The following is a 63,753-nucleotide window of genomic DNA, read 5'->3' as shown; positions in this document are numbered from 1 at the left end:
TTGCAGCGTATAGGTTCCATTGCCTTGTCGTACTTTTTTTATAACTTCTTCCATTATTATATTGAATTACTTCTGGCTTGGACTTGGTTATGGGAATAGATTTTCTCGATGGTCTGAACTGTATTTATTGGGATGTCTCTATTATATAGCAGTTGTATAACATTTTCAAGTTGAATGCGGTTAAACGCTTTCTGAATGTCTATGAAATACAGATTTGCTGGTATGTTATATATAACCAGAGTAGATCTGCTGAATGTATAAAGCCAAGTTAGAACAATCTACTAACAGGAGCTCTATCGAGGCACTATTGCCTCAACAAACACCTGAAAACAAAGACCTAACATAAAATGCGGCGTGCAGGTTTTGTTGTACAGAGGACGAAACCTCTATCCACATTCTCTCAAAGTGTGAGACACTACGGAACTCCAAATCACTACACCTGAGAGCGTATGAAATAGAAGCCGAAGATCTATGGAAATTAAAGCCATCCCATATTTTAGACTTTTTAAAAGGTGTGGGATTAATGGATTAGCTGTAAACATAGGGTTCTCCAGTAACGCAGCAAGAAAGGGAGACACAATATATCCTTTGAGATGCAGTGTATACGAAGCTCCAAATCCACACATACATACATTTATACATAAGAATGGCGATTACTATTCAAAATTAACAGAAGATCGGTGTATCCAAAACCCTTAATTTAATGGTGGACCTTACGTCTCATCTGACTGACTTAATTTTTTCGATGTTAGATGAAGTAATAACATTCGGAAACGAATTACCCAGTTTTGCTCAGGATTTTGAAAGGAATACAATGTTTTACTTTCCAAGCCTGTTATATATAATAATTCCTCTATTAAAACACACCACCATTTTAAAACAATGGTTTCAAATATGAGGATAATATTTATGAACAGGTTTCAGGAATTTAAAAACAGCAAAGCTTCTTTAGCATTTGTCCAAAATCATCTCAATGCTATATGATATGAGTTGAAATTTTCTCCTTCAATTGAAATTAACATTGGTACCTTTGAAATACAATTGTTGAATTTAAAAACTTCTGGCACTCTCAATACTAACGTCTTTGTGTTGAATTGGAAATATTGGAGAAGAAAAAATGTAATCTTAGCTTACAACACAAGTGGTCTGCTTTGAACGACCTGGAGAAGAACGACATGATCATTTTTAACGCTTAAAATAGTATTCCTGATTCTTAAGATCAGCTCACGTTTGCTGATCTTTTCCTTTTTGGTTTTACATATATTGGTTTTTTCTTTTCTAGAAGGGTTCGGGTCCCATGAAGAGCTTGTCTCCACTCGCTTTAGAGAGCTTATCAGCTATTTCATTTCCCTTCGCTCCGGTGTGTCCCGGAATCCATCTGCTTGAGAAATGCTTGGTTAGACTTTCAGAGTGTTTGGTTCTGGATCCATGCGTAACCATTTAACGGCATTTCTGTTTATTTCTTGTATGGTGTTTTGATCCCACTTGCTTTTACAGTTTATGATTGAGGTGAAGTTTTTCTCTAAGCTAAACTTTTTCGATGTCACGTCCTGAGCTATCGACCTTCTTAAGGAGAAATACTTTAATTTTCGGAAAAAGGGATGGTAAACGTTCCCTCTAGATATCCAACGTACTTTCAATGAAGCAGAAGATCTCATACTTATTCCCTATTTCAAATAAAAAGTCTTTGAACTGTAGAGCGGCGGTAAAAGAAGGAAAGTATGTAGAATATATTTAAATCACGTGGGGTAAAGTAACTAGAATTGCAATATGATGAAAATGTACTTCATTGTCATTAATAAACCACTTACACTTCAAACTGTTATACGACTTTCAAATCATACACTAAAATACTTATGCATATACTTATGCATGAAGGTAGAAGAATGAAACTCATGTATGTAATGTTGCCATAGTCATCAAATAAAATTAGGAACAAAGAACATACTTGAGTCTATTCTTATTTCTACAGAATGAGGAAAATACGCACATAGTGTCCAATATATTCGAATCCAAAAATACGGAATCCTTTGTTAGGTGAAACTGGTTTCTTGTCTATAAAAAATATACACTGAGTTATGTGAAGAAAAATCCAGAACATAAATAAATGTTTTAGGCACCTTCACCGTAAACCCCTCCACCCAGATTGTAAAAAAAAGCAGTTTAGATAATTAAATTTCACCTGTACAAAATCCAAATTCTTCAACAGGTTTTTGAGGATTTCGACAGAAAGACTGAATTGTGTTAAACATATACAAGGAATATACATTATCCAAAGAAAGTGCTTTAGTTGTATTCTAGGGAAAAGTATTTCTTCGACCTTCAATGAGGAAATGAATAGTGACCTTAAATTTTATTGAAGAAATAATAGACCCTTTATACCAATTAATTTAGTAATTTAAATCGATGCGTCTAGTGAAAGGTTTTGCAACAACTTATTGACTTCTAACAAAATGGAGCTCTACTACATTATTCTCTTCCCGTTAAACAGCTAAATGATAAATTTTCTAGGATATGAATTGATCACCTGATTCAGCGCCTCTATATTCTTCTTCCTATGGGGTTAAAATTGATTGTTTGAAAAACAATGCCTTGAAACTAGAAACAATAACAGCTGCTTGTAGAGAGCTTCAGGCAAAAGGACAATATATGTATAACAACGAATACAGAATGAGAGACCACTTTTGTGGCTCCTGTCTAATATTCCATATATTGTTTTACTCAATGAATCCCTATATATAATTACCGCGTCTATAGGATTAACAGAACATTGGATAGTACGCAGTTAAATGACATATTTTTTAAGCAATACACATATTATACAACAGCAAGGTAGTCAACTAATTTTGAAATTAAAATAAATGGGTTACACCAATTAGAAGACCTTTTGTATGTTTGAGGTGTGGAACAAAGTAGTAATAGACATGGGTATAAAAGTAAACAAGAACAAGACAAAAGTAATGGTGAAATCGATAGAGAAACACTGGAACAAGTTAAACACAACCAATACCTAGCAACAATTATAGACGAAAACGGAACACAAGATGCAGATAAAATAACAGAATTGCAAAACCAATAAATTATACGCCATGAACACATAATTCATAAATACGTGAGAAATATCCATAGGCACCAAACTAAGGATATTCAAAATATTATTTATAGAACAATTTTAACAATTGGATGTAAAACTTGGGTATTGTTAGAACGACAAAAAAGGTCAAATGCAAGTGGCAGAAATGAAATATCTAAGAAGAGTAAAAGGAGTGACAAAAAAAGATGAAATAAAAAACAGCCACAACGCGTTCTATGCGCCTTGCGTTTGCCAGAATGCGTTTTGGCTGTTCTGATATAGCGAGAACCCGAATGAAATTATTTTAGATTTAGAAGACGTCAGCTCACGTTAATATAATTCCGCTTATTAATAATCATTTTGTAACTAAATACCACAACACTCAATGTTTAATATCCATACAGTCAATAGTTAATATAAATTATTAACCTGACATCTGCGCCAGGCCCACAGAACGCGCTGTGGCTCTTTTAAACGACCACTGGCCGTTTTCAATATTTGATACAACGGATGAATGAAGAACAGCCTATTAAAAGAATATGGAAAGCAAAAATTGGAAAAAACAAAAAAAAAGGTAGACTAAGAAAATGGGATAAGATTATAACAGGAATATTGAATGAACGAGGAATGGAGAAAGGGGCCTCTAGTAGCCTAATAGGAATGGATGGATAAAATTTACGCAACATAAATATTAGCACCCTACACCACTAAGTGGTAGAAGGACTTACAGATGATATATATTGTATATTTGTACATGTTTGTATACGGTTACCAAAAATTATTTAAATTGCACATATTTTCTAGCCGTGCTTGAGAAACTATCTTGTATATTTGATAAATTGAGAGCATTATTGTCAAGTGGGAAATAAGCAATCGAGTTAAGTTACGTAGCCACGCGTCTTGAACTAAACGGATATTTTCCTTAATATATCTTTTGCACATCAAAATTATTCTTATTGTCACTAGGATAAGTGATCTTTAACCATAATCATAAGTTTTCCGTTACAATTTCAGGCAGTGTTTATACAAACTTACGTTGAATTCGTAAATGATATAATATTCGTATAATTGTATATCTGAATCACATTCGCAATAAATCTCCTCAAATTTTCGAATATCGAATAATGTATGATTTATTAAACATATTGTTATTTCTCCTACACCAAAAAAATTATTAATGAGAGTATTTTATTGGTTGATTTGAAGTTCGAGAACAGTCTCGTCAGAAAATCAGGATCAGAAAATTTTTTAGAGACAGGAAAAAGCTGCCTGAATAATGCTATTACTGATTGTCTTTTGCTTTGTTTCAAAGATCGTACGGTTTTGTTCAAATTTAGAGTTTTAGTGAAATCCATACAATTTATTCCATTTCCATATAACGCGACATTCTAAAATCGTTAATTTACCGGATCATCATTTGCTTCTTTATCAACTCCTCTAAAATTTCGAATTAAAATGTCCATATCCTTTATTCGTAAACTTTTGTTACGATATATCATTCTGTTATCTCCATAGGCAGTCCTGTTAATATAATTCGAAAAATTTTGCCACACCAGCCATTTACACATAGTAGAAAACTAATTTTTGAGGTTTAAACATGTTGGACTCGGTCATACATAGATCAAAATATGCCTATATAACTTACGTTTTATTGGAGTAGATTTAGTTGGATGTGATACATACTATGGCTAGCTATCCATTATTTATCATGGATTGAATAAAAATTTTCAACAAATACTGCTAAAGTTGTCATATTATAATATTCATGTGTCACTATTTTTCTATTTGTTTTATATATATATATATATATATATATATATATATATATATATATATATATATATATATATATATAATGTATGCTGTTTATTGAGTTTTCCGATTAAATACTTTTTCTCGTTCTCCATACACTGGTATAATCTCTTCTTGATGCTCTTCGAAATCTATTTGTTATATTATATTATTGTACAGTTTAAATAGTTCTTTGCTATATTTCTTTCTGATCTTTTTCTGGATCAATTTTCACATCATTTCCACTTATTTATTCTATTTTAGTATTAAAAAAAACAAAGTCAACAGCTCGTTATCATAAATATATTAGATAACGTTGATGTTTTGATGGAATTTCATTACAATACCAGTTTCATTGACAGCAGCACTGATTTCCAAGTATAAATTTACATTAACTCCTCTGCTGCTAGGAGTATAGTCTCCAAATCATCGAATTTTCTCGATTTTTTTTTGTCAAGAACGCAAAAAACTTCGAAATGACTTGCAATTGAAATGACTGTCAAAGGTACACTAAATATCAAAAATAATTTTGTATTCCAAAAAATTCAACAATATGATATTATATATTTTTATGAAAATATACCAGGTAATAATCTTAATTTCCTTATAAAAAAGGATATATTACGGAAATTTCTCAAAATAATAAATATAATTATTCACGCAATCGTCCTTTTGGAAACAACAAATTAAAAACTTTCAGTACAAACGTAGAAGTTAAAAAGTTGAATCAATACAATGTTATAAAAGATAATTTTCAATTTAATGGAATCAAATTCTGTCTGCAATTTTCATGTACCTACCTCATAAAATAAATAATAATTAGAAAATTTGGAATTAGTTATTATGAATTTTCCTATTCCTTGTAAATTATTCATGTTAAGCTCATTAAATTTTTCTTATTAAAATATCACTGGTATCCATAACTTTTATAGTGTCGACAATACAATTTCCTGGATTCCCAGTCGACATATCATACGTAGAAAGGTGTGTTCAATTAAGAAGTAACAAATAAGAACGGTACGAGTGGGAAATGAAGATGGGAAGTGAGTGTTCGCAGATCATCATCATCAGTATAAGGGTAAGTGAAGTTGAAAGTTCATTAATTGCTCATCTCCCCTTTATTCGGATCGACACCTTTGGCATTCATAAGCAATCTGGGGACGACGCGTTGTCAGTCCAAACAGGGATTATCTATCTGTACGCCTTGCACTCTTTCTTCCTTATTTTTGGGAACCAGTGGCAGTTCATATGAAACTAGATTGAAAGATTCCATAATAGATAAAATTTTGTAAATGTAGAGATTATTTCAATTTTTCATTCATAGATATGTAAAATAATTTTCATTAATTTAAACATGATAGATCCCACATCTCAAATATACCGACAGAAATCAGTAGCATTCTCAAACGGGGAGGATTTGCTTTTATTATTTGAATTCATCGATTATTTCTATTTAATTTGATCTGTGAAGTGATGTCTAAAGTTCCATGGATAATCAAGCCATCACAGAATAATAAATTTTTCGTAAAAATCAATTATATTAAACAAAATTTTTTTTATATCTACGTCAAAAACCAGGGTTTCCGAATTTTTCCACAAACAAGTGAAAAATTGGGTTGTTTTTTGTGACTCGAGGTCTTCGATGCAATAATGCAAATTAGTAGTTATATGGTTCTTTAAGAGGAAGATTTTTGGATGGGGGAAGTTGAGAAAATATTCATGCTTTTTTTAACAATCTCATTTTTTCGTAAATAGTTTCAAATCATTAATTTATTGTTTTTGTCTTGAGCAACAAGTTTTTACGAGCAAGTTTGTTGAAAATACGTTTAAGATTGAATTGTATTCTTTACCATCAATAAACACTATGATTTAGTCGCTTTTTTGTATGGTGCATGAGTCGTTTCAGGTCACTTTATATACAATTTCAGGAAAATATAAGTCTAGACAAGAAGATAGGTACTCAACAATTTCAATTTCAGTTACTTAGATATTAAAAAATAAAACCTAGCCTACCTATACATTTATTCTGAGACGTGTAGTAGTATATTTATGAAGTTTTGGATACGAAACTTCTTAGGACTTGGAGCACCAGAGTGTCGCCATTCCATCGATTGTTGCTTTGTTTCTGGATCGTGGAAATGTACCTCATCCATATTAACAATTCGGTTTAAGAAATCTACATCGTTTTCAAATCGAGCACAGATAGACTCTTGCACGCTTTTGGTCAACTTTCAAACATTTGGGGATCCATTTTGCAACAATTCTAAATCGACGTGAACTATATGATGAACGCGTTTCATAAAATCATGTCATGAGCTGCATCGGGGACTGACACAGAAACTGGCCTTCCCGATCGGTCATCATCTTCAATGGAAAATTTACTTCTTTTGAAGCTTGCAGTCAAATTTTTCAAGGTCGCATACGAAGGACATTGATCACCAAGGGTATTAAGCATATTTTGGTAAATCTGCTTACCTCTTAACCCTTTTAAATTCAGGTACTTGATGATGGCTCGAAACTCCAATTTTTCGATTTTTACAATTTCGGTGGATATCTTTTTTCTTTTAATTTATTGCGTAACTCTAGTTTACTTTTTTGACGTAAAACTTTACACTGACACTTCTAATAAGTTATTGTTCGTTGCTATGGTAACGAAATATTTTGTTTATGCATGGAACTGGTCTAGGCTAACTAGATATCAATACATCCTCGTATTTCTCCTTTAAGAGTTTGTTAATTGCCCTAATAGGAAAAGTGAAATTACCAATACTCAAAATATGCAGCTTTGAAACCTGTTTTATGCAAAAAGGAGAAATTCAAAAATTTAGTAAGTACGAACTACCGTAAAATAAAATTTCTCGTTATAGATACACTTTGAATTTGCCAGTTTTTAGTGATGGATTTCAAAATAGTAGTCAAGGTTTAGATCCCAAGTAGGCTACAATTTTTTGAGAAAAAATAATAGCTGTAAACCATCTGAATATGGGTGATCTGTGGTAACAATAAATTCAAAGTCGTATATGCTTCGATGAACAAATGTTTTGGTTAAATTTTACTTGTTTTGTCCCAAATGTAAAAATTCAAGTTGAGTTCGGAATTTGTATTAAGAATATTCGCCGCCACTGGTCGTTATAAAGTTGTACAATCAGCTTAGCTATCACCCTGACATGGGTTATCAACGTCCAGGCTATTATATTCTTTAAGGGTTATTCGGTTTCTACCGACCTTATCATGTTAATCGCCAAAATGCTTTTCAAGCTTAAACGGGAATTTATACTGAACACGTTTTCATCACAATTCGCATCTAATCGATCTTATTAATAATAGATCAATTTACGTTTTAAAATTTCTGCTTTAGACTTCACTTCAACAAGGAAATTGGTACTGAAAGTATAAGGGATTACGTCTTGCGAATAATTTAATATCTTTTTAAAAAAATGTTGATTATTATCGAGGGCTTTTGAGAGGTACATAATAGAACTCTATGAGGATCAAACAATAATGAAAAAAATTATCAATTCACCGATATATGTAAAACGAAAAATATATATTAACGTTAAGATGTTGATTTAATTGCTAAAAAATAGAAAGCTTCAAACATCTGAATTTATGTTTTCAAAATATACGAGAGCTGATCCCTTTGCTCCACCCCATCAATTTCTTAATCAAAAAAATTATCTATCATCACGTTACATTGTTGATTATTACGTACAAATTCACGCCAGAAACTTACAAATTTGAATCTCTTGAAGATTGCCTACAGGAGAAAACAGAATTCTGGCCTGAGCCAGTCTTGGGAAGCCTAGCTTCGGCGTATCTGTATTGCCCCATGCGTGGGCCAGACTACTTAACTCAGCTTTGGCCATAACAATGATTACCCAAGCTCGGACCAAGGCTGGGATACCCACCCCGTCGGCAGCCATACTTTTTTTATTATGGGTCCGATCTCTAGTTTATTCAGTGTGTATGTTTCTTATCACATTTTTTATTAGTTATTACTACTAGAAGTAACCATGTCAAATGCGTATCTTCAAGTTCAGAGATGGCATGCATTGATAAAGAAAAAAAAACTAACTCAATTGTGAACGGGCAAAGCTTAAATAATTTAAGTGTAAACATCAGCTCTGTGATTGAGGTTAACGATAGTGGTACAGACTTGTGCAATCTACAAGCGTTTAATAATCATAATTTGGATAATGATGATAAGAATAATGATGATTCTATAAATTCTAGTGATAGCGAATTTTGACAGCAGCAGTAATAAATAAATAATAAATAAATAAATAAAATAATTTAGAAAGTAATAGCAGTAAATATAAAGAAGAGAAAGTTATGAAATGGATAAGTCTTGGTATTTAACCTTGGCCCGGTCCTGGCAGTTAAGGTTGACCCAGCCCTGGCATTTAAGCTTGGCTCATTCTTGGCGACCAAGCTTGGCCCATCGTTATCACTCCAGAGTTTTAGACTGGGGCAAGCCTGGCTTACAAGCTTGGCCCAGAGTTCTACATAGTTGGGCTAAGCCTGGACTAAGCTTGGGCCCTTGGAACTTTCCTCTATGGTTACTGCTACTTACTACCGTAATGGGTGTGAAAAGATTGTCTGCTCAATAGGTATCACGAATGTTAATAAATTGCGCATAAACAAACTCGAAAAGACATTTACAATCTTTTTTTTATCGAAGTATAGGAAAATTTTATTGCAAGATTAATGAGAATGAATGAGCCATGGAACTACAATGATGTAGGAATCAAAATGCAGAGATATGAGTGGACACGAAAACGTTCCCTACCGGCGAAAATATTCAAAATGTAATCTTCAGCAGAGATGGTCATGCTACCATTTTCTTTGGATAATGTTATATGTGAATTAGTAGTTTGCATAGGTTGAACAATTTTTCTTTTAAGGCCCATTAAAAACGCTGGAACATTGATGAGACTATATTGTAGAATAAAATGCGAATTGTCAGTCTTTCATTTTAAGTAGGTCAGGGATGGAGCAAAGCCCTCGTATTTTCAAAATCAAACAACAATGGTTTTCTAGTGTATTAAAACTTTAATAATAATTCCAATGTATGAAATATGGACGATCTATCATGACCTGTTTTTTAACTTTGGCTCTATCATTATTTAAGAAAGAACTGTTTTGTATTAAAGTGAAAGAAAATTTTATCATGAACACAAATTGTACTACAAGAATGTCTTATCGGTCCCAATAAAACGTGGGCATAATTTTAGACATTGTAGTTTCAAATTTGCATTTTGGTGGTCGATTCGGGGAGTTTGATGTCACTCACTACACGTTTATCATATCATTGCCGGTATCAAAGTGATTCTATAACTCGCCACAATTCTTGTGGTATTACTCCGAAAAGGACAAATATTATGCTTATTGTTTTGTTTTGATCTCAACGCCCATCACGCATACATTTATTTGTAGTGAAATTTATCGGTAATTTATCTTGAAACTTGTGAAAATTTGATAGAACTCGTCAATAGTGAAGAGCTTGGCTCGGTTAATTTTCATTCATGTCTTGATTCATGACACTAGACCGTCCAGTTCGTCTTCTGTCATGGATATAAGCATTTGTCCATTCTTCATTGAAAAGCCCATATTATTACGCACATTTCCATAATTTAATTTATTCATCATTATTTACAACGGAGATATTTAACCATATAACAAAACCGATAGAGACGTGAAATGTAATAGTGACGTAATGGCAAACTTTGAAGTAATGACACTTGACAGGATACGTGGACATGTAGCGTAAAATTTTAGAAATGACCCTCGAACGTAATGTTAAAAACCTATCTACGAAAAATAACTACTATCTACAGTTTAAACAGACACAACCAATTGTTTTGTTTTCATTTAACAACCTTGTATATTCTTTTTTGGGTTATAATACAAAAGGGTATTTTTGTTATTTCTCCTATTATATTTTTTTGTTATAACCTACTTGAACTACCAATTAATACAAACTACTCCTTGTATCCATAGCAGTTTTGTGTTCTTGTAGTACTAATCTCGATCCCCAGTGACTTTTACCAATTAAAAATAAAGAGAAACCGATGCGGGAGTCGGCTTAGTAACAATATTTTCTATTGTAAGATATCTTCAATTACCTTGTTTAATATTTACTCAAGCAAAAATACCGCAGCCTTGAGTGATCTCAACCGCCTTCTATTCGACCAATGCGATAGCCAGATACTTTTCGGTTTTCGGTTCGACTCAAAGTAAATATTTGCATGAATGGATCAAAGAATTATAGTAGCTACTGATCTGTATACTAATAATAGTGATATACTGACCACATGTTCATTCATATATTTTGTAATAGTTGCGGTAGGGTTCTTGTAATTATTGTTACATGAATAATAGGATCGGAGGTTTCCTTTATATTATGTTGAGAATTACCACTTAGTTATATGTTGAAGGTGTGAATCGAATAGAATTGAGAGAACAGGTTGAGAACGAATACTCAAAATACTTTAGATGTATGTATTAAACGTAGTTAAGATAGGATTACCAGTAATATCCTATTGCCTACAGCCATGTTAAAGAAAGCGGTATATGCAATGTATAAACTGTATAAAGGCTTCGCACATTTTTATATAGTCGCTTCATAAGTAATTGTATACACAAAATAACAATAATGTACTGAGATGTACCTAATAACCTAAATAAATAAATAAATACTTTCTCATGATGGCCCACTATGATTAAAGTTGGTTTTAGGTATAGATACTATTGCTTCAAATTAAACACTAGATGACTCAGAAAGGTCGTTGCACGGCTATCCCCTTAGAAACGCGGAGCACGACCTTCACCTACCTACTCCACGTTCAGAATTAGTTAAGTGCTCAATATTTAACAATGCAAAAAAATGCACAATCACTTGCCAATTGAAATCAAATCGATATCATCTTTTCACGCATTCCGCAATAATTTGAAGGCATATTTACTGGAAAATGTTTTGTAAACGACTTCTATTTTAATAATAATATTTAATTCCGAGTGTGCCGCATACTGGTCTAATTTTGCTATGGACTTATATACTCATTATTACCTATTACTATACCATAATTTTGTTACTCATTGTGGTTTTCTCCTGTATATTGAAATTTTATTTTATTTATTTAATCTTTATTTAGTTATTTTTATATTTGTTTTTTAGTTTTTACCAGCTTTTGTCTACAAATTGTAACAATTTTTTGACAATAAAACATTTCTCTCTCTCTCTCTCTCTCTCTCTCTCTTAAAGAAGTTTTGGGATATAAAGAGACAGTGGCGGATTTACAGATGTAGGCTATTCATTTTTAGCCGGCTCTACTGACTTCTGAAATTATATACCTCAGTTGACAATTGTTTTAATTACATTTTCAACTTTATAATTCTAAAACTAAGGTAAGTAAACCTCTCTCGTCTCGATAATTTTTTGTTGCTGTACACAGATCAATACGTGTGCTATATCAAATCCACCACTAGATAGAGAATCAACAAGATCTAATTCATTAATTTGTAACTCATAAATGCCATCCCACAACTCAGTATTAGAATTTCATAAAAATTTACTTGAAAAAAGAAGGAGTTTGTTCATTATCCTACACTTATCGTTGATTTTTAATGAACCTGGCTTCGTAAATGTTATTTTCTCCTCGAGCTAATAAACAATTTTCATAATACTTTGTCGTCTTCTGGTAATTGGTGTAAACATTTGAAATTATCTAATATTAGAAAAAAAAATGACTCTCCGGACTAAATCTATACCCACGGTTTTATAGTATTAGTTTTGTTCGTGGTAGATAATTTGGACACATTCCGAATGTATTCTATCTTCTGGACGTGTCAAATCATATCTGGACATAAATCATAAATACTTCTATATCTATATGGACAGTTTCTATAAGTGGAAGCTGTTCCGACTAAGGAAGACAGAATAGCAATGATTTTTCTATACTCCAAGGTTCCAACTCGGTTCCGCGCATTCTCAAGCATGCGCAGTATAGATAAAGTGTCTTGAACGAGAGAAAAAATGAATATTTTCGGCACCGTAACGTAGGGACGTTTTTTCCCATACCAACTGTCCATATAGAAGTATTACATATAAGTGTCTAATGCACATGCTTTGTTCAGAATATGTTCTGAAGATACATTACTCCACGAACGATTAATGACTATCTAAAATTATATTTTTATTTAAAACTAGCTAGGGAAATAATGTGTATAATTAACTGGTCGAAGGTTTATTCTTGATATTTTAAGTATAAAGTCAACTACCACAGAACTACCAAAAATCCTTACCAAGTCCGAGGATACATTTGACGTATCAGAGCATGTTCGGAATTAGAAATTTGTTCTACGCGAACACAGAATTTTAAATTCTGAACATGTTTTATTAGCTACGCTAACGCACAATTTCAAACTGCGCATGAATCTGGCGATAGAACATATTCAGGATATCTATTGCGAACAAAGCTATTGCCATGCATGAAAAAACACGGTTTTCACATTTAAAAATAAAAAAAAACTTTATTCGCCATTTAACCATAGAATTCTAGACAAAAATTTATAGATATAAAAAGGTAAATGGAGTTTTATTAAAATAAATAGGTACTTTGATTCAAGTGAAATAACTTGTTTTTTATAATATTTACAGACCTCTGCAGTGAAATAAGAATCATTAAATGTATCAGTTTCATTGAATATTTTCTCCACTTTGTTAACCATACCACAATTATTATTACGATGATAATATACACAGCTTACTGACACTTCCATTACATGAATTAACAATATCACTAAAATTTTTTTGGGACTATATTTTATTATAATAGAGCCATTTGGTAGTTTTACGTGAAAAGTTTTCCGAGAGTTTTGAAAATTGCTTATTTCATATATTTTGATGTGCTCTTTCTAAATTCCAACTTTGCCACCTCGTATTTTTGTCGCTCGAGCTGCCATATTGGAAATACGATGCCTAACAGCAGTTTTTTGACAATATCTTCTTTTAAACTCATTTTACGTTAAAAATAGTTATACACAAAATAAAACTAAATTTTGTCCAAAACCGCAACCGAAAAATATACGAGGTGGCAAAGGAGAAATTCCTAACGAGCGCATTAAAATCTATAAAATAACCAAAACTTCCGGAAAACTTTTCAGGTAATACTATTATAATAATGTAATAATGTAATAACCATTATCTCAGGAAGTTAAGGAAATTTCAATTGTCATAACTTTGTTGCTATTTGGAAGCATTCCGAGTCCAGTGGCGTAGATAATTTTTCATTAAAAAATCTCTAAAAACAATTTTTTATTTTCGACTACGAAAAATTATCATATAAACAATTCAAATTTTATCCCGAAGTAAATTTAGTTATGGAAGTTATTCTTCTCTGTTTTCTTTTCTATAGCTAGGAACATCGGAGATTTTTTGGCCCTAATTATTGCCAAAACTAAGAACGTAATGATTCAATACATAAAGTTTAAGCTACTGTTAATAAATTATATGTAGTATTCAAAATTGAGGGGGTGTAGGGTGCGATATCTTTTATAAATGATACGATGCGAATACATCGATGCTAGAATATCCTTACGCATCTGCTGAACTGTGAAAATATTGTTAAGGGGTGTCGGAGTGGAAACTGTGAACTTCAATGCTGTTGTCATGATATTAAGTCGTAATCCTCAGTATCGTACATCCACTTGCTCCTACTTTCGGAGAAAATATGCAGGTGTTGAGGATTTTGTCTCTTTTTCCGTTTTACCTTTTATCTTTTGCGCTTATCGAATTGTACTAGCACTATCATTCATCTAGTGATACAAATTTTTAATATCACACTGCGAATAAATTCATCAATGTAGATTCTATAGAAAAATATTAACTCGAAGGAATTGAATAACAAATAAATATATTTACCTAAAGAAAGAAATATTTCTATTAGTTATTGGATTCAATTTTCGAATGGTTAGATTGATGTTGCAGTTCTTATTTCGGGCTTTCTATGTGTAGCGTGAGCTTTTCTATATCCGTAGGACGCTTGAAACTTTTAATTAATCGAAATACAATAAATTCGAATACAATGTTCAATTCTTCAAATATGATGCCTTGAATAATTGCTTCATGTTAATGTGGGATTAAATAAAAGCCATTTTTTTAAGTAATTTGTAAATACGTTTTATACCGCCACATAGTGGAAGATTTTTGAATATTATTAAACACACATTGTTCTTGAACAATCAGGAAATCGTCATTAGCTAATTCTACGGGACTTGATGCAAAAGATTCGGGAGTGAGTAGAAAAATTTAGTTGGTTAGCTTACAACAAAAAACTATAATAAATGTTCGAACTTGGAAAAGCATTCCAAGATTCTGCCTTATAGCGTTACAATGGAAGTTTATCCTATTAATCATTTTGTTCCTTGTGTTTACCGGTATTGCATTTACCAAGCATTAAAGATATCCCTAAAAAATGAATCAATTGCATTTAATTGAGGGGAAATTCAGGGAATTCGGGGGTGGCCATGCAAATGGACCTCCGCGACCAATCCACCTATTAGGAGAAATGTTATTAAGATGATTATTTACATCATTCAGGATGCGGCGAGTGCATGAACCACATATCTATGCGAATGTTTAGAGGAATATCACAGTTTCCAGTTATAGAAGAATATGAATTGTGATAGTTTGTCTTTCACCCAACAACTGCACACTCTGGTATAATAGAAACGCTGTTGATACATCACAAATTCAATTTTTTTGGAATAATGTATTTATATGACTTCACTAAATTAATTGATATTTACGATGAAGTCAAATACACATACAGCTGAAAAATACTTCGAAGAAAGAGAAAGATAACACATATGTCTGTAGAATTTGGGTATAATTCATGATTTGACATTGTTTTTACAAAGAACTGCATTGAGAATGAAATTTCGTAGAGTAGGTTCAAAAAATTTGTCCCATACTGACCAGTCATTCATATCTGTTGGGAACATCGCTAAAATGGTGAATAAGTGCGATACTAAATGTTTGTTTCGTACTACGATAAAAAACATCTTATTCACCTATATTATTCGTACATTTACATAATGGAATTTAAATCATTGTATTTCACATATAAATAGTTTGATTTTAAAATATCAATTGCTTCAAATAACATTTTATATTCTTTTTTCATTTCCATTGACAGTCATTTTTGTATCACACCAGGTAAGGCGGTTTATTCGAAAAGGCCACATGTGTCCACGATCGTGAATATTTCCCTAAAAGTAAAAACCAAAAACTATTCCATGTGTAAAGCAACACAACACAAAACACAGCATTTGTGTCAGTGAGATTAGATATTTTATTCCTCTCGAATGGTCACTCACAACAGCAACCTCTGTTAATATCCTTAAGCAGATTACATCCCTGATTGAGAGTTGCGTATCGTCCAGATCCGAATTCCTTATACTCATGCTCCTTTTTACCAACGGGATGCCGCTCAACTGTCACAGTCTACCGCTCAATCTTATAGTACCGTCAATATTATTAATATATTAAGAGCTATTAAGTAAATGGGGAAACTATAAATATTTTGCATTCGATTATGCAATTAACAATGGATTTTTGTGTGCTTTTGCTTTGCGTTGCATAATAGAGCATATTATCAATGAAAATAAAAGTGAATATGACGAAAAAGCAGAAAATTTAACGTAGTTCTCGCCTCTATGAGAAGTTATTCTCTTTCCTCACAGCCTCACCACAATGCCAAGACAAATAAGATGTTCATCTAATTTGGAACTCAAAACCTTTTGTTGTCCTGTAAACATTTATCAATAATTCGTTAGGTAAATTTGACGTAACAATTTTACCATGCAAAAAGTGTCAATATTATCACCTTTTAATAAAAGAAGTTTGCTAAAAAGTTTATACTGAGTCTCATAGAAAATATACCAAACGTACTAGAAAGGATAATAATATGTGAAACGTGGTTTTTCACGAGTTTCTAAACGCCAAGCTATTGGAACATTACTCACTTCACTTGCTGATCGACAAAGAATAAGGAAAAAGAGAGTCCTATGCTCTTTATCAAAACCGTGCCGAGAGGTATCTGGACATGTTCAGCATGCGTCATACGATTTCTATCTGTTTCTCAAGGTGATACCTACAATGAAAGAAACAATATTTGAAGCTTATTCAATAATAATATATAATTTGTGGGTATATGAAATTACTAATAATTCTTTAGAAAATATTTCCTGTACTAATAAACTGTTCAGCTCACACACGGCACTTACCTATTCCTACGTAGCCTTTTACAGTGATTATCTGTTGGGTATTGTGCGATCGCTTTAAGTGGCTTAACCGCCCAGTTTTTTCTATAACTAGTTGCACAAGTGAAACATCCAAGTAAGATGTTAAAATTACTTTTGACAGATGTGGGAAATCGCAGAATTTACGTCCAATGCTATACACATTTGTTATGGGACATTTAAAAGAAGAATTGGGAAGTTTTTTGTTCATTTTGTGCTTTATTTGATAAATAGTCGGAAATTTTTGCTACTGGCTATAATGATTCAAAGGTTTCTGTAATATTTACAAAAAATATCACCAACAAAATAATTCAAGGATAAAGAAACTTGACAGATTTTAACACTAAACGACCAATCTTTAGAAATGTTGCTAATGATATCAGCGTATTGGTTGGACTCATACCATGAAATTTTTTCGAACGTCTAGGAAATTTTTTTAGGAAATTTTAGCTATAAGAAGAAATTATTTAGGAATAAGAGGTAGTCGGCTTCAGAGTATTAATTTTTATTTTCCTTTCAACGTTTTTCTATTTCTATTTTATTATCTTTTCTATAATAGCTACTTTGTATTTAAAGATATCAGTTTTATTACCTTGCCGCTCTGTTTTAAGTACCAGAGTACAATGGAGTAAAAGGAAACTGATAAACTACCAGACGTTTAAACAATCTATTGGAGACCTGAATCTTTACGTGAAATCAGTCAGTACGGGTACAATATTAGAAGAGATTGATCAAAATGAAAAGATTTTACTACTGGGACATCACAGAAACAAGGGAAAACACTAATGGTTAACTACGGCTATAGAAAATTGGAACAATACATTATACAGAGGTATAAGAACTTCAATAGAGGTTTTAACAAAACCTAACCGTCTGAATGAATAACTAATTCAAATTGGTGGACAAGCGATTCAGATCCGGCGGATTAGGAGACGAAATAATTTATATTTGCTAAATACAAGAAACTAAAGATTCTTGGGACTCGACTAATAGGAGAATATCAGATAAAACAGGTTGTTATTCTTCAATCAGGAATAAAAAACTGCGAACTTCAAAGACAATCCTCTGAGTGGAGAATGGGATACAATAAATCTTTCAGATCTCAGCTCATTAATACGTATTCAATCCTACATAAATAGGATCAACCGAGTGTGGTCCATTTTATTTGCGAAAAAAGTCAAAAGTCTATTTTTTCAATTTAGGACAACCATATTATCTACTATTGGCATAATATAAAATATTACCTAATCAAAATGTACAACAATACATTACATAGTATAGTTAATTAAACATTATAGAACTCAAATTTTGGTATTTCGGAACGGCCGAACAATAAATTTTGATTTCTTATTATATCTTGGTTTCTACTGCAAATGCATCAAAAATGATTAAAGGTGGTTGTATAGAAAATTCTAGTCACTACATATTTTGTTTCGTCCTTTCTCTCATATCCTTACACGTTTTTGGGATACATAGTTTTTGATTATTTTCTACTCCCGAAATGAAAATCTTTCTACTCCTCATTACATTGAACTAAAACCGAGATATTCTCAAAGTTCACAATTGAACAAAAAAAGAAAAATCATTTTACGGAGAAATTTTATCTCTCATCAAAGATTTGCCAGACTTTTCATTCAAGCAAATTTTTATTTGTTTACTTTCGAACTATTGATATACATAGTAAATTGTATCCACGTATAAAGAGGGTTTTTAGATTGACAGGATTCGGAGAAATGTATGAACAAATAATTATTTATTAATAATGTATCTTAGAAAATATGACTACTACGTCCCTGTCAAAGCTCCGACCTTTCCATTACAAAGTTACCCGTAAATGAAATCCTATTGTATGGTCAAACCAAAATTTATTTGGTTGAGCAAGCAAACATCCGCCTTCTGATATTTACTACTGTTGGTACAGCCCCTTGCCATTCATTCTTCAAGTATCTTACGCAGGATTAAATGATCGATACTACAAACTATTAAATATTACAAATTGGAGATTATCTACCTCCAGGCCGTACTGCATTATATTGTTAGAGAAGAAGGATATGTATGTATTTATTATGTTTATACAACAGGTAAAAATTTGCTTGTTTAGATAAGTGTTTTACTTTTAAAATTGAATTGTGGAGTGGTGTAGTTTTTGATCTACAGGAAGTTCAAAATTATCGGTACTGAATATTTCCCATTTAGTAAATGATTCGAAATCATAGACAAGACTGTACTTTTTACTTTAACCTCTACTCCTAACTTCTTTTCGATTCAGTGGCATACAAATATTATACTAGCAATGTTTTCGTGAATGATGATTCGAGTAATTGGCAGATTTACCAGATCAAGCAAACGGAATGAGTTCTAGTTTCAACTTTTCAAGATAAATGTATGAATATACCTATTAGTACTGGAAGAAGAAGAAGAACGCATTCATTGTCTCGAAAAGCAACGATTTTCTTAAATGGTGTTGGAAGACCATAATATCAGCCACATAACGGTGGTTGTCAGATTCTTCGTTGTTTTGATACTATAATGAAAAATCATCTTTATTTTTGTCATCACTTTTTGTTTTTTATTTTACATAATTGGTCTTATTTTTGATCGTGTCAACCTCAGCAAAAAAGCAAGACTCCGGCGGCAAGATCGGTATCGCTTATTGAACTAAACAGCCCATTGTTAATATTTTAAACATTTTCTATTTCTTCTATTTACCAAATTATTTTTAACAAACCAGGGAATATTTCAAACATCTCTTGTAGAGCAATATTACTTTTATCAATGTTTCGAAACAATATGAGCTAAAAGGGGCTGCATACCGAATATTAAAATAACCATTCAGTTGAATAATTTGTTATCTGGTTGGTATATGATGTTTCCAATCAGGATATTAAATTATCTGAAGTGGGCTTTTACAGCGTTCTTCGGCCCCTCGCTTGATACAAATTTACAATTTAGGGTTGGATTTGTTATTAGAGTTAATATTATCTTTTTTAAACGGATATTCTCTAATCAACTTTTGATTGAGGTTATATTCGAATTAATTTACTGTTTGCGTATACAAGAAACCGGTGTACTGAGATTGGTATTTAAAATACTCTAAATATCTACTTATAAGAGTTGAAAATTCGCGTTTCTTTAAATTATTTTAAAGCTTTAATGAGATTGTGTGTCTATATATATTAAATGAAGGAGTTTGGAATGTTTTGCTCCAAGTTGGCTAGAAGTGCTAAAGCAAATGGAAATGTGTAAAAAGTGGATGAACAGGCAACTGAGAGTTTAGTAAAGAGACGCACAAAAAAGAGACCAAGGCTTACTTATCTTCATACTGCCCTTTACCATAAATCGTTTTTTTGATTTGCAACATTTTGATAGCTAGAAGTTGTACCGTTTGTGCCTTACCAGAAGGTAAGAATCCTGGAAGGAACATTGACCATTGACACCTGAGCATAGGCAACAAATACTAGCTTCAGCATTGGTAAACTAACACTGACGAAATTAAAGAAAAAAGCTATCTTCCCAGCCAAAAAATTCACCCCTCTCGAGGAGTTACAAATTATGATCTAGGCAAGAATTTATTTTAATGGCCGTACTCAGTTGATTGTATTGAATGAGAGTTCAGGTATATAAAGATCAATAGTGGCCAACATACTGCCACAGTTACATCTTCTGTAGACCCTCCGTTCATTTTTATAGACGGTAATTGGAGGTGACATCGAGCTAAGGTAGTTTTAGAATAAATCATAAATCAAGGATTTTTTACATCTAATGCTTCTATTCGCGTCGCCTGGTCTCAAATATTTAGAATCAGGAATATGAAAATCTTTTTCTACAGCTTTCGGCAGAAATCCCACCAAGTTATTGAACAACTTGGTTGAAAGCATACCCGGAAGATGTGATGCTGTGCAAATGAGGTCACACAGAATATTAGCTGTTTCTTAAACATTATTTTTTATTGAATTTCCTGGTAAATTCGCTTTAGGCATTCAAAAGTAAACAAATATATACCATTTATGTCATAAATTTTTCTGTTCTATCTTTTGAAATCGAATTTAATCAATTATCTCTAGCTTTTAAACAGCTATTTAATTATGCAGGTGTGAGATTATGAGCCTTATCACTTTAAATTATAAACGAAAGTATATTATGGATTATATAAATTCAACTCAACAACAAATTACAGAAAGTTACGTCTTGCTTTATACCAAATTCAAATGGTGAAAAGTAAGTACGGATTAGAAAATTAAATTAAATTGTTTGCCAAAGTTGAAGCACAATACTGCAGTCAAAAATTCTTAATTATGAGATCAATATTTTGTGCACGGGTAGCATTTTTAAACGCACGGTTATTCAATAGTTTTCAAAAGTACCTGGCAGGCGCCTGCTGTAATTCCTAATCAATGTGAAAATTGATAAGGGAGAGGAATGAAGCTAAAATGGAAGCCAAAGTTTTTAAATGGTTTTACTGAAGTCGTCCATGAATATTTCCAAGGTACCTAATTTTCGCTGCTCTTCACATAATTGTAGACGTCATTCTTTTCCTAGGAGCTAGCTTGCTATCCACTTGATCAAACAACCTCGATAAGCTCTTTGAACGTCAAATGCATACCAGTTGGCACTAACAAGTGTTTTTGATGTTTTGTTTTAATATGGTTGTATGATCTAAGAAATAGATCGTCAACAAATGTTCAATGAATCTTTCTTTCTCTTATTCACACGTCTTCTACAATTATATTATGGTAAGATATGTTACGATACACTTACTACTTCTATATTCTTCAATCTCTCTAATTTTTTACGTTTCATTTCAACCTGATGAATATTAGATTGAATTTTGGAGTTTGTTCTTAAGGTATTATATTACTCTAACACTGAATTAACATTCATCGGCCAGTTTAGGCAATAAGATTTGAATTTAACTTTCTGGCATATTGCAGAACATTTCATTCCAACAAGTTTTTAGCTTAGTGTTTAGAATATAGCAAAATATTTTCAATCAGAAGTGACCTAAAATCAAGACGATTTAGGAACAAAAACAAATCGAAAGGTCTAAGAAATTAAAGAAATTTATTTGGGACTATAGAGTATCGTTTACATTTCTGTGTTTTAAGAATCAATTTATACCATTTCAAATAATTGGGTACCTTTAAAACGGCGCATGAACTGTAAGCAAATTTCTGTCCAAAACCATGACAAACTCTATTACTCTATTACAATCACTATAATACTTTGAAATGTTACAGACCCAAACTTCTTTCAAATTTCACTTCATAGTCTCAATTTGAGACTTTCTTTTCTTACGTCGATGATGTAAATGTATTTGTTAATCTTTTCATTATCGCTGTTTTTATGGGTAGAACTGATTACCATTTATATTTTTAAATTCATTCTGTTATTAATTCCATGCTCCATGCTCTTTGAAACTCTTAGATTCTTAATGGTAAAAACTACACAAGTTGTTATATTAACTTAACTCATTTCACTTCTACTGTTTCTGAACAGATATTTGATAGCAAATATATGAGTGATTTTAATTTCTTGCAACTCAGAATTGTTATTATTTTTTCGAACTTCTTGTTTAATATGTGTGTCTAGGTACTGAACTCTGGTGGATCCTTTTATGAAATATATATATTTGATGTTACATGCTAATTTTCCAAAAATGTAATTATTATCCATATTCCTTCAATTTTCAAATCATAAACACAACACCACCGTAATTTATAATACACACAGTTTTTACCATGAGTTTATTAGCCCAATTAAGGCCATATTCTATTTTTAAATTGATATTGTTTTTATTAGATAATGAAATTCAGTTCATTTGAGTGGTAACTCATCATCGAATATATTTATAAAAAAGGTAAGGGTAATAAAAAGTGTATAAAATGAAACACATTTTAATTTATATTAAATAACATTCATTTGATTATGTTACTAGATTCTAAATACATATTTTTTTACAATGTATATCTAAGCGATGAGAAATTTTACAGGTGTAGATCAATGTAGGTTTTTCTCAGATATTGCACATCAAAAAGAGATCAAAGCATTCTCGAAAGAAAGTCCAATCGGGCTATCACCAGTTTTTAGTATATTGCGTTTAACTGAAGACAATAATCTGTACATTCATTCAATTCATAAATAAATACGTATTGTGAGAAATTAACATAAATAAAATGCTCTGCCGTTGCATTACATGTATCTGCAGTTTTAGGATCTTCACAAATGTATTAGCAATAAATATTTAAAAAAATTTACTCAAAATGACTTTTCATTAATTTTCAACAGATAGGCTTACCAGCGCATTTTAGAAAGACAAATGAACTCACACCAAACCAGGAAATCTCTTCACTCACCGGAGATATTTTTGAGAGAATTCAAGTATTCCTGCCAAGCATTAAGACTTCCTTGAGCAATGCTACAACATCCCTTCTAAGCCGTACCTGTCAATTTCCAATAGTTTATCTAAGGAAGGTTTCAAGAAATTTTATTATGAAGGCCGAGGAATGGAATGTCAAATGGAAAACCTCGTTTTCCCATACATACAAGTAATCCTGTTTACTTTTGACAGCAATTGTAATACAAAGGTTTAGCTTTTGAGTTTTAGAATCTATCAAATAATTATATCATATTGTATTGTTATTTAAAGAAGATACAGTCCCTTTTTGCTCAATTGGTAACAAAAGTTAGCCATTATACACATTCATAACATTGATCTGAAGTAGTGTGAATTTTACAAAAATGTCCTTCAGTATTTAAAGTTATTGACAGAATCAGTTCTTTGATATTTTTGTTTGAAAATTTTCTTCTTAAAAATGCCTAAGCTTTTATTGAAACGACAAAAAGTAAGGATGATGATATTCGATGTTCCTTCAGACGGAGGAACTTTAGATTGAAAGCTGTAACAGGCAACTCCAGGAATGAAACCTGCAAAGATGCAATTTTGACAATCCATTACACTTCCAATACTATGAATCTCTACTGGAGGATCTACCTTCAACCAGTAATAATAGTTCTGAAGAATCGTTGAATGCCAAAAACGTTGAGATAATTCTGATGTTTCTGATACTAAGAAATTAGTTGTGAATTTCTGAAAAAATTATCTAGGTCCAAGGTTTTCTGAGAAATTATTTATACTGAATTCACTGTTTACTGCTTCCATCACACCAGCATTCACAATTACACTTTTTAAATAGTATACGATTTGCTCAGTATGAATATCATCAGACTCCAAAAATTCCAGCTTGGTCAGAAATTATTATCAATAGAACTTTGTTAAATACGTATATGAACTCATCAATAGCATTTAACTACAGATAAATAATGATTTTCTTTCCCGCAACACAAAAGAAATAACACGGCCGCTCAGTTTTCTTACATATTTTTTTTTCTGGAAAAGTGACTTCAATAGTACCTAACACTAAATGTACTTATCTATCTAATAATTTTCATTAAAATTGATTTCAGTAACTCATTTATGTTTCATTTTGTTGCTTTAGATATAATATCTATCCATATTTATATAATACCAATTACTTGAGGTGAATAATTTTTTGGAATAATTTTTTTCTTATATTCACACATTTTTGGCAGTTAACAATATAATAAACAAGGAAAGCAAACATATTTTGATTACTATTAGTATAAGAAACGGAAATCAAATAATAATGCAGTAATTATTGTCAAAAGAAAATGCGCAGAAAAGAATGAAATTATCATCACAAAATGCCAACCATAAGCTTTAGAGTTGGTTTTATTAGAATACATTTTGGATTCTAAAACTGAAATTGGTAGTAGAAACAGGAAAATATAGAATCGGTTTCACGATGCAATTTCGAAACACAGAAAAGAGTCGTAATAACGAATGTATGTGTGGCATAGTAGAAAAATACAACTGCCACTGAGATACTAGAGCACCACCTACTAGTAGAGAATAATTAATTATGGAAGACTTCTACTTATAACAAAATTATGAAGATAATTATTATATTTATTTTTAAAATTGTTATAATACCTAACACATTTTTCTGTTTGGATAGCACAATTTTAACTGAGTGAATATAGTTTTCAAATAGGTATTGTAATCACCTTGGTAATATTGAGTATTAAATGTACAGATTTATCATCTTTGATGAACACAACAGTTATATTTAATACGAAGGTCACAATAGTTTCGATGAATACACTGGGACAGTCATGGGTGGACGAATGAAAGGGCTGATGAAGTGGTGAATATTCCTATCACCGGAGTATGAAGCAGGAGTTGGTCCTTGTGAAGTACTAGACATAAAGTCGGGTTCGATGCAGTTACCACTATTTTCATGAAGTTTTCTCATGTGCTTCTTCAAGTCAAAATTTCGACAAAATCCTTTCCCACATACCCTACATGTAAACGGTTTCTTGTCATTGTGAGTGTGCATATGGAAAGTGAGATTATATATTTGATGAAACGCTTTTGAACACACAGAGCATTTATAAGCTTTTTCCCCGCTATGAGTGAGTTTGTGATTCTTATAATTGCCTTTTTGATGGAAACCCTTTCCACAAAATTCACAAACAAAAGGTTTGTACCCGGCATGTATCCGTGCATGCGTATTCAGGGTAGAAGATCTGTTGAATGCTTTGCCGCAAGTGTGGCATTTGTGAGGTTTTTCCGAAGTGTGAATTATTTTATGCCTACAAAGCGTTGAAGCTTGTCTAAAACCCTTTCCACATATTTTACATACGAACGGTCTAGCTCCTGTATGCACTGGCATGTGCCTAGTTAGATTATAATGGGCATTGAATACCTTCCCACATTCTCCACATTCAAAACTCTTCTGCTTCGGTGTTAAAATTGGCGAGTTGCCATTTGAGGGGGTACTAATTTTTGGTTGCGCTTTTACGGGGCTTGTTTTAACTTGATTAAAATGTAGAGATAAGGGATTTACACCAGAACTGTTTCCAATTGGACCGGGAGGATCTTGAGTTACCGATGAAGTATATACAGATACTGATCCTAGCATTAGTTGACTGGGGTGGTAATATACTAAAGGATAATTCTGCAAAATTTCTGGAGACCTAAGAACATTTGGAACATACTTCTTGAAAGCGGATTCGAATGCTGAAGCATGAGAGAGATTTAAGATACTGTTGTCCTTGTCTATTTCTAAATTCGATTTCTTCATTTTATTGTCAGGCTCCATTATTTTTGCGATAGAAAAATTTAAAGTTCTTGTGGGTGGAGATGGAGGTTTTTGAGGCGGTGCGCAAATATTTGTCGATATTTCCGAAGCCATCTTGAACATCTAGTAAAATTCCTGAAATAAAATAAGCTATAATTATTACCATATAATTATTTATTATTCATCCTGTATATGCTTTGAAATTTATATTTGTATTGGACAATACCAAGTCTAATAAACTGAAGATAAAACTATCAAACAACATTATAGGTACATACAAACATTCAGTTTGAATTTCTAACAGCGTAGGTATCACAATTATTGGTATTTGTTATAAACTATCACTTTTCAACAATTTATAAGTGTATTTTTATGTTTGTTTGTGTTGTTTTTTGTTAAAATATTGAAGAAATATAATCAAGAAAAATAATTATATTTGCATTTTGGCGTTAAGAAATGAAGAATGTAAATTGTTATATTAACACTAATTTTAATAGTAAACACAAGGATTTCGCAGGGCCTATCCAATTAAGATGGAATTTCAGGCTACTAGAAACAATAAAGATAAAAATAAACTGAGATGTGATCGTAAAAAATTAGTACACCAATCCGAACACATAGTGTGAAGCGTTTATAAGACATTCTTACACTACTACTATTATTAAAATTGTACCTACGTCAAACGATACATTACTAAGGTTCAGGTACCACATTATTGTAGTCCTCAAATATCGAACATATATTAAAAAATTAAATATTTGAAATCAGAATATTATAAATATAAATTTAGAAGTCTCCACCATTGGCGCTTGAATTCTTAAGTTTTTATATGCGATAATGTATCTGACCAATTTTATTTTTAGTTTGTTAGACCTTAAGCGAATGATAGCAATATTTAAAAAAGATAATAAACCTTATGAATGACTAATGAATTACATTACAATTGATAATAATTAACATTATTTAGTATGGAACTTGGCTTAAAACAGTTCTAGGAGCATTAATGCAAAAAGCAATATTCGCTTGGCCTAGAGATCGTTACGACACATAGATTAAGTTTTTAATAGTATTTGCGTTGAAATTAAAATGTAAATTGTTGACAACTAGTGTTAGTTGTCATAAGATTAAACCTAATAGTGTAATATTGGAAATCGAAATTTTTATTACTTCGATTAGAGAATGAGTATTAGCCCATTCAGTAGAGTTTTCCCCTGAAACTGGAATTTGCCATACATGAGGATTTGATTGTCTTAAATACGAAAAAAAAGCTATCCTAAGGGTCGACCACATGGGGGGTGAAAACTACACTTTTAAATAAATTTTTATGATCGATTAGATTTTTCTAGAAAATAACCATGTTTATTGGCGGAAAATCCTGCATAAGATTGATATCGTTGATTTGAATTTTTTTTCTTAGACACAAGAGTTTTCGCGTGAAAGCGTGAACTCAATTGTGTAAAATTTTATGCGTCTTTTTCGCAAATTTAATGAATAGTTAATGGATAACCCCAAATGATGAAAAATAACTTATAGAGGCTAATAAATGTACATTCACTTATGATTTGATAAAATATGAGGAATAAAAAAAATTAATATTTCATTTTATGAAATAATTACTAAAAACAAACAAAATTATGCAATCCATTGAATATTATCGTTATTTCGAGAATGTACTATATTTAAAAATCTGTGAAACCGGAAATAGCTATAATCAAATGCATTTATCAAGGGGAGTGGCCATGAAACCCTCTATATATTTGGACTATTATTATTGTCCCTAGTTGTCGAAAATTCTGCAGCTGAAATAAACTTGGACTGGCATTTATTGGTTGCGATTAACTGTTTTATAGTTTCAGAAATACAGTAGAGAATAAAAAGATATGGATATCAATCAGTATCGACGGTGGAAATATATTCAATGTACTATTTAGAATACAATAATTCAATATGACAAATGTTTTTTTTATTATTACGTATAGACTTGATTAATATTTTTTTTGTTTCCCTTGCATAAATAAAAATATGCATTGCTTGCATATGCACAATAAAATTATTCTATAGCGTATCTAAATAATGTCACCATCTCTCTTTTTTATATGGAATATTTTAGATATTCCTTTAGATATTCCTGGATATGCTGCAACTATAAAATAATATATATATATATATATATATATATATATATATACCATTGGGATACTTATCTGAGTTTTACATATTTCTATCCAAATAGAAATAAGGAACTCTAAATACATGCTGAAACTTCGCAAGAAGAAACTTCGTAGAGTTAAAATAAAGTTGATAGCCTTCCCCGTTGCATGCTCTATCGAATTCAAGAGGTGATTCTAATCTCGCGCCTCTACCATTTGCGAATTGAGGGGCGTTGACTCTGGCAGTCGGCAGTGAGTCGTTTTCAACTGTAAAGTTAGCTCTGCCTTTCACGATCTCAATCAATGCATCACGAAAACGTTTTTTAAAAGATTGATGCGAAATGCGAAAGGGTGGGAACGCCTTTCACCGAGTTTACCGTTGCTTTGCACCATCACCAGAATGCACATTGAAAAGGTTAATATTATTCACTCAATTTCACACATTTTTCATACATAAATATGTATGTCACTTGAGAATAAGGCGCAGTCGAAAAGTATTTTTGAATGATGTTGAAAACGGTTGGTATCCCGACAATTTTTATATACCATATTTCATAAAACGAAAAAACATCATCCAATTTCGACAAGAAAATTTCAGTGAAAACTATTTATCATACTGAAAATAATAAAAGCTGGATTGTAAGAAGCGAAAGTATTGTAATTGGCAATAAAGTAGCGTGTCCTAATAAAGAGGTGGGTAAAAACAGGCTACGACTCATGATATTGAAAAATTATGAATGCGCAGTGGGACAATATTGAAACCATATTGAATTGTAAGGAGGTTTTATTTGGTAACTTAACAACTTAACTAATTTTTTACAAAAGTAATGTTCTGCGGTTTTTTGCTTTACTGAAGTCCTCTAGTAAAGATTTTTAATTCATTTTTGAAGCTAAATTTGCTTCGATTGCTAAACAAACAGCCTGATCGGCTTCTTATTGTTTTTTAAGTAGTTTTTGATAAACTTCAACTTTTCTGCGCATATTGCACTTACAGGCATAATTAACCAATTCTACCAGAAATGTAAACATTAAAAGTTGTAGTTACTCGTGAAACGCGTGGGAGAGAAATTCAAACAATAATCGGGGAATCCCAGTTCATAGTCAAACATTATTTTCAAGTTTTTACATAGATGCTTATCCTGTTAAACTTACATAGCTTCAGTTATTTCCGGAAAAACAGAAACCTCTAATTTTCTTGGAAATTTTTTACTTTTGACTTTTTTTAATAAAAAAGAAGGATGCATATATATTGTGGACGTTTTATAGTCTCTCCGGTACGAGGCATGTCGCTCTTGTTCGGAATTTCATCTTAGATGCTGCGTCGAAAATATTACCTAGGTCAATAACGAAGTAAGTGTGATTAGTACATACGATTTCAGAATCTTAACTATACCATCAGTCTGAGGTGCTCCACAATATATTTAATAAATCGTCAAATGACGAAGAAATATGGCTCTAAAACACGGAGCTTAAGAAAGACTATTAAAGACTGTCCTAATATTAAGAAAAGTTTTAAGTAGTTTATATAAGATTTGTTAACTAATTTCTATATTTTTTCTCTTTAAGAACCTGCTTTTGGTAGATAGCATACGTGAAGATTACTATTCAAAATAAAGCTGTCTCAAGTCTTAATATAACTATAAAATGCAATCATGACAAAAAAGATAGTAGTAGTAGTAGTAGTATTCTGTACAGGTGAAACTAATAAAGCAAATAAAGGATTTACTTATTTTCTTCCAGAGATATTCATCAAAATGGATCATACTCAATTCTTCAAATTTATTATAAATAACAAATATAGTATATGAAATAATTCACCCTGTATATTAAACACCCTCAATATATTTTTCGATTCTTCGCATCCCTGTTAATAGAGAATTCGTACCAATTACATTTTCACATTCCCCCATTCAATTCTGAAAGTGTCGGCTGCAACGGAAATAGATTTGTGGAATATTTTTACAAATATCAATTATAATCGTGAAATTAATTGACCAAATGTCACTCGAAATGATGTTCGCGTTATCGTGAAAATAAACTAGTCCATGCAGTGACATTATATTCGTGTTTGTTTGTGATTACCTACAACCAATCATTAGTATCCGATGCACTTGCACACACACACATGCAGAAATAATTTTCAATTTACTTGGCTATATCGGTTTTGATAGAAAGTATAAAACGATATTTTGTGAATAAACAACGAGGTTTTCTAATATTTCACTTGAATACACAAAATGCGAAAACATACACACTGAAATGTTTAAACTACCTACAAAATTTTTGAATTTTCAATAATTTTTTCTCTTTCAATATTGATTAAAGAATTAAAAAAAATTATAATAAAAGTTATAGTTATATAGACTACCCAAAATTATTTTTTCTCAAACCGTGCGACCCTATTGTTTTAATGCTGTTATATATGTTATATATTGTACATAAATCAGCATTTGCCAATCTTACCCTGATCAAACAGGGTCAATATTTAAGTTGCAACAAATTTGTTAAAAAACAACATAAAATAATACTTTCATAATTAGGTACTGTTAAAAGTTTATTTATTAAACTCAAAGTTTCTAATTTAATTATGTTTATAAGCCAATATTAAACATTCCTGTAATTTAATAATATTCAATTAACTGACCCTCCGATCGAACAGCAGCAGCAAGCTACCCCTATCTATGGACATAATAATCCATTAAGAAGCGCGATCAGAAGTAATTAGCGATTATAAGTGTCAGCAGTTGGTGGCAGGATCTCAATAGTCGAAAATAGATGTCTGTCGGGGAGTTTTGAGGTGTTGCTCCTGTTTCTGTTGTTCGTAGTTAAGGCGATTACTGGCATATAAACATGGAAATGAGTGTCATCGGGGGTGAAAGAAGAGACGAGCTGAAAACCAATCTATGAACGTCCACGCCCCTTGCTAACCATTAGTTCCAGTGTCGGCTTCATTTTAGGGTTGAATAGCTTCATTTTTCTTATAAATTTGTTAAACTACGTATTATTACTAAAAAAATATCAAATCATACTTAGTATTTGGGATTTACCTGAATATGACTAATTCTTCATTTAAAACATCACGATCTGTCCATTATTACAAACATTTAAATTTTTCATTAGTCCTATATTGCCATTAATAATCCTGAAGAGGGTTTCAATTGATAGTCTGAACAACGCAAAATATTTTCCATTCTGAAAAACTCAGCCTCGTACCAAATTTCAGAGGAATCAGTAAAATGTACCAAAATTTTAACGACAGAGGAAATTTTGATTTCTATTTATGACTCTCAAGTTTTTATCTTATATATTTGAACAAGAGAAAATAAACGTAGCTGTTGCAACCTGATGTCATAGATTTAGCATGAAATATTAATCATTCGTTGAATCTGATATAAAGAAGACTACTTTTTCTGGAAAACGTTGATATCAGAAACGTGAATTTCAACTGAAATTTCTTTTCTATGAAACCTAAATTCACTTTGAATAAGCTAGTACAAATTATTTATTAACAAACAGTTTTCTAGATGATATTAGTGGGCATTATCAAAAGAAAGAATTGTACCAATGAGTTGACTCCGAACTTAATTTCTTTATTTTGCCCGCTTGCCTTTGTCGATCGAGTTTCCATCTGATCTGTTTACCAATCTTTGTTTTTGAATCCAACTTTTCTTCTATCAACAACGTTGTCAAAATTAAGTTAACTTTCTTTATTATGGGAAAAAAATTTAAAACAGGAATCTTTTTTTCTTGACTATGAATTACAGCGAGACACATAGCAATAATCACTATTTCAAATAAATAAAATCGAATATTTTAACTTTGAATTAAATTTGAAAAGGGCTGAATGAATTAAGAATTGGATAATGATATGAAAACTTTCAATTCTTAAAATAATAAAAGCTTGTAAAGAAACTTATTAGAATAGTAATTAAATCAAAGAAATGTATGATAAAGTCTGTTATATTATTGTTATTCATTTCATTTAGTAGTTATTTTTAGTCGAAGCCAGGGCTTGAAAATTCTGTTTCGTTTTGAATTAACGAGAATATTCCTCTCTCCCATTTTTTACCACAGAACTGGGGATGCTTACAATTGATTTTTTATCCCATTTTTTCTAGAATGATCAGGATGAGGGACGGCCCCAGCTGCCAAAGATCTTCATTGTCTATTTCTACACTCGTAGGTGTATTACTCTGGGCTACGTAGTCTTTCCCACTTCCAGGTTAATTAATTCAATAGATTTTCTTTGGTTATATTTTACCAGGAATATCTTAGCCTGTCTCGGCCCATATTGATTGTTCACAAAAAGGTTTAGCAAGTTCATTGTAAGTAGGATATTTTGCTTCATTAAATATTAGGTGAAAAGTTGAATTTTTCAAGTCAGTGTTATGAAGATCAACTTTTATTGAAACATGAAATCGAATTAATTAAGTATAAATTAAAAATATCCAATAGCTGTATATTTGAGTTTATTAGAAATGTAGGTATATATTCTTATAAACCCCACAACGTCGTCCCTGCCTTTAAACGACAATGGATTTACGCGTATTGTTATCTCGACCTTTGTGGCTCGCAACGATTTGATCTCATATTAAAGCAGGCAACATAAAATTGCTATGGTCAATTAGAAAGTAGACTGGATTGGTTTTGACACTTCCACTAAGGAAAGATGTCAGACAGTAGTCTTAAATTCATATTTAATCATTTGCAGACATGATTTACGAGGGATGAAATGAAAAAGGTATACGTAGGCAACGAGAGATAATGATAGAAAATATCAGGAGATGAAAGATTGTTAAGCTTGGTAGCGTATTTTATTTTGGTAATAATTTATACATAAATCCTATTTAATAAGTTAAACAGTTAAGATAATAAACCACTAAAATAAATTTAGAATCAAATAGAATTTTTGTGTTCTGACATAGGCTAAAACATTGAAGAAATAGAAGACTGGTGAATGGATCGTATTGTTGGTTCTACTGTGAGTGTGAGTCGTCCAACAGTCTGATAAAAATCGGGATCTCAAGATTTGGATTAAATGAAAAGACGATCTTAGGTGGCCATAGCATTTAGTGGTTAGTATAGATGATTGTCCATGAGTCCAAAGACTTCTTCTCTTAGTGTGCTATACTACTCTATTCTGTTAAGTTCTGTTATTTAAAATGATCATTACTCCTAAATCCAAATTTAGAGTTTCAAATTAAACTGAAAAATGTTAACCAATTCGAGGATATACCCAAATGGCATTTCATACAGAAGTTTCAATTGGGCTCAATGATGAATCTTGATTTAGAATTCATCTAGATTCGAGGTGAGTAAATGTTTAGAGAGAAACAGTACAAAAATGATTCGGGAGGGTAGTAGAGTTAGCAGAAAAAATTATCTCATTATATTGGACGGTGCAACCAGTCGTCATTTCATATGCAGCAACTGTAGATCGTGACTTCGTTCATACCGTAGTAATTTTTTGACAGTGTAAATATTTCACTAGCCTATTAACTGTAATTGTATATCATACTACTCTCAATAAAACAATTGATTTGAAAGATTTCTATAATTCCTTATTATCCCTTATTATTGCGACTGTGTGTATTTTATTTTTATTTATTAGCTTGCATTTCACCCTCTCTTTATCTGACCAACTAACACCTTGACTGCCTCAATCTTGCATTCCTAACATGTAATCAAATTGTCATAAGTGAATCCAGACATTCCTTAATAACAATCAAAGGCGTTCTCGTTTAAAAAATCTAAATAAAAGCCCTTACTTCTTATACAAAATGCGAGGCATATGGACCGTCTTCCGGCCTTAGCCTTCTTCCTGTTTCTTTTGTTAATCTTCGAGTTGCAGCGAACACGCGTTCTAAACAATAGATCCTCAAGGGAGTGCGAAGTCTTGTTTTACAAATAATTTTTAGTTGAGTACCGATTCAAGATTTATGTCGCACGACTAATATCTTATTACACTTCCGCGAGTTGCATCTGGAGGATCGTTTGTAAAATTTCTAAAGCTCATTTGACTGCATACTATACCTACTTCAATGTGGAGGCACGCGGCCTGATAACTTTTTTTGATATCAGCAGATGAACGGTTTTATTTTTCATTTCAAATTAATGGGTGTGAACGACGTAACTGGATTCAAATCGACAAACTGTATTTTATTGTTGGAGTTAGCTAAGAGGGAGGGACCCATATATTTTGAAAAGTATTAATATAAAAAAGGAGAGCAGCTCCGGTTTACCGAAATAAACATTTAAAATTACATACGAAACATTTGTTAAATTAATATTTTCTCTGCAGGATAAAAAAAAATAAATATCTTGGAACATAAGTAGAACTGAATATATTTCAATTAGTTAGTAGCACAACAAATTGACAAGAAGAAAAACGACACCAGACCAAAAATATGTGGAAAAATAGGAATAACGAGAAGAGAATTGAGTAAAAAGAGAGATCCACAATTACTTATACCTTTTTATTGCGTTTCTTCAAATTACTTGCACGTTTGGAAAATTAGTTTCCTGTTATCTCTGTCGTTAAATATCTGAACAACTGTAAGCTGGCATATTTCTGTTTTAAATGTGAAAATCTAATTAAATTTGCTTTTGTTTATGTCATTTTCTGTTTACCGAACTTAAGTTTTTCAATTTTGTTCATTATTCGATTTTTAGTTCACCGGTATTCAGTTTTTAGTAATCCTTCGGCTTTCTAAATTCGAATGAATTAAATATTCAAATGAATTGATTTGAAATGGTGTAAAGACTATTAATATGGGGTTATGTGGTTCACCTTAATAGAAGCCGAGACAAAAAAATTCATTGATTTTGATTGTTTTCCACTGAAAACAAGAACAAAATTTGACAGGAAAGACGTAGAGAGAAGAAAGAAGGGAAGCAAGTCGACAAAATGCTTTTCTCGCGCAAAGACCACATTTGTGTAATTCATGTCAAGGAAAAAATTGTTATCTACTGTGAAGTGAATTTCATTGGATTTTTGACATTTCTGAACATCAACTGAAATAGAAAATGTGTATATTCAGTTCAATTAATCTGGCACCTTTCCGTCTTAAAATAATGAACCCATTATACACATAGATAGTTTTATTAAAACTACTGTTTCATAAGAACAAACAATTTCCAAGATTTTCAAGGGCAAAGGGTGTAGTTAATTTATGTTTCACCCTTAAGGGTACTAGTTTGCAAACAAAAAGAACATTTATCTAAATCATTGAAACTGATTCTTCACCTTCAAAAAGAGTACTTGGATTACTTACTTGTTTAGATGCCAATACACTTCAGAAATATAAGTGAACTGATACATTTTAATTCACCAAGCAACAACAGATGCAAGCTTTAATAATTTTAACCCAAAATGATACAAATCTGTTAGCTACAAAACCCATTTTCTATTTGTTTATATGTTGCAATAAGAATGAACTAATTAGTATTTAATAGTTTCGCATTTTGAGGTTATGTTAATTGTTCACTCCATAGTTTCAATTCTCTCTCTTTTATTTCAGTAGTTTTTCTCATACTTTTTCCAATTTACAGATACTTTGAAGTCTGTATTCTAGTTACACTATCGGGTTTTTTAAGTAAGGTAAGTTTATGTCTTCCGAACCATGTTGTATATTGATGAGCTGCTCTCATATTGTACTTCACTATACAATTGTGTTAAAAATGAAATTAGGGAAAATTTGAGAAATTATAAAAACGAAAGTAATAATTCCAATCTAAAAGGAAGCCATTAAATTGAAATGGTTCGAGTAGATAAAGATGACAGATGATGAATTAATTCATAGGTTTCTTATTTTTTCTATTCATTTACATACGTTTAGTACTTTTAAACAAAAAAAACAATTTTTGGAGGTTGAATACAATTAAATCTTGTAATCTTCATTAGATGGGATGAGCTAGGGCGTAAAGGCCTTCCTTATACTTTGACCTATTGATCTACTGCGTACCGCGAACTGTTGAATAAGCGAAGATCACATACAGCGAATATTACGTACAGCTGAAATTTAGCGAAAATTGCGTACGCCCAGGTTGTAAAAAATTTGATGTAACCATCAACCTTCACGACAACTGTCTGTTTCCCAGTCAGGTAGCTACGAATGTGCAAAGCTATCTGGGGAGGACTGCACGGCTTATCTCTTCTGGTTTTAATGAACATTGATGTGAATGCTGCTTTCTTTGGTTCCCTACGGAAACTACAATGTGTGTCAGAAATTTCGTGTTTTCTTATCGAAGGGACATTTTGTGTTCAATTTCTTGTTCATTACTGAAATTGTCACATTTTTCATTGGTGATTTAATTTGATAAATTTATGGAAAAATTTCTCTATACTGAATGATGTAGCCTACTTCGACTTAAATAACAAATAAATGTAACAACAATTCATGGGACAAAAGAAAATACTGTTTTCTGGTATCAAAAACACTAAAGGGTCGCATCGTATTTTGCTTAATTAGAGAAAAGCGAGTGAATAAGAGTGCAAGTGCCGTAAAAGAATCGCTAAGTCAAACAATAAAAAAGCAGCTGGGGTAGATTTAGAGAGTCCATAATTACGACATATGTCAGAAAATTCAAGAAAACCGCAGGGGAGAGCTTCTGTGGCTGCACAACTTTTCGTTCTACGTTCGACATTCACAATGAATAATTATTATTCTCTGCTAAATTATAGTACCAGGGTTTGAAATCACAGCATTGTGGATGACAACTTCATAGACGTAGACAGTTTATAAGCAATTGGGTTATTAAATTTGCGAACACTTTTAGAAACAATAAATGAAAATTAGATCATGGTCGTAATAAATAAGACTTATCTTTCATTCGAATCAATTTATTATGAATATATTTATTTCATTGAATAGTCATGTTATACCTTTTAAAAATTTCAATCAATTGTGTCCAATATTATTCAAATCATTTTCTGCAACTTATTTATATTTTTATGATTATGAACAATAAAAATGATATTTTTCAACTAAATGTAGGTTTTTTATCCAAAATATCGATAATTTTAATGATGTCAATATCTGAACAATTATGATAATTATATCTTGGAAGTGAAAAATTGTTGTTTTTGTTTAATTAAAGGTAGAAACAAAACTCATACTAAATTTTCTTATATTAATTACGCGATGAAATTAATAAAAATATGAGGTTAGTGTCTCAATTGTTTCATTTATTTTTTTTTTTTTTAGTGAATTGGCTTGTTCTCTACGACCCTGGATAAGTTTGCCAACTAGCACGATCTCACTGTCATTTCCATAGTCACCCCGTTGCTACCATTGTTAGGACACGTCGCAGGGCTTTTATACACACCAACAGAAAGACGGAAAAGTTAAAATAATAATCCGGGAAACAACTACTCCATTCGAAATTCTACTCAACTTCAAATAATACCAAAGAGTTATTTTTTTTCTTCAGACCGAATGTTACTTGATAAATATCTATTATGACCAATATTTAATATCCGTAAATCTGTCAGCTATTTATTTTTCTTTTTTTTTTCCAATATTAAGCAAATCGTATCTTCTCAATCTTCTATATTTTGTCTCCTCATTCACGTAACCTTTATACTAAGTAGGTACTTTAACTTCACTTATTAATAATGTATAGTCATTTTATAAAAGAAGTGCAAATCTACGAGTATTATTAGACCCTACATAAAGTTTATTCAAAACACTCTAAAAAATTACTCGAATATCTACCATATTTTCATCGAATTTTGCAAATCACACCGAATAAAATAGATTATGATGTTTTGCTTTGTGGCTATTTCGCTTTACCCATAAAGCGATGACCTTCGCATACATTCAACCTTTGTCGTCAAATCCTGTTGTGGGAATTGCTAATTTGCCCAAAACGTGTTGTGAGTTAGTAGTGGTGAAATTAATGCAGATTAATTTACCCACATTGCGATCTGAGTGTTTTGCCAAGTACACGACGCGTTGTTAGATTAAATTTCGGTCATTGTCCCGAATTCGCCAATTACATACATATACAATTGATACTCGTATAGGGGGGTGAACAGTTTATCTTAATAATAACTGTCCCCCCAATTTTCCTAATTATTATAAATTATATACTAAGAAGGTGAGTTTTTAAGTTTTTAAGGGTAAAAAACGGTTTATTTCGATTTCAGGCAAAAGTAGAAGCCCTATGGAAAAAAGTTGAATAGCAAGCTGTAGGTCATAGAAAGGTCTATGAATTTTCATTAATTTCACATAACCTCAAAATTTATGTGAAAAATTGAAATAACCAATTTTTTAATTTTTATCTTTCACAAAAACCTTCTTAAGTCCCAAACGCACAGTCATTTATTTGATTTGAAATATTTATTTCTTCACCTTTTTTGACTTGATCCTTATCATGATTTTTAAAAAAGTAGGTGAAATGTTTATTCGTCGAAAGCTCTACTTTCTGATGGTTTGAAAAAAATCACTATCACCATGGTAAATTTTCTCAGAAAAGACAAAAAAACGAAATTTTTTTAATCAAAATGTATAATTTTCAAATATTTATTAAAATTCTACAATATAATCACTTTTGTTTTATCAGTGTAACACGTTTTTCGTGCAATTATAATATAAAATTTTAATAACAACTAAAAATTGTGAGTAAAAATACTTTTAAAAAAATTCGGATGCGATTTTTTTCGTTTTTTTTGCCTTTTCTGAGAAAATTTACCTTGTTAATGGTATTATTTTTTTACATCATCAGAAAGTAGAGATTTTAACGAATAAACTTTAAAACGACTTTTTAAAAACTGATATTTGGAAAAGACAATTTCCGATTGCTCTTTCAATATTCAATCAAAGTAAGTTTAAAAATTTTCAAATCAAATCGAATAAATTACAGGGAATTTGGGAGCCAAAAAGCTAAGCTTTATAATATTTACTTTTCTCCTAAGTGTCTTATGTTTATAATAAAAAAAATGCATCAATTGGATATAAACCAAACAATAAAAATAATTTATTCCTAATAAATTTGTTCTTTCCCTAGGTATTTGTATTTATTTAAACTTGTGCGGTCACACGAACCCTTGAAATTGATGATCGAGCGTGGCGTGTTAAGTCCAAATAAACAGTTCTTGATGTACTGTAGTCCACGTGCTAGCGACATAATCTACAAAATATAGACACACCCTCAATAATACTGGAACATTGACAAGATCTAACAGTTTGTGGGCTGTAGCACCTCGATTTTTGCATTCACATCCGGACACGTGTACATTGGGGAGCTCGCATACTATTTACCATATAGTTTAACCGCTCTTTGACATTGTACCGGAAAGAGAAATTGCCACAATAGAAATTGGACTCAAATTATTCATTAAAGCGCAAGCTCCTGTTGGCGTTACCCTTCTTATATACAGCGGGATGTCCATTTTGTGCTACGTAAAAAAATCGTTTGAGCAAACGGAATCAACTTGAGTAAAATAATTATTTGTAAGTAAAAAAAGCCTTTGTTCATTGTGATAAAAATAAAAGATATCTATTACTGTTATATATCTATTTCTACGTGTAGCCAAATTAAAAATTAGGATTTCGAATTGATTTATTATTCCATTCTTCAATTTTTTCCTTACTTCTTATATAGCTACGTGTTTATTCTTCCTTGATATCTCTTCTTTCTCTTGTTCTTTATCTGCTTGAGTTTTTATTTGTAACATTGTTTTCAACTATTCATTGACACGATGTCAGTGGTTCGTTAGATTATGTTTCGCTTTTCTTCAATATTTGTTAATTGAAAAGCAATTTCAATAAATTCTACTTCTTTAATCAAGAAATCATGTCAAATTTCATATTTGTGGTAAAAAAACCCTTTTGAAATGTATTCCATAATTTTTTGAATATTGAGCTTGAAAGTGGGGTAGCCGAATCTTGTCTTCGTAGAAGGCTTCTAGTAAATACATAATCACTTGCTTAAATATGTTGAAATGAGAGCGGAGAGAAGGAGTGACGATAAAATTAGAAGCCAGGCATCTTCTAGTCACAAACTAAAAGAATGGTTGTTTTGCAATCACCGTAGTTTTTTTTTTCATTATACCTACAGAAGAAAATAATTATACTACAAAGTTACATTTAAACTTAAATTTCTGTAACCGTTGGTGACATCCATACTGAACACAATATTTACAGTCTTCCGTTTCAGTTTCTGAAGACGATAACTCGGTTATCGAAACGCGCGTCAGACAATGTAATTGTGAATGTCGGTGTAGTCGTATAGTAAACAGAGAGAAGTGGGAAGGTCTTAGTAATCTATAGTAGTCTTAGTTATGTAAAGAAGATTTAATTTTATCACAAATACACCATTTTAAATATCGCTGTTATGAATTGAGCAACAATAAAAATACACAATATCGAAGTATCCGTCGGAAAGGAAATGAGAAAAATGTTTAATATACCTCTTGAACATTACGAAGGTTTTTAGTTCGATTAGGGAGACGGGAAAAGATTAAAAATTGTGTGTTTAACAGAGGGTGAAAAGGGCGGCTATAAATCTACTACACCGCTGTAGCTATAGCTATAGCTATAGACGGCAATGGATATACGCACATGATGGTCCGTTTAAAGCCGATCTAAATAGTTAAAAGGTAAATGCTGTGCAAATATTTGACAAAGATAATTACACCCGCGCCTGAGAGGCGTGCCATAACGCAGGGTCGAAATCTGTGCCCTGAAATTGCAGAGCTGGACCTACACATATATATTTGTTCATATTATTCATAAAGAAACACGTGGTTTACTTTTCATATTTCTAGCTAACTATGAAAAAACGTCTTTTGGAATATTTTCCCACAAGGTTATCATACTTTTCTATGCATTTGAATTCTTTTTGAGTAATTTCCAGCTTTGATAGCTATAAAACTTGTGGTTTCAACGCAAAAATGATTTCTTTTGTTATAGAAAATCATTGACCATATGCTCTTATATATGCGGGATGAAAACCATTGAGTGCCAAAATGGTGGATAGCCAATCGGCTCGATCTTCTGGCTGGCTTTAATAATTTGTGCAGCGGTGCGAAGGTCACAATGCCATAATGAAGGAAGATTCTCCGATATTTTCCGAAAGTCTTCTGACACCTTTAGGAGTTAGTCATTTTACGCTGCTCTAATGCCGCTGTTGCCACATGATCGATAATGCTAATGCAGCAGGCAACCAATTACTTCTTCCCCGAAAAAATGTGGTGAAATTTTGCTTCACTCACAAACTCACTCAGTTTATTTCTGTTTTGTTCCGTACTATGTTCATGTATGATGTTATGATGCAACATTTGATACATAGTTAGCAAATTTTCTTAACTTTTCAATGCACTTGTCGAAGCCAACCTTGTTCTGAACATCGGTCAGATTATGCGGAAACAATTTTACGGTCAAATAATAATGTAGTATCTTGTTGACGTTAGTCATATTAATGACCAAAGACTCCTCAATCTAACTATATGTCACGATCATTTCAACATATTTTGAACAGCCTCACTATTTAGTCCTGGAGAGATTATTGGAGACGTTTGATATTCAGTATACCAGTTTTTTACAGAGCATCATTGTTTCATAACATATTAAACACATCAATGCCGTCTTGTTATGTATGATAATCCATTTCGAAATATATAAAATATGTAATGAATGTTCTAGTCAAATTTACCCAATTCATTGAACACAAGTGACAATATTTTAGTTTCTGCCTCAGAATTTGACACAACACTGAATTGACCTAATCATAATATATTTTGGATAAAGTACCAGATCATTTCTATCGATCTATTTATTTTGATTCTGTGGTACATCGGCCACGTTTTGATGGAGACACAATAAACGCAGTACCTACTTCTTAGAAAGCATTAGTTTGAATTATTCATGGTCTTAAAGCATATAATATGTAAAATCCTCACATGTTTGTACGGGAAAAATTGTGCAGTCACGTTGATATTTTTAATAGAAAGCTAATAAAAAATCTTCTTCTTATATTCTTATTTTAGAGGTTTGGTTAACTTGTAGGAAGATATCAATAGCTTTATGAAAATTGAGAAACGCAACTAGAAATAATCAAAAGAAGTGTGTAATATTCCACCAATATCTTTATTTGTTATCTTGCCAGAGCGTTCAGAATTGGACGGAAATATTATATATCCATAATATTTCCCCGATCTGGAACCTTTTTATTTATTGTTTGTATATATACAGAAAATCAAAAATTTCACGAATAATATAATAAAATATTTATTCTTTGTGAGAGAACCTCTCTTTTTTGATAAAAATTGAGTATTCAAAATAACTCAATAACAGATTAATATTTTCTAGTTTCAGTGTATTTAATAGTCCCTAATACGACACTGCAGATATTCGAATAGCTCATCGAGTCTGCCAACATTGTGCCACGGTAGGCGGTCCCTAGAGGTTAACTCGACTGCCGCCTCCAAGCTCTATCTGTTTACCGATCCTTGCATCCGTCTCTCTCTCTTTAACTCTGTTGAGTTCTTACTGGAACGTCCCAACGAGGGGTATCTAATAATTTTTTAGTTCATGCCTCAAAGGGCAACACTCAATCTACAAATGACGATACAAATAATCCCCTATTGTTTGTATCGAGTTGATGATATTAGTTTAGTCAGTTATATACTGGATGTGTCTTGATTCTATAGATACGTTTATGAAATCTTTAGTACAAGAATGGTCATGATACCAGTTATCCCTATTCTGTTTCTACCAGATCTAATCTTTCAATCCATATCCTAATGTAGAATTTGGTACGAGGATTGTCTGAAAAGATTGCGATCTGATGAAGAAATAAGACATTATTTTCCATAATCATTTTCATTTTTCAATACATGTAGTCCAGTAATGCTATAACTTGTTAATCCTTCCAATTAATAGTTGCCGTCTTACTCCTCAAAATATGCGGTCAAGTCCTCGTTCGATGACAACAAGATGGTTGATGAACATAATCTCATGACTATCCCAAAAAACTGTTACCATCACTTCTCCGGCTGATGAAATATCGGAACAGGTTCGCCCTTTACAACTACTGTCTTGACTATTTTTTCGTTCCAGGAGTATAGTGGTGCATCCAGGTTTCTTCTAAAGTTATAAATCGACGTAAGAAATCCGACTCATTTTGCTTAAACCGCGTCAGTATGGCCTGGGAAATGTTCCTTCGAATACGCTTTTGGTCCAAAGTAACCAACGCGTGGATAGCTTACGCACTTCATCTTTTATATTCACTAAGTTCCTTAAGAGTTATTTGGTCGTTGTATGTGTCCTAAAAAACGACTATTATGATATAGTGGATGTTTCTTTTACTCTATGGTGAAGATGAAAAATTACCGTCAAAAAATTACACCAATAATTACTGGTATGATTTTTACAACAATCGATGGCTTGATTACGAGATTGTTTATTATTTTCAATGTAGGTACATATGTTCAGTTTCAAAAACACTGTAATGTTAAATGGAAATCCAATTTTTTAGGTTATATTTAATAAATTTAATACCGTTTTACTAACGAATGATTATATGTTCTACAAAATGATGAATTTCTCTTCATTTTTACATTTGCCCTGCCACTCTTTTATTTACCTACTTTATTTTATTTATTAATACGTTAGCTTGTGTCAATACCTACTAACGTGTTTTCAGTAATTATCCGTTTAGTAAGATAGCGGTCTCCTCTTGTTTGCTTTATAAAATGAATGTATTTGTTCCAGTAAGCTGATTTGAACCATACCAATAATTGACAATTTATATTTCAGCATAAAATTCCAATTATATAAATGGTTCTCTATATCTATGAAAATATTGATTGTTTTGTAAATTTTGTTTTTTGTAAAATACATTTAACTTCGCTTTGTTCCATATTTCTTGTACATCGAATACGCGATGTTTTTTCACAATAATACTAGTTTTTCATTCATTATTGTTTTAAACTTTTTAAAAAAATATTTTTAGCTTATTAGTTCGATGTGCTTAATAAGTATGTTTTTTAGGTTTTTTAAACAATATTTATTATAATAAATGGTATGGAGTGCGATAAATATGAAGTTCATGTATTGTTATGATATTATTGGAAACAAAAGTAGCCGTAGCAGCAAGGAAAATATGTGAAATTGAAAAATACACAGGTAACCAGGGAACGGCAGAGCGTTGGTTCAATCGTTTCAATAGTGGAGATATGACCCTTGAAGATCGTTCACGCTCAGGTCATCCTCCTGCGTGGGATATTGAGGTTTCAAGAGAAATAGTTAAACAGTCGATTAGAGGTGTATAAACAACTTCTTGCCTTGCCGAAAAAAGATTATTTTATGAGACTCATTATATGCAGCTTCAGAGTACTTCGAAATCATTTCAGATGGTCGAACTCGATGCTATTGAGTTCTTGCCACTTCCGGCATTTAGTCTGGATTTCACACCGTCAGATTACTATATATTCAGTCCAAAAAAGGGTTTTACAAAGGTCTCAAAGAGCTTGCCGAATGTTGGGTTTAAACCACAGAACACGATAGACTTTCTTTTTGTATGATTATTCAATGATAAAGTGAACATTTGAAACCGACATTATTTATGAGTCATCCTCTATATAACAGAGGAAATAGTAGATTAGAATGAAATTTCAACCGCTTCAAAAATATATTTACTAATGATACAAAGGAATAATAACTAGAACAATAGACAATTTGCTAAAAAATTGAATCAAAATGAGTAAATAATTCATTATTTATTCATAAAAATATACAGAAATAATAAATAGTAGGTTTACTGGTAATCAACACATTTTATATGATCTTCAATGTGGATAAATAGAGTAGGTACGTGGCAGATTTAAATCTTACCGAATCTTGAATGCTTTTAATGAAGTAACTAACATGTACCTTATGTTTTTAGGTTTTGACTTTTATATATAAATCATGAAGCCTGTTTCTGATAACTCTAGTTGTTGATAGTTTGTTTAGTCAGTTGTTTATGTTTACGCTTACTGAAATTTCAAGTTAAGTTAAATAATAATAGTAATACATCACATTTATTTCAAAAAATTATATCGATTCAGAATTATATTTATAAATAAAATAACTTTTCGTGTGAGAAATTAATGACCAATTTGAAAATATATGAGCAAAAGTTGCTTATAAGATATCAACTGAAGGATTGTCTAGGGTAGATAATAATTATCCAGCTCAATTGTTGGTCATGTGACGGTGATAAATTTACATGTTTATAGCGTGATTAAAGTTACGTTTAGCTTCAGTGGAGTTCAGGTGAACACCAGATTTTTATACTGATTTTACTGCCCACTATCCGCTCAAAAATAGTACAGTTACAACTTCACATTTTCAGGTATTTACTAATATAAATTCGTTCCGATCACTCACTTTTACGTCTATAAAGTTCTATAAAGCCAATTGTATCTCCCATATTATTCGTTTTTACGAGGCATTTTTCAATAACATTATTTCGTTAAAGACTATTTATAAGAGTTAATACGACTGATTAATATCTCGTATTGTTATTAAAAAATTCATTCGTCTAAATCGTTGATAATTGATATTCTAATAACTTTCTTCTAATTTTAAGTTGATACATAATAATTTTTAGTCGGTGTAATAAATTTGAATTCTAATAATAATCAGATAGTTTAAGCAAACACAAACCTACCAACAATATTAATTATAAAAGAAAAACTTCAATACTAGTTAGTTCTATGCTATAAATATATCTGATGTGTAAGGAATAAACAGGATCAGTGTCATTCACATCCAAAATTTATTAATCCATTATTTCCTTAGACATACCCTAACATTTCTATTTCTTCGATTTATATTGTTTTTCAAATGAAAAGGCTTTCCAAGCAGTAAAACTTCGCCCATTTCATTTTCCGATAAACTAATTTTGGTAGTTATTCGTCTGTAGTTAAAATGAACTGTTCTATAAAATCGAATAATTTACATCAAGAAGATAAATGTCCAACCGGAGGTAGATGATGGTTTGGCTGCCGCCCCACTTGAACGATGCATATTTTAAGCGAAACTTGCCGTTACTTTTGCGTGCCTTGCTTGAAAATAGAAGTTAACTATCTCTGAGGGTTGATTAATTTATTCACGCTTTTGTGGTCATCGGTGAACTCTTAGCCTTAAAAGGCTGTTCACTATTCCACCTTTTAAAGACTGTTTAGAATGTTTCAAAATAATTGAAAAATTGACTGTTTTTTCTTCTTATTAATATTGAAAATATTGTTTGAAATGACGAAAAAAAAATCCTGAAAAATTTAGAGCTCTTAATATTAACATTAAAAAGTGCCGCGTCGAAAATTTGAATTTCCCAGTTGATGAACGTGGGAATTTTTTTTTCTAACTTTGAATTTATTAACTCTTCAACAAGTCATCGGACTAACTGAGTCAGAACATATTTTTATCGAGAAATTTCTACATTTTTCTAATTTTCAGACGCAACCATCAAATTTATGAGAAAATTTAATAGCACTTTTTGTAGAACATTTAATTTCCCATAACTTATCTCTTAATTTTTTTTAATGTTATTGTTATTTGCGAAAAAAATTTTTTAAAAAGTTGTCATTTTAATGCTTAAAATTAATTATGATATCAAATAAATGAAGTTTCAACCTAAAAATTGAATGTTTATTATAATTATACACTAAAAAATTTCTATTACAATTGGAAAGTTTTTTTCTGTAGTCACTTATCACTTATAACTAACTATAAGAATTGTTCTTAGCATTTTTAGTGAAACACTTTTGTATTGTTCAATTAATGCTACGCCACGCTCCGCCACATCATTTACGACTGTTAGTTCTGTAAAAAATCGCACACACTCTTGAAAACTTCCATAACTAGCCCAAGAATTTAAATATTTCTCAATGAAGTCATAAGGTAAATCAAAATCTTTGAAAATAGATAGAGAATCTATCGACACAAAGTCACTCATATCTTTGTAAAATATTGCATTTAAATTGTATTTTTTACTTCAAATTTCCTTGCTCTTTCATTTCCGACAGTTAATATTTACAATAATTTTGTTTCACTTTAACTTCTACTTCATCATAAAACAAGGAAATTATTGCGTTTCAGTTAAATACCACAGATGATTAATCATTGTTTCAGTAGCAGCTTTTGATATTTTAGAATTAACGGCTTCGTATCGAATTAATTTTTGCAAAAAAGTGAAATCATGATTTAGACTATTTTTTTCATGAGCACTGGGTTTCAACTCTCTAAAAATAAATATTATTGGACAATAAATTGCCTTCGTCATTCAACCATCGTGACTCATAGCTCCTGCGCGCTCCTAAATTGATCAGACCGAAAATTCCCGCGTAATTCGAAAAATTAACTTTTTTTACATTTTTTTCATCAACGATAACTCACGAACGAATCAACCTATTTTGACCGGCATGGTGACGATCGACGTGGTTTTTTGATGTTAAGAGGTGATTAGTTTTTGGAATCGATCGATAAAGCCGTTCAAACGTTATTTCAAAAAAAAACAACTCCTTTCGAATGGCGCTAACCACGATCAAATCGGTCAAGCCGTTCAAAAGTTATGGGAGGCTTTTAGGAGATAAGTTACAGGAAATTAAATGTTCTACAAAAAGTCCTATTAAATTTTCTCATAAAGTTGAGGGTTGCGTCGGAAAATAAGAAAAATGTAAAAATTTTAAATCAATCCATCTTTATCGTTAAATAACTTTTGAAAAAGTAATATATCAAAAAATTATAAGAATATTTTTTTGTAGAACGTTCAATTCTCGATAAAAATAAGTTAATTAAGTTAATAAATTCCAAAATTAGAAAAAAAAAATTTCCCAGGTTAATCAAATGGGAAATTGAAATTTTCGACGCAGCACCTCTTAATATTGATATTAAGAGCTCTGAATTTTTCAGGATTTCTTTTTGACATTTCAACCAATATTAATATTATGAATTATTAATATTGATAAGAAAAAGAAATAGTCGATTTTTTCGGAACAATCTATATCTATATTTAAAACTACAGATCTATATCTACAGATAACAGATTTGAATAGTACCTAATTTAATATCAGCTCATGTCATTTGATTTACATACAGTGACATGGAGTGAATTCATTATTTCGGTTTCTGTACATGTTTATGAAAAATCCCAAGACACGTCAAATTTAAATTACAGATTGACATTCTTCAACATGAAAATACGATCTCCTTCAAATGACAGGTACAACCCTAATGTTTTGAATGGACATCCAGGCTTTCTGATAATTTTGAAATTATAAAACTCTATGAAAATTAAAAAAAAATCAGTTCATTCGAAATTATATTTTATATTCATATAAGATCAGAATAAAAGTTAAAAATTAATTAAAACATCAGCAAAGAAAGAAATATTTTTAAAAAGGCCTAAAAATAAAATTTTCCTATCTTATGAAATAATAAACGGAACTTAAAGATAATGGAAATATTCAGCTAAAATAAACAAAACTGATTTTTGTACATAATCTTAAGAGATAATACCTACAACAGGCCTGTTTAACCCCATGGGTTAATTAAGCCACTTGTTAAGTTATCACAACATTTCTTAAATATTAAGGATCAAATAAATAACATACTTAAAATCAGACTTTCAACTAGGAACTTTTGGAATTAGATTCGTTTACAAATTATTGTACTTAAACGACTAAGAACTTACAATTAGACTAGATACAAAAAATAGCCTTCTAAAAAAAAATAGGTACTAATCTAATTAATGATAACGATTACTTATTCATCACAGTTTTGACAATTACAAACATCCTTATCATTGTTGATCAACCCTAAGCATTATTCGTGGTACCATATTTTGCTTATAACCAAATTTTTTTAAAGGTCTCTGCATTCTTTATTCAGTCTAAGTCTTTCCGTGGCAATGTTATTCTGTTTAAAACGCTTCAGCGTAGTTATTATTATAGTTTGAAATTCATTAACTTCGTGAACAATTCTAAAAAATGGTTAGATTATTGGATTGCATGACATACTGGATATCCAATAAGAAGACATTAAATGTTTTCTGAAATACACTTTTTCATTTACGGTCATCCTAAGCGGCTAAACCATTGCTACGTTTCTATGTAAAATCGTCACTGGATGAGAGAAGAATACACACAATACCCTCAAATAGTTGATGTTTGATCCCTTTTTCACTGAGGCTAATGTGAACCACCATCATTCCTTAGAACTATTTTCAAATGAATTGGCATTCCCGCATTGGCAAAGTTTTACCGTCAAGCTCGAGGTTTCAACAAGATGGAGCACCACCACATTACCAACGCGATTTCCCTATCGGTGAAATGGGAGGTGAGGATCGATAGAATGGTCACTGCGACCACCTAATCTTATATTTTTAGATTTATTTCTATAAGGATAGGGCATTTTGTATGAAACTTAACCGTTTCATTTAAATGACTTAAAAAACGGATAACGTTTGCGATAAAGCAGATTACGCCTCATATGTTAAATAATTGTTTTGTAGCAATTGATCGCTGCAATAAATTTGAAAATAATAACATTTTTGAATTGAGAATAAAGTGACATTTCAAACGATATATCACAAGCCTATACATACCATTTCAAAAATTGGAGGTTGAACGTCGCTCGAAGGGGATTTAAAATAGGGATGACGTTGAAGAAAGTCAATTTATAATGAATTTATTCCCACTGGCATTTACATACTGTATATTCCTAAATCAAAAATACTACAGCATTGACTCAAATCGATATATTTCAATTTTTTTTGTTAACTGACTTGTTCTTGAACAATTGTTTATGATCTTGGTTCTTATCAATATCCTATATATCGCTGAAGAGTAGAAGAAAATATATTCCAACTATATTACTTCTATTTATAAAAGATAAATAGGTACATAGCATATTTTTTATCCAAGGTATATTCAAATATAAATTTGTCTTATTCTTCTTCAAATGACCACCTTTCAGGTGGTCTTAAATATTCTAGAAATACGTCTTTTAAAACCTGCCCTTAACGTATCGATAAATATGATTTTTTGTCATCAGCTCTTCAATACTTAACTGAAATATCACACCAATGATACCTTGGTGAATTTTTAGCGCTAATAATTTTCCAAAATTGAGCGAATTAACGGTACATTCAAAAAAAAAAATTCTTGCGATAGCAATTTAACACTCAATGCTATGCGTTTCAAATCTACCAATCAAATAGGTACGGCAAACATGTAACGCTACAGATAATATAGAAAAGTCAGAAAGTGGGGATCCAGTAGAACAGTTCAGTTCACGTATCGTAGTGATAAGTGTTTCATATTCATGTATAGGTTATTGAGAATCTATTCAGTCTGCGAAATAATTATGTTTATAATATTGAATGATAAAATTTTATAATTGCGAATCAGATACTGGAAAGCTCGATCATTTTCTTTTTTGGTATTAGAAAAACAATTGTACATTATTTATTCTGAATGATCGGAGCATTCAATTACGCTTTATTATTATTATGTAGTATATCTAAACGGATACGGATAAGTCAAATTCCGAATTTTGAATTGGTAGTACGATGGATAGACAAAGGTACCTACGAGAAAATTTCTGGGAGAGAATGATAAGCAAACAAATCCTAATTTTTTGCGGGTGGTGTGGAGTTTGAAATTGAGAAAAAGGATGATCCAATACTATTGGATAGTTTAAGATAATCGCTTCGAATTCGGATACGGTATCCTTCTTCCATCGCCTACCAGAGGCAACAACTAAAAACTAAATTCAAATAAATTACTTAGTTGTGATATTAATATTTGTACTCGTTGCTCTGCACCAACCTAGACCATATTTGAAAGCTGCAATCTACCTGTCTCTCCATAGATAGTTTCCTGTCTAATTTCTAACGAAGAATTTAGATTTATTTTTATAAACTATAAACTACTTTCTAGTGCTTTCTTGATTACACAGATAATGCGATTGTTACTTTAAAAAAAAAGATATTGCTGAAACTTTTTATTGGTTCCAATAATTTCTGCTAATTCAGAGAATTATGTTCCGATAGTTTCATATTTTAGGTCTTTAGGTCACGTTAATTTTTTAGAGGTGTTCCCAGCTTTTCTACTTTCCTCTTCATTAGTAAATTAGGTTTCGTTGAAAGAACCTCCTCTTAAAGGTTAGAGTATGCAGCTTAACATATTTAAATCATGAAATAAGGCCTATGTACTTGATATATTTGTATACGAGGATGGCCCTAGAAGTACCTGCCCTGAAGTTGCTTGAGAAATACCACTGTATTAAGAAGTACACAATCTCTGCAGCATATGTTTGGAGACGCCATGTCGTTTACTATTTCTTTGGCAGCCATCAATAGTGAACGTTTTCAGTGAATTTGTGAACATGGGAAAAATTGGTCATCGTTATGTGATACAATACTTTACTTTGGAAGGTATTAGCGCAACCAATATGAAAAGTTTTACTAGATTCTACTCTGGGTGACACTGATCCTTGTCAACAATTCAATATTGAGTAGCAGGGTTTAAACGAGGCCATAAGACCTGCGAAAACCAGCATCGCAGTGGTGGACCATATGACGGAAATGTTATAGAAAATCCACAAAGCAGTACTGGATGATCGCCGCCTGAAAGTGCACGAGCTAGCAGACATAGCAGACAAGTGCGGTAGATCGCAAATTAACTGAAAATTTGGACATGAGAAAGCTGTGCACAAGATGAGTGCCGCATTTGCTCACAATGGAACGAAAATAGAGTCGTGAAGATGTTTCTATCGAGTGTTTTGGAATGTTTCATAATAATAAAGCAGAATTTTTGCGCCTTTTCATAATCATGGATAAAACGTGGGTCCATCACTTTACACCCGAAACAAAAGTACAACCAAAACAATTGAATAAAAAGGGAGAACCGGCTCCAAAGCCGAAACAGAATGTACTGTCATTGATGCAGTTTCTTGAGTGAAAGTTGAATATTTACATTTGAACTTTTTGTGTATTAGACATCCCTGAAAAAATGAACGCAGTCCAGACACCGAGCCGGTTGATATATTTAGAAAAATTAGTTCAAGAATTAAACAAAAGAAAAACGATGCCGGTTAATTAAGAAGATATTAATTTCTTATATTTGTTGCTTATATCAAAAGGTATGGAGTTGAATACGAACCTTAACACTCGACACAATCCGCAACACACTAGATCTCTATCGGCCGTAGTTATCTCTCAAAAATAACCTCCCTTTGACATAGATTTTATTTTTTTGCTCCAATCAGATTCAATAAATAATGATAAAGCTTTGATTGGAATCGTTAATAAATTTCTAATACAAAAATAGAAAACAAAGATAGTAAAAAATTGACGATGGAATTTTAATAAAATATAGTTACAATATATTTCTTTTATTTTTGTTTTGCATATATTAATATTAATTTAGGCCTAAAAGAATAGACAAGTAATGTACTTCCACGATATGAGTCGTAACACTACAGTATTCTACATACTTAAAAACGACCCTCTGAAAACAGCTGAAGAAAGTTAGAGTGCACTCGATATCAAAAACAAAAGCAAATCGGGGCTGCTGGAAGCTTTTACAATCATTTCCAGACCTTTATTTTTCAAGCACTAGCATTTTCTAACCAATCAATATTTACATTTCAAATAATACACCAACTATATTACTTTTTAAGAGGCCTATTGTTTTAAAAGTATTGTTTTAGTTATCATCAATTGAGAAGGATTTTGAACACGAATTCTAACAACAAAAAACATTTGTCGCAAAATAAATTCTTAGAAATAAATAATATCACCAGAATAAAAGAATAAAAAAAAGGTTACTTTTTGATTCAATGAAATATAGTACTATGACAACACCCGCATAGAAATAATAATTTTCAAGCGATTGGAGTTAAATTGTTCTGTTCAAAAAAATTGCAATGATTTTGTGAGCAACTAAATCATATTTCAATTTTTTATGGATTTGGAAATAAACTTTCAATGATTTGGTAATTTATAAAATATCAAATAATCATTTGCACAACGCCTTTGAATTAGGTATGTTAAATATAGGTCTTTTATACAAATATATATATATATATATATATATATATATATATATATATATATATATATGCTAATTATTTCAAGCAAAAAATTTTAATTACTAAATTCGCTAGTTTGAAGTCTGGGACGTAGAATTTTATTCTTCTTTGAAACACTAAATTAAATTGATACATAACTCTAACTTAAACAGAAATATAATAACAAGAGTCCGGGTATTAAAAAGTTATAGTTTCCTGTTTTGTCGCAAAGCTTCACGAGTAAGTGTAAGTGTAAAGTAAACCCATTCGTGGTAATAACTCTAACTGATAATATATAGGCTTTCAAAACTCATCCACTTTATTTCCCTGTTTTAAATTACTACCGCCCACAACTTAATTTTATTGCCATCATGTTAAGGGCGCACATAGTTAACTGCTATCATTTTGCAGCGTTTCACCCTGCCGTATAATACTGTTGCATGATTCCGATGTTGTAATCAAATGTAGGTATACTCACGATTACTAATTATGGGAATATTTTTGCAGAAGGTGTAATATTGTCCACAGGCTATCGTTTTTCATTATTTTTCTATATTTAAGAATAGAATATACTCAAGCAAACAATTAGAAATTAAAACAACTACTAAATGGTGTGACAAACCCATTAAAATGACTCCACCTCAAAATTAATTTTTTTCGTCTCTCCTCGATTTTCTGAAAACAGCTAAAGTTTACTCAATCCATATACGATTAGATCCGGGACTCGGTTTTCGTTAAAACTTTTTTCTTAGTATAATAACAAAATATAAAATTGTTTAACACTAGCATAAGTATTTATTTCTCCATTTTTAACTAAATCTATTCTATAACTTTGTCTTTTCGCAATATTTTCATAACAAGGAGAACAGATGAAGCAATGAATGATAATCAGAACCTCATTGAATCCCTTTTTGCGCATTTTTATAAATAGAAAATACATTAAAAATTTTCCGGATAACCATGGCTAAGGCAACTTAATTTTACCGGAAATTATTTATTTCTGAAATGAATTTTATTGATTCCCCATGTATATAAATGATAACAGACACAATAATAATTTTTTGAGTCATGAAAGCTCACACTAGATAATGTGAAGCTCAGAAAATAATTGTATACGCTAGTATGATTAGCATCAGAATATTATGTCCATACTTTTTAAAGGAAAACCTTATAACTTTTTAATCAAGTATACATTTGCAAAAAATTGAAATATACAAGCATAACCAAAAAAAGAACGAAAAGAACATGAATCGCGAAAGCCGCGTACATAAACTACCAGAATCACTGTTCAGTTTAAGTTGAAACATCAAGCAAACGAAATTTACAATCACTAAATTGTTCCATAATGATTTTGGTTAATATTTTTTAGTGAAATATTTTAATTTTTAATCAATTCTCTTGATGCAACATAATTCAATGTCTGTTCCGTTGTGTGTCAAGTCAAGAATTAACTCGTAGATTATGGAAAACCAAATTTCAAAACCGAACATTAGATTTTGATGTATAGGGGAATGGTCAGTGGAGAAATGATTGAATCAATTGAATTTTGCCATAAGCTTTGATATCAAGATTGATGTTACATTCTGTAGGTATTGATACTGATTTTTATATTGAACATTTTGAAATAGAGTTTCGTTTCGTTTGGTACATTATGAAATTAAAATAGTATAGTACTGTTCGATAAAAAATACCTATATTAGATATGTATATTATTTCTTGTGAAAAATGAATAGGAAGTTCGATAAAAGCGCAAAACTTAACAGTCTTGCGCATACTTTTGGCAAGAGAATATTAACTCATAGTTATTGGTTCAAAAGAAGCCTGGATCCAAAATATAGACATAACTCTTCGATAAATATTTCGTACGTTAGACTAAGTCTTGTGTTTTTTCAATGGCTTTCTAGGAAGAGTTGGGTTGATGGAGACATCTTTAATACCATCATAAAAGTGATCGTCTAGGCAATCAAGGTCGTCTTCTTTTCCACATATTTTTTGCATTTGTTAACATCAGATAAGGTATAATTCGAATTTTTTTTGTTCTGAGGATTTATTTTCTTATGGTGTTATCAGCTCTATGATGTATATTATTAAACATATATTTACTCAATTCTTAACTGAAAAATACGAATAACGCATTCATATTCTAAAGTTGAACTGAATTCCAGGTTAAGAATTTGAAAACGTTTTTCATATCTTTGAGCTTATCATGCACAGATTTCTGTTTTTCTATAAAATTTTTCAAAATGAAGTAGGCTTTTATTGTCTACAAAACAATTTTGTCAACTTCTTCGTTTAACGCTATGATGATACGAAAAAAATCTAGTAGCACGGAACTTTTTTTATATAAGAAATTTGTGAAATTACTCTTTACAATTTAAAAGTAGCTAATTAGTTGGTAACAATCGTTTAATTACTACTATGAGACGCGGCATTATATTTTATTTATATGTTTTTGAGTTTTCCAGTTTGTTACAATAAAACCTCAGAATTAGAGACGTGTAATTTCAACAACTAGAAATTAATACTGCAAATAATGATTATAATTTTTCACAGCCCCTTGAATTTAGAGTTATTAGTTCGTTGACAATGGTAATCATGATATGATATGTGAGAGGACTAAAAACTAAGTATATCACGCGATATCAAAAAGGGCACACAGGAAAATGCATAAGTATCACAAATTTCGTACATTTATAAATTTCACGCTTGAAGTTTATTGTATTTATTTAGATTATAGATATCATATTACATTAAATTTATTATTGAAGTTATTAGGGAAGTTGTTATTATGACGAATAAAGGTGATTTCATTTTTCAATCTGGTGAACATTACCATAAATCCACGATCAAGAAAAATTGTTAAATACTGGCAACAAATTAATCAACTTATTGACTAGGTGTTAGATATGAAGAATATGGTAATTGTGGTAGAATACCCAATTTAAGCTGTAAATTCATTAGCTAGTCATTATAAGTACATTTATGGGGTTTCTATTGATCAATTTTGACCTCTTCTAGCTAATTGAGTATATTTCAGTATTCATTGACTGAACTGGAAAGAAATTGAGACGTTTTCTTAATTTTGGTTCATCTTACATCAGGTCTGGCTATTAAATAACGCGACTGCGCGCCTTGAGGGCGCCCTACTCGGGTGGGATAAAAAACGAGTAGAGCGTTGGGTATCTAAATAACTTGTCGATGTACGTTCCAAAATACGTTTCTGTCACTATTATAGTATTAGTGCAGTAGCAGTTTGAAACGAATGTGTTTTTTGCTCGTGTCAAAAACCATGTATGTGCAGATCGTCGAATGAGCATCCGGATGATTGCCGAGGCCGTAAGCGCCGATAAAGAAACGGTTAGAAAATTTTTACACGAGGAATTACACATGACAAAAGAATTACACAGTTGATGCCAAAAAATCTGACTCCTGACCAAAAGTTTTTGCTTCAACGGGTCTGCTCAGATTTCCTTGAAAGGTTAGAAAACGATCTGCTTTGAAAAGGGACCCGATTTGAGTCGATGGAAGCGGTAAAGCAAAAAACGGCAGAGCTCCTAAAGGCCCTCATCAAAGAAGACTTCCAGCACAGCTTCGATCAATGGAAAAACGTATGGAAAGGTGTGTGGTGAGGGCAGAGGAATATATTGAAGGGAAGCATTCGAATGTAGAATAATTTTTATAATAAAACCCTTTTTCGTAACCAGTTTCGTTATTTAATAGCCAGACCTAGTATTGTGCTGAATATTGTTATAGATAGCCATTTCACGTTTCAGTATGAAATTAGTTTTATAATGCAATCTCGTAGCTATTTTTCTGATCTTTTAGAATTTGGTGCATCTTCAACATCAACAATGTCTGATTGCAATTATGCTAACCTAATAAATCTATTTCATCGAAATAGATGTGCAAAAAAAATAATCTTAAAGCCTTAAAGCAAGTTTCTAATTAGCAAATACAACTAATTCTGTGTCGTACATCATTATATATTACACACAGAGCTGCTATGTAAAATAATATTTCAAAAAATTGCACAAACACTTTGATCATTTGTAAAAATATGCGGTAGACTTTGTCAAAAAAGGAAAAGATGTATTGAACAAAAAAGTAACACCAATTATTCGATGAAATGATGTTAAAGAACGAGAACGGAACCAGCCACCGTTATGCACAGGGCTGTACCAGAAAGTATTCGAAAAAAAAAGAAACACAAACTGTGTGTGACTAGGGCGTTGATGGATTAAATTAGTAAAAAAGTTAGAAACTGGTTAGAAAATAATAGATATAAATTATAATATTTGGCAGTTCATTTCCATATTTGGTTATGTACGTATTTTGTTACAATCATCTTTAAAGAAAATGACAAAAGTAGCCTGTGAAATGTCAATATCCCTGCTACTTGGAAATTGTCGCCCACATTCGTAAAAAAAGTATTTATTATTGCGTCGATAAAAGATTCTTCCTATGTTATAGCCTGATCACGTTGTTATAATCATCAAAAAATGAGCTGTCGAACATATCTAATATCAAGAGATCTTATTATACCAGTGATGTCTAAAATAACTCAATCGGATTAAAGTCCGGGTGGTAAAGAGGCGGTCACAACAAATTGTGTTGAAACTTCATCTATCTCCAATTATAGGATTACCAGCATTCTATAAATTTGGTTTTAGTGTGTTAATTTAGAGTGAATATGTGATTTCCACATTTTTTTTAATTATGGTAATCTTCCGTAGTGTAATTAGAAAAATAGAGAAAGATAATGCTGATCACACCGCCAGTATAAACAATAAGTTATTCTTTGGCTTTCCGGTTTTGTCTATGATGAACCATTGGCCATTAGTCAGTCAATGTTTGGAAAGTTCATTTTACAAATATCATTATGTTGTGAAATATTATGAAATATTTAATGTAGGTGTTTATATTAGAAATTGCACGTCTAAGCAGGATTCAAAGATTCAAAAAACTATATATTGATTTTAATAGATACAAGAAAATAAAAGCTTTATTTTATCTGAATACAAGCTGATTCTACGTTAATTAGTTCTCTTGTTTGCGACTATTTAAAATAGTTGAAAAATTAATCTTGTTTTGTTTTTGTTACTACCTACTACGTATATATTAAATACTTCACTATAGATTGTCCTATTTTTACCTTCTTCATAATTGATATTTGGTTTAAATTTCGAGAGAAACTAGACGAGACGAGAAAAAGTGTTCTTTCCAGCGGTAAAAGCGTCGCCTCGTCGCGAATATATATATATATATATATATATATATATATATATATATATATATATATATATATATTAAGTATATCGCTATCAAGTTACGATTATTATATCAGGCAAATAATTCTTTAATATTTCCAGAATATAGTAATTTGTCATTGAACACTTCATCTGTTTTAAAATAAAAAATTTCTAATCAATTCCAAATTTTGTTTCATGTATTGAAGGCCATTTTTGATAATTTCTCGGAAAATGATCCCCACACATGTGTAAATGAAATAAATTCGAATATATACACGTACATATATACACGCTGAATTTCCTACACATGCACACTATATATGTCATTTGGTCGCGTGTGTGTTTTTATCTGTGTATCATATATATTCATAAAACAATTTCATTTCTCCATCCCAATCTAGCCTTCTGTATTATGTGTCTTCACAAAATTAAAAAACATTTTAAGGGGGGCGAACAATTTCTATCTAACATTGCATTTAAAGGGGCATTTTCCACAAATTCCCTCGCCCACAAAAAATGCAGCCAAATTAATCAAAAATGTTATCATATTCTACATTCTTATCAACATCTCATAATATTTGGAACTATTTTTATTATTTTTATGATGGATTTCGTGGTCGTGTTATGTAAACGTAAATATAAACACCATATAAAAATGGATATTTTGAACATTTTCTTCTTTCAATAAGTCAGTTGAATGAATTTAATTCACCTTCCACATTGTTTTGATGTTTTGATGATTCTGTTATTAAAATTGCATAAATCTACTAATATACACTAATATTCGCCTCGACCTGTTGATGAAAATATAAATTGAATGTTTCACTTCAAATTTCTGGAATGTTTTGGTTGTTGTTCACTAGAAACTATGTAAATTCAAATTTAATAAAAACTGCATAAATGTTTCAATTTCTAGCAAAAAACGACAGCATTTTTGCAGTGGGTTTCATTGGACACTATTATTGATTTTTTTGTCGTAGTAAAAAAAATTAATGAAAATGAATGGGAAAAAGGCAACCAAATAAAAATAAAAATAATCTTAGTTATATATATATATATATATATATATATATATATATATATATATTTCTTTAATTTCTTAGACCTTTTGATATATTAATGCATCTAAATGTTCTTGATTTTAGGTCTCTTCTGTTTTAAAATTAGTTTTTTTTTTGATAATTTTTAAAAGATTAATAAAAATTGATTTCGACTTACTTCAGCTAATTTATCAAATAATCAAGAACTTTTGGAAACATTAATATATCAAATGTCTAAAAAAGGAAAAATTAAAGAAATTTATATATATATATATATATATATATATATATATATATATAAGAGCGTTATCTTATTGGGAACGTGGCAATGAAACACCAAAGTGAACTAACTTCAATGTATTTTCCGAGTTTTCGAATACTTTATGTATTAATCTCTTAAGATTTGCGGTGGCTTTAAGTTCTATAAATTCTTGTAAAAACTTGAAATTCATGGAATTCAATATTGGAAATGACATATGATAGAAATATTGATTAATTTCAAATAAGTAATTTTGGTTTTAAAGTACCTTAAAATTGTGTATCGATATTTTGGATTCACTCACAAACAAACAAAGAAACAACGAAGAAAAGTGAAGAAACGAGGCTGTTATAATATCCGACAATAATGATCGCCATTTTATGAATAAGATATTAACGTTTTTGGAAAATCTTCATTTATCTAAAAATACATAACTTGCGAATGTGGGGTGAATTTTTTTGGGCTGTTTATAATTTATATTCCTAAATCTTTTTCGATATGCTTGAATAATTTATTACATTCTAAAAACTAAGTATATGATGAAAAATACGAATACAACCTATCAGACCCAAATCATAGATAGTTACTATTTAATTTCGTATTTTTGTTTTTGAAATAATAATTCAGATATATTTCACTATACTTTATACAAAATTCATAAAATATGAATAGAAATTCCAAATTGCATAATTTTAAAGAAGGCATATTGGACTTTGTGAAATGTTTTCACTTATAACTATGTTGAAAAAAGTGTTAATTTGGAAATTATTTTTTGAAAGCTCCTTGTAGATAGTTTTGTACCAGAAATTGACTAAATAGTTTAATATAAATTATTTTAATATAAATAAACTTCAATATAAATATTGTTTTTAGCCCTACTAATCTCTTAAGCATTATTTCGTGTATTTTATTGAAATATTCATGTTTACGAATGATAATGATAAAAGTGCGTCAAAAACAATACAGGATGAAATCCTATAATACACTAATTAACCGTTTAAATAGGTTGTCACCCAGGAAAGTAAAGACAACCTAAAATAATGAAACTAAGTATATTATTGACCTACCTACTTAACGAATAAAGTCGTACTATAATTCCTATTTGAATAAATTCAATTTTCCGATATACAGCAAACAAACATAATTGTTTTAATGATTCACTAAATGCCACAGTCACAATACTTTTTTATTCACATTTTCATATTATCTTCCACACTTTTAGAACATTTTTTTTATAAACGAATCTAATCCAATGAGGTTATCCGTCGGTTGACTTCAAAGGGCTAACTGTTAGCTGGCTGTTTGGCAGCCGATGGTAACGTGAACTTTGCCCCTTCTAAATTTGGAAAAAGCGCAAACAAGACAGTGCCTGATGGTGGCAGCAGAAGGTAAGCAGATAGAAGAAGTCGATTTGCATAATTTGTGGACCAAGGATGAGGACTATGAGAAGAGGCAGTGTAAGGACACATCCTCCACCAATAACGTGAATCGCTTACGGCGCCGGCCAATAAGAGTGAGAGAGAGGCCGGGCTAGGGGAGGGGCCTACTCTGTTGTTCCCGATTCCTTTGCTCCATTCTCCGTTCCCAAGGGATCGGCAGCTGTTCTCTTGTTTATCGTGGTGCAGAATTCAGCCGGGCTGCGCTTGCTCTGTTGTCGGCGGGATACCACTTCAACCACTTCTTCACCTGTCGACCATGGGCGGCCATACAGCCAACTTTGTTTAGTCATTTTACAGCTACTCTAGAGTGTTTATACACAGTCTGTAGGTACTATCCTTTGTCAAGTCTAACATTACTTAATTTGCTTTGTCGCATATAACGGGTTTTAAACGTGAATATCACTTTTAAAAAACGTATAAAATTTCTAATTTAACTATCGTTCATTTAAATATATATCCATATAAGTATACAGGAAGCAAACAAAAGTTACGAAGTACATTCGTTAAGGATGCGACACTTTATTTAAGGTGACATAAATAATTATGTAGAGTTGTTACAATCGAAAATGTTTTCTTATTGTAATAAACACTAATTAGGTGCATAGAATATAAAAGAAAAACAAAAGTTTGTAGATAAGTAGGTATAGTATGATAACTCAGTAAAAAAAATAGGTATGTGTCTTGTCTTGACATTCATTTTGCTCAACTTTTGTTTGTTCTGTTCTTCTTACCACATATGGAGCACATATCCATCTGCCACATGGAACTAACACAGTTGTCTACATCGTTTTGTTTGTTTATAATTTTTATATCACATAAATAATATCAATGATATCAGAACTGCATTCGATAATACGCTTGAGAACTTTCTGTTTTCCGATCCTATTTGTATCATTTTTTTCTCTCTGGATTTGATAACATTTGTTTTACTCGACTTCACACTTCGATCACACACACACACACACACACACACACACACACGTATGTGTAATATTTTTCATCTTCCTCATCTGTTTGTCTGTTTGTTACTTTTTCAAGCTTATTTTTGTGAAATAGGTATGATGTCTGATGATGAAAATTCGGTAGATAAGCCGTCCATTGATCAGCATATGCACCTGCTATTACCTACTAACGTTCATTAACATATGTTTAGACTAATGGACATTATGTTTTGAAGAAGCAAGTCAAAGTGGATGTACAGATAATCCAGTAAAACTGCTGGGTTAAATGAAAATACATACTCCCAAATCCAGAAACAGCGTTATCTGTTGAAGCTGCATTTTTCCACATTTTATTCAACGATCTCAAACGATAGTCTTGTGAATAAACCATCTGCATCTTGATTTGTCCTCATGCAGAAGAATGATATCGTTTTGATGGGCGTATTCAAATATTACACAACTGAATCATAATGCGTTGAGTAACCTCCAGCAACAATAGAACTTTTGTTGTTTCCAATGTTGTCCAATTGCGAGGACTTGTCCAGGTCGATTGTTCAACTAAATGGCCTGATTCACCCATATTATCATTGTCTATGAGAATTCTTTCTACCGTTTTCGTTTCATTTTCAGTATTGTACCTTATTTTAAGTGTTTTACGCTTTACATACGCTTTTTATTTTTGGGGCATCCATTAATTACGTGAGCCATTTTTCGATCAGTTCAGACTCCCCCACCTTAGGTGAGATTCAGTGATATTTGCCTGGACCCTCCCTCCCCTTATCCCCTTATGTGAGATTGATTCTAAAATATTTCAAAATATTTTTTTATTATTCCGAAAAATTATAAATCGTTCAGGTATACTATAGATAATAATTTATCAAATAAAATTCAAAGTAAAAACAGATAGAAGCAAAACTTGTTTAAAATTTTCACTCAATCTATGGAGACTCGTGTAATTTTGCGATTGAAATAATTGGACACATGTCATCTGGGATTCTGGTAATGCCGGAAGACAGTCACGGGAAATGTCTACGTTTGCTTAGTCCATCAATTCCAAACCTTTATCCATAATGCACAGCAGCTCTTTAATACAGTTTCTCATCGAACCGCATGAAGAGCTTATCTGTGCTTCTGCAGCTTTACACATGAAGTAAAAAAATGCCACATTTCTTACAACATCTATTATCAATAGTTTTATCATTTTCTATATTACTCTCAAATTGAATGATTTTAATATCAATAGTATTTTTTATTTTTTGTAGTTAACGTGAGATTTTCGA

At 31.3% G+C, this 63,753-nt stretch overlaps 1 protein-coding gene across 1 annotated transcript; it reads right to left on the bottom strand.

Annotated features, from left to right (window-relative positions):
- Nucleotides 1-23,045: 23,045 nt before the first annotated feature.
- LOC130451103 (fez family zinc finger protein 2-like) lies at nucleotides 23,046-61,460 on the bottom strand. Its single transcript, XM_056789907.1, has 2 exons — nucleotides 61,161-61,460; nucleotides 23,046-26,463 (listed from the first exon to the last, which is right to left on the bottom strand). The coding sequence occupies exon 2, from the start codon at nucleotides 26,449-26,451 to the stop codon at nucleotides 25,327-25,329; it is 1,125 nt and encodes a 374-aa protein (XP_056645885.1). The 5' UTR covers nucleotides 26,452-26,463; nucleotides 61,161-61,460; the 3' UTR covers nucleotides 23,046-25,326.
- Between the last annotated feature and the right edge of the window lie 2,293 nt (nucleotides 61,461-63,753).

Source organism: Diorhabda sublineata, chromosome X (assembly GCF_026230105.1).
Source record: "Diorhabda sublineata isolate icDioSubl1.1 chromosome X, icDioSubl1.1, whole genome shotgun sequence".
In the NCBI taxonomy this organism is placed as follows: Eukaryota; Metazoa; Arthropoda; class Insecta; order Coleoptera; family Chrysomelidae; genus Diorhabda; species Diorhabda sublineata.
This window is presented reverse-complemented; position numbering and strand designations above follow the sequence as displayed.

Bases quoted from the DNA above. Each gene is read 5' to 3' on its own strand.
- LOC130451103 (XM_056789907.1), bottom strand. From the start codon at position 26,451: ATGTTCAAGATGGCTTCGGAAATATCGACAAATATTTGCGCACCGCCT.